The sequence below is a fragment of the Leucopleurus acutus genome, assembly GCF_964270905.1.
Source record: "Leucopleurus acutus genome assembly, contig: HAP1_SCAFFOLD_194, whole genome shotgun sequence".
In the NCBI taxonomy this organism is placed as follows: Eukaryota; Metazoa; Chordata; class Mammalia; order Artiodactyla; family Delphinidae; genus Leucopleurus; species Leucopleurus acutus.
In genome coordinates, this window is record NW_028139128.1 from 257397 (window position 1) to 329485 (window position 72089).

General features: G+C 42.3%; 1 pseudogene across 1 annotated transcript; it reads right to left on the bottom strand.

The window, feature by feature from the left end:
* Nucleotides 1-36726: 36726 nt before the first annotated feature.
* On the bottom strand, nucleotides 36727-37564 carry LOC309978933 (NOP protein chaperone 1-like; annotated as a pseudogene). The gene is made up of 2 exons: nucleotides 37533-37564; nucleotides 36727-37305 (listed from the first exon to the last, which is right to left on the bottom strand). The product of its transcript is annotated as an NOP protein chaperone 1-like (transcript).
* Nucleotides 37565-72089: the final 34525 nt, after the last annotated feature.

Sequence of the window (72089 nt, forward strand, 5' to 3'; positions counted from 1 at the left end):
AGTTTCTCTGGAAGGGAATGTTAACATGGATTTTGGCAAGCAAAGTGCAAATTAGGTGTCAACCCCTGTGACAGGGCAGAGAGGGAGCAGGATTGGCCAGATGGCATAGTTGAGCAGGTGTCCGGCCCCGAGGAAGCCTTGGCTCAGCCCATGGGGGCTCTGAAGCATATGTGGCCATCACAAGTGTTGTAAGTGCCCCTCTGTACTTGACCATTGGGTGTGGCAGCCCTGAGAGGGACCCATGCATGGGTGAGGCTGCCTGAGGGGATCTTGGCTGGAAGTTGCCTGTTGATGGCACTCCAGCAGCTGGGCAGTGAGTGTTTTCTGGGCCAGAGGTATGGGTGGCACATCCGTGTGCACCCTGAGTGGTGCCCCATATTTTAGAGATGAGTAAGTGGGGAACATGTTAGAGATATTTGTCTTGTCATCTTCACCCTGCTGCACCACCTAACATGCTACACTACCTGATTCTGGTGGTAAACAGTCATGATGATTAAATTTCTTTAACTTCATTTTGAATTATTACTGTAAAATAGATTGTTTCCTAATATTTATTACATATTCTGGTAGCAAAGTCTCACTACTATCAGTAAAATTAGTTTAGGTTCATTGTGAGTTGTTACCCTGGAGGCTATTGAAATAATGAGGATTCTATTTTCTCACATTGTATAATCTAAGTAGATACACGCTGTTGATGCATGCACACAGAGGGGCAGATCTGGGGTAATATATTAAACAAACGTGACATTAAACACACTTTAGATAAAGGCATCTTGGGGCCTTGGGCCAAATACCACTAAGGGATGGAGGACTTCGAGTCAGCTCTGCACAGAAGTATCCAAAAATAACCTGAAGATACTACACAAGGAAAGCCTATTCTTTAGTTTGTCATAATTCCATCACTGGGTAAGTCTTGGTGAGTTATTTGTTGTTGTTGTTTTTTTGGCTCTCCTTGCAATCTACTGGTGTCACTTGAGAAAAAATTTTCATCTGGAGGAATTTTTCCTCAATCCCCCATCCCCAGAGGACAAGTGGGTGCATCCGGAGACATTCTGGGTTGTCACGCCTGAGGAGATGCTAGTGGGTAGAGGTCAGGGGTGCTGCTCAACATCACAGAACTCACAGGACAGCTCCCACAGCGAAAAGTTATCCAGCTCAGAATGTCGTTAATCCCCAGGTTGAGAAATCTTGCCCTAGAGCAAGAGCAAAGGGCTTAAACATCACACAATGTGCATTCTGAACTTTTTTTTTTTTTGAGGTAAGCGGGCCTCTCACTGTTGTGGCCGCTACCGTCGTGGAGCACAGGCTCCGGACGCGCAGGCTCAGCGGCCATGGCTCATGGGCTCAGCCGCTCCGCGGCATACGGGATCCTCCCGGACAGGGGCACGAACCCGTGTACCCCGCATCGACAGGCAGACTCCCAACCACTGCGCCACCAGGGAAGCCCTGCATTCTGAACTTTTTGAGCAGAGTATTGGACTAAAACCTTTATACAAAAAGTGAATACACTTGTTGAGGTTAGTGCCACTGTGACAACTCTTGTTGAAAGTCACCCCCACGTGATACTGTACCTCTAATGAGCTTTCAGTGTAGTTGAGCTTTAACAGCCTGACACAAGTCTGGAACAACTTTGGGCTTTCCCACTTGGTCTATGCAAAACTCTAGGAGGAGAAGCTAAAAGGGTCATTTTATGAGGAGGAAAAGAACATGCAGATGAAACAAGCTGTGAGAGCTTTAGAGCCCACCACAGGCAGTGAGGTCTCTGGAGCTCAGCTGCAGTCACAAGCTGTGTGAAGCAGCTTAGGAGTAGATGCTTGTGCAGTTTAGCCTCCTTGTCTCCAATAAATGTTCATGCAATGCCTGCTACATGCTAGACATGGAAATGCCACAGCCCTGTCTCAAGTAGCACCACTGTAAGCCTGGACACTCAGGACGTGGTATAGGTTCTCTGATAGACACCAGAAGCAGCCTCAGTTGAGGAGAGCACAGAACACAGACTAGCCACTGCAAAGGCTCTAATTTGTAAACTTTGCAGCTACAAGGGTCCTGCTCATGTGTGAAGCCAAAGAAGTGCCTGATGAACGGCTGATATCCTTACACTGAGTTTACCAAGAAAAACTGCCCGTCTGGGGGGCTGAGAGACCAGCCCTATGGAGGACGTCGTAGACCTGCCACCACAGCTGCCTGCATAAGGTCTCAACTGCCTGGTCCCACCACCCACAATGGGCCAGCCTCCTCACCTCACCTCTCACTTCGTTCATCTTTTGGGCTGAACAAAAACATGTCTCTATTTGACTTTTCTCTGGCATTTCTCATTTGACTGGATGGTTAAACAATAACATTTTAAAAGCAGACGGACAATTTTGACCATATTAGGTATTTTGCAGGTGTTTCTACCTTTAGTCCCTGTTTACTCTGCCATCTGGAATACAATGACAGCTAATAAATTTCCCAGTGACCAATCTTTGCAAATCTGAGTAGAAACTAGAAACCTCAAAAGCTGTAGTAAATTGAGTGTATGAGAACAGGCTCAATGAAGTTCTGAATATATTTAGTCACGCCAATTTTATCAGGGGAGTTTTTTTCTTATTGTATTTTTGGGCTATATCTTAAAACAATGCACAACCTGTGCTTAGGTGGCAAGCCTTAGCAACCTCCAATCGGTGCTACCATGCACAGCCGTTGAAAGTCAGAGGCTCCTTTTGTTGTCCTGCACATCCGATCACCTGGCGAGGGGAGACTAACAGCAGGTAAAGTCTCCAGGGACAGCAGGAACCCAGTTATCACAGCTCTGAAAGGAGGAAGATGAGGCAAGGACAGCTCGCTGGCTGCAGGGAAGGTGCTTATGACTGGCTGTGGTCCCCAGCCAAGCTGATAGCAGGCCTGAGAGCCTCAACGAAGGGAAAGAAAAGAGAGACAGGAGGGAGGAGAACAGTGGGGGAGGGGTCAATTCAACTCCTGGTGGCAAAACACAAGTGTCACAGCAGAGACTGGGGAGGAGAGGGGGTCAGGTGGGAGGAGCCGGAGAAGAAATACCTGGAGGACACTTCCTCCCCTCTCCACTCCAGACGGGGCGCACGGGAAGGGCGACAGTGTTTGCATCCACTCCCCTCACTAAGAATGTGCGCTTCAAGCTGGTCTTGAGAACACACCTCATTCTTCACTGTGACTGCAGGTTGGTCCTTCTCTGCCCACCTCCCCCTCACACTTCACTTTGCCCTGAAGACTTCATTTTTTTTCAGGCAAACAGTCTGGCTCAGTGGGCAGAGCTGAGCACCTAGGAGGCAAATCCTGACTCACTGGTGTAATATATATTCATATTAATAGCTTATTTATATTTATTAATTTAATTTATTATAATACAATAATACTATATAAATATATGTACATATAATGTAAATAAAATGTTAAATATGATATACTAATATTTTAATATAATATTTATTAATATATCAATAATATATGTTCATATTAATCATACATAGGCTGATTTAGTTAGTGACATCCTTGGCAAGAAGAAAATTGAAAACTATAGAAATCAGAAGAACTGAGAACTTTGAAGATCTTTGAGAGAACTCCATGCTTACGAAGTAAATGGAGAGAAGTATGTGAAGGGCTCCTGGCCAGGCTGCTCACAGAGCTTTTCTAGTCACCCTGTTTACTTGGTCAAGAGTGATAAGGGTGCCCCAGATGTCTGGATAAATGCAGGAGCCTAGGGTCCAGGGGCCAGCCCCCCTGGACAATGCCTGTCCTTCTTTCATCACATTGCAGTGGCCCAGCCTGACCGCGCATCATCTCCTCACTTACACTCCTGTGAACAAACATTACCACTTCTCCTACACAATGAAGTGTGCGTGTTGCAGAAGAATTGGCACCTACAAAATAGTGACAAACATCTTAAAACTATAGAGAGAGGGAGAAGGAGAGATAGATGGACAAATAGGTAAGCATGTCACAGTTGTAGACTATAATTTAAAATTTAATGGGCTTTCCAGGTGGTGCAGTGGTTGAGAGTCCGCCTGCCGATGCAGGGGACACGGGTTCGTGCCCCGGCCTGGGAGGATCCCACATGCCGCGGAGCGGCTGGGCCCGTGAGCCATGACCACTGAGCCTGTGCGTCCGGAGCCTGTGCTCCACAATGGGAGAGGCCACGACAGTGAGAGGCCCGTATGGCACAAAAAAAATTAAAAAATAAATAAAATAAAATAAAATTTATGAAAGTAGAAAGTAATGTTAAAACTCTGTGGCTCTCAGGCTTCCCTGGTGGCACAGCGGTTGAGAGTCCGCCTACCGATGCAGGGGATACGGGTTCGTGCTCTGGTCCGGGAATATCCCACATGCCGCGGAGCGGCTAGGCCCGTGAGCCATGGTCACTGAACCTGCGCGTCTGGAGCCTGTGCTCCGCAACGGTAGAGGCCACAACAGTGAGAGGCCCGCAAACTGCAAAAAAAAAGAACTCTTTAGCTCTCAGCTTTTATTTTTACCAATGCCTTCATTAAACGATTTATCAGTCATCTAAGTACAGTAGATTCTAAATCATAAAATAGGATTTTAATTTTGAAGTACTTTTGTTTTCTACATTACCAGAATGTACCTTCAAATCATCCAATGTCTTCTTAACCAAAGCAGACATTTGTTGCATATTCAAAGACCCTGTCAGAATGTTCCCAGGAGGGTAGGGAGGAGTTTCCTGGAACATCGTCTGCCCTTCCCCTGTTGCCAGAAGTAAGAGTGTTTATTATTTCTGAGAGAGTTTTGTGAACTGGTTCAGTTCCTACACATGCAGAAATTGTTTGTTTACCAACATTCTCCACTAGGTTCAGCCTCCACTTGAATGTGCCCTAAATCCCGAGCCACTAAGCAGGCCAAGAGCCTTGCTGTCCCATTAACCCCTCTGCTTCCACCCACCAGAGTCATGGGCCCACAGGATGCAGAATAGACTGGACTCTAGGCCGCTCGTCTCCTACACTTCCCCACTCACAGGCCCAGAGAAACCAAGCTTCTTGCCCTGATTTAAGGAGGAAGGAGATCCAGCAACAGTGCCAGAAGAAGCACATGGGAGGGGCCCTTGCACTCCCAGAGGACCGTGGACTCATCATGTAGGTTTCGGTGGAACATGGTAGGTAGCTGGAAGAGACTCAGGACCTGACACCTATGGGACTTCACCTGCTGTACAGACTCAGAAAACATCTGTGGGCTGTGCGAGCTGAGGAACGGTGGGGGCACTTGGATGGACAGGAAGTAGAGGGGAGGGTTTTCCCTGTTGCAAAGCACAGGCTGTGGTCTTTCTGGGCTGGAAATATTGACAGCTCAGCACCTAATGGAGGGTGTTGGTTGGAGGTGTCCTGGTAGTAGAGTTTCTTAGGGAGGTGAGTGGAGATTCTGGAAGGATGCAAAACACCTCCGAGAACCTTGGACCACACACACAGCCTTCTGACCCCAGCGGTGGCAGGTAGCAATTTCTTATATTTAAAGCTGTCCCAGATCGGGACAGCCGATTTCCCAGGGCCTGAACAGTGGGGAATACAGGTGGATGTTGCTAACGATGAGCAGTGTCCCTGAGAAGAGGACAGACAAGTGTTCCCGAGCAGCCAGAAAAAAGGCTATTGAGTCAGCAAGACAGTCACGAAGCGGGTGAGGCAGACACTATGCTGGAACTCACAGCAATCTTTGCCATTGAATAAGCCCCCACAGGGGAGTGAAGTGTTGGAAGAGGGAAGGGAAGATGGGGGACTTTGCGGGGCAGGCACACAGGTGAGCGTGCATGGAACACATAGCACATCTTAGTTCCTTGGAGGGTTTTCATTGAGAAAATAAGGACAGGTACATGAGGCAGCCCTGAAATATGGATGGTGTAGAAAGTCATTTATTTTTTTCTTGTCAAGCTTTACCTCTTCCGGATGGAAAGAGAAAAAGAGAAAGAAAGGAAGGAAGGAAGGACGAAAAGAATGACAAGAGATGTCCCTAAGTGTTTACTGGTTCTCCTCAATAGGGGCCTGGCAGGGACCTCAGCGGAATGTGCCCTCAGGAGACCAGCACTGTACCTCATGTGACCCCAGGGTGACTGCAGGTCACAGGGCACTGCTTCCTTGTCCCAAGCACAACAACTTGCCTGGTGGCAGCTTCCCTCCTCACTAGAGTCTCTCCGTGTCCGGAGTTCGTTTTGCCACAATGAGGGACACTAATAGTGGGATCATGATCATGATGGATGACGTTGGTGTTTCCAAGGAAGGGCAGCATGGCTGGGCTTGTGTCCTCTGGGCCAACTGGAAGCTCCAGGTGAGTGGGGGTATGTTGGGGCCAGGCAGGGAAGCAGTACTTAATATTAGTCAACTGTAGACTTTAAATTGTTAAAATGGAAAATATATTTTTTACAATAAAAAAAGAAACAAACTCCAAAAACCCTGGTGGCATGTGAATGTACATAAAACCTTATGGCTTAAAAAGAAAAATTCTTAGGCCAAACGAAGGAGTACATTACTGATACATTCTAAAACATGAGCATTAAAAGCATGATATTCAGTATAAGAAGCCAGACATAAAGGGCACATATTGTATGATTCCAGTCACATGAAATATTGAGAATAGGCATATCCGTAGAGACAGAAAGCACATTTGTGGTGGCCACGGCCTGAGCAGAGGTGGAATAGAAGAGACTAATGGGGATGGGGTTTCTTTTTGAGGTGATTAAATGTTCTGGTATTAGTGCCGATGGTTGCACAACTTTGTGAATAGATTATAAGTCACTAAATTCTACACTTTTCAAAGACTGAATTTTATAGTATGTGAATTATGTCTCAACTTAAAAAATGGTGATTAATAAATGTGATTTTTAAAATAACATGGGAAACATTATCATGAGTTTTATTTGCTTCCTGCCATCCTAAGCTCTGTAGATATGAAAAAAGACCCCCCAACACACACACACCAAATAAGAATTTACTCAGAACTTGTCTACAGAACACGGGAGTCAGCCACCACCACTCACATCAGGCTGAGACTCAGGGCACATAAGAGTGGGGACACTTTCTGGTGACCAAAAAAAGGAAGACATGTGCTCCCCAGAGCTTGTGATGTGAGGAGGCTGGAGACAAGTTGATAGGAAGAGGGGCGTCCTAAGTGATTACTTAAGGGAACGTATTTGGCTTTCCCCGCATTTGATTCTACATGGAAAGGAATGAAAATGACGAAGCTGTGAGTCACTGTCCAAGTCCTGACCCTTGGGGCCTATTGTTGCAGTGGTTGGAGTCTGATTTTCCAGATTGGCTGCTGCAGGGTGTGGGGCAGGGCCTTGTGGCTGGAGGGAGAGGTTCCCAGGCTTCCAGGTGGTTTTAGAAAATTCTGCATCCCAAAGTCCTTCTTCATCATCTTCAATCAATCAGATACTCTGTGGATAGAGAAACTTGAATCAATGTTTTTAAAATTAACTGCAAACAGAATTGTCAATGACTAATGTACAATATTATGACACACTAAAAGGCAAATATCAATAGAAGAATCAAACAGAATTTTATAAATTCCTTCCAAACAATGAATATGGTCAATTAAAATCACACACTCATGAACTGCAGTATTTGGTAGTACATATCTGTGTGAAAATAATTTTCAAATATGAAATACATAAACCATGCAAAATCTCCTTATAAGTCAGCATTAACAATTGAAATTTTGATGATAGGAATCTGTAATAAGCTAAATGGCATCCCCCTTGCCAAAGAATTCCATTTTTCTCATTAGCAGACTTGTATCACAAAAAAATGTACTAAATATATTTTAAATTTCATAGATAAACGCTTTGTGAAAAAAGCTGCAAACGATAGTAATTATTACAGTAATGTGGGTTTACTGTAAATCTTAGGATTTCTTATTTCACTAATGTTCACATTGTAGTGAATCTCACAACAAAAAGAGTTTCAATTCATTAAAGTTTCTTCTTGCCCCAATACCGAAATCTGGCCATCTGGTCGACCTTGCCGCTGCAGACGTCAAGTGCGTGCAACTGCTGTGAACTTCAACAGGAAGTATCCAGATCGTAAACGGGCGAAGGCGCACCGCCACGACCCTGACACCCGTCCTCGACCCAGGCCACCATCGGTCTCATTTCTCGCCCTGGGGGGTCCTCCCCTGCGCCCGCTCGTCTATAGGTCGTTTACTGTCTGCAGAGCTTCTTCAGAGAAGCTAACGACAACTGCGCCCACCCAGGACCGCGGCCTGGCTCGTATTTCCTCACGACCATCACGGATGCCCCGGGCGGTCCCTGTTTCCCAAAGAGAAACGGCTACGACCAACGACCACGGAAGCCTAGGAAGAACTGCCGCCCCTCCAGGAGCGCCCTACAGGCTTGCCCTCTACAGTCCGCGGTGAGGGGACCTGAACAGGTTGGAAACGCAAGCGCCACGCTAACGAGGCGACCAAAGAGTGGGGAAGGGAGCTCCCCGCGTAGACGTTGGTTCAATCTGCCGGGTGGATCCCGTCTGTTGACACGCATCCCATGCCCCTGCCTCAGGGCGATACCCGCCCCCGTGACCGCATCGCGTGGAACCCGGAGAAACTGAAGTGGCCACTGTTGAGCAGCCCCAACGCCAAGGCTGCAACAGGATGGACCTGGGCCCCCAATTCGGCGAGGAGGCACCGACGAATCGTGACACACGGTGTACGACGCTGTTCACAGACAACCTCTCCTGGTCACACGTAACAGGACGTGAGGTTTCCGCGGGCCAAGGGGCACCAGGGAATGCTGGTCGACCGGCGCAGACCTCACCCGCAACCTGCAAGAGAGCTCAGCCTCGGCCCCACTACATACAGCTCTCCACATTCAATCTCTAGTGAGAGCAGGAGGCGCCCACCACTCCGCAGCACCGGCATGGTCGCCGCCAGCGTCGCCGGCCTCCCGGAGCTCTGGCCCGCGCCTGGAGGGCGAGTCACATCCCTCGCGAAGGTCGCCAAAGCTCAGGAGGGAAGGGACAATATAAAAGCGGCCGCCAGATGGCTCCCGACAACGGGCTTGAAAGTCAGCGCGATGGATTTTGATCGCTGGACGGCGAGGGATCAGCTCCGACCGCCCAAACGCTCGAGTTCGTCTCGGGCCGTCCACCTAGGAGCTACCGGCCCCCAGCAGCGGACGGGGCTGGGAAGATTTGGGCAGGAGGCTGCCGCGAAGGAGATGCGCTCCTCACGCTAATGTGGAGAATTCTGCAGTCAGAACCCTGACTCTGAAGACTTGCATTCCCTTAGTGCCCAGCCTCTTACCTCCTTATCAGGAGACCTTAGCAATTCACTTGGTTGCTCCAATTATCTCTGCCCACCCTACACCTGTGCAGCTCTTCTCTCCATGAGCCTAGAGCTGCTTTCCCAAAGAAGACATCCCCATGCCATTGCAGGTAGGAGCCAAGGAGAAAACTGAACATTTGCAGCTGGACCTATTACATAAATTTTATGTATCCAACACAGGAAGATACAAGACTGAGAGGGTCTTATAACTTTAGCACCACATGAGCATAGTTTTCATGAAACAGTGATGCACACTCGGCAAGTCCAGGGGTGTCAGGAAGAAGAAACAAACACACACACACACACACACACACACACACACACACACACATCCCCGGGTCTAATAGGAACACTTAACAGGGCTGGCAATGGTGGGAGCAGAAAGCCCATTGTTCCCACTTCTGGGATTCCCTGGGCTAGAATCCCAGATCATTCAGGCAGATCCTGGTTGTTTTACTGATGGATCTGTGTGGGAGTGAGGCCTTGGAGCTCCCCAGACTGTCATTTGCTGTCCAGTGCTCTACACTTCGTTTTGTGTACTATGCCCCTTCTCGTCCATACACAGTCATAATTAAGAAAATAAGAATCTGCAGGCATTGAATTCAACTTTCTAATTTGAATGAAGGTTAAGAACACAAAGGAACAGAGTTATGTGAATAATTTTGCTAAGGAACTTACCTTTATTTTTTTGAAGCTATCAAAATGCTTATGAGTAGTCTGTAAAAGGTTAATCTTTTTAAAATTAGAGAAAATAAATGATCCTTTATTGCTGTCTCTCACCAACCCCCACTCACCCCAGCACCTATAACATAGGACTCACCTGATGAAACGTCTGCTCCCCACTGGCCTAGAGATTTCTGTTCTGAGTCATTCTCTATCCCCTGTGTTCACCGCATTCCTAAGTCCACTGCAGCCAGTAACATGATGAAGGAGGCCACTGAGCCCAAGGGATGACCTTTCAAAAAAGAGAAGGAAAAAACCTCTCCTGTCTTCTGTGAGGTCACAGCCTTAATGGAGGCTGGAGCAAGTGAAAGTAAATGTTGGGAAAGAGAGTGTTTCTACATTGGTCCCTGACCTGCCATATCCCTAACAGGGTGGTGAACATAACTGGCGTTAATATTTCCTGGGTGCACTTAGAAGACCCGGACCCGAAGTAGAAACCTGACCATTTGGCAAAAGATGGATAAATAGAGGAATCAAAGTAAGTTTTCTTCTCACCTGTTGTTTCATTATCAGGAACTCTGCCACCATCTGCTCTCCTCTGCATCCTTATGCAGGGACAATCCGGAAATCAAGCAGATAAATCTGAGGAAAGAGAAAGCAGCCATGAGAAGCCAGCCTTTCAGAGTATTGTTAGATACATCAGGCATCAATCCCCAACCACTCACCTGGGAGTGACCCCTGCCACCTTACCCACAGGCATGCGCAGACAGAAGGAACGCTTTTTCCTCCCATGGTCAAGAACAGGGCTGCATTGGCTACTCGGCATGTGGAGAGGATATAATATCCCCATTTTGCAGAAAACAATGCAAATTATGGGGTGTTATACTTTGATTCCACTTACTGTTCAGTTATTATTTTATTAATATTCAGTTCCTAGGATTAACACTTATTCCCAGGTAACCCTTACATGATCTCCTGGAGAGTCCTGTCTCCACAGCAAGGACACCTCTTGCAAAGTTCTCATTTAATAATTCTTGGTGAAAGACACCCTCATTTGTTCTCCAACACCCATTCCAGGACTTTAGCGCCCCACCTTCCCTGTTGCGCCCCCCCACCAACTTGGATACCCTTGCCCTCAGTCACCTTGGTTCCTCCCCATGTGGAAATCAGCAACATTAGAGACTCAACCCTAGCTCTGCCCTCCATGTCCTTGGACATGTGGCCAGGAGATTTTCTATCAATTTAATGGAGGGTGGAACAATCTGAGGACACATGTCTTTTGACATTACATGTCAAACACTAACCTGGGCTTCAATGAAAAGTTAATTGATTAAACATAGCTCATGGATATAGCGTTTGAAACATAAAGAAGACCTAAATCTTAATCAGAAAGCTATGACAAGTGAGGGTTTACCAGATAGAAAATCTGTGTGAATTCAGCAAAGTAACATTACCTGTGAATGTAACTAACATGGGGAGATTTTCAATGAAGACCATCACTGAGGAAGCCGCCTAGAAGTCACATGTAGAGAAATGACTGAATGATTATTATGTGAGTAATTTTTAACAGCCTCTCTTTCCTTGTCAATAGCAGGGATTTCATGCTGGAGAAGAGCCCACTGAATGCAATGAATATGAGGACATGTCACATACAACAACCTTAACTCCACGTGTGTTACACTTTCAGCCCGAATGGGAGAGACTTCAGCCGTTATTCATCACTGAATTAACATAAGCTAATTATGCTAGAGGGAAACCATGCAGATCTCAGAATGTGGAAGGTTTTTAGTCACCCTCCAACCTTAGATAACATGAGAGAGTGCACTCTGGAGTGACTCTTGCAAATGTGCTGAACGTGGGAAATAATTCAGCTGAAGCCTCGCATTTATACACCAACAGCTCACACTGGAGAAGACAAACCTTATCAAGGTAATGCAGAGAGAGAGCTCACTTTTATTCACGCCAATAAACTCACATGGGAGAGAAGCCCTATGTTTGGAATGACTGTGGAAGAGCTTTCAGTGACCATCCAACGCTTCAATAACATGAGCACATTCACACAGGAAAGAAACCACAAGGAATATCATTTATGTGAGAAAACACTTAGTCAAAGCCATAACCTTAGTCATGGGGGAAAATTCACACTGCGAAAGCCTACAAATGCAATGAATGTGCAAAAGCCTTTAAACGCAGCTCTCACGCTTATACGCACTAGAAAACTCACAGGACACCCTCCCTATGTCTGGAATCCATGTGGTGCAGCCTTTACCCAGAGCTCCCACTTTAATAAACACCAGCGAATTCATACTGAGTAGAAACCCTGTGTTTGTAATCAGTGATATTGAGCCTTCAGCCAGAAATTATCCCTTTTAAACCACAGGAAAGTCATGTGGAGAGAAACACTGACCCTGTAATCATGGTGAAAGAGCCTTCAGTTGGAGCTCCAGCCTCAGAATACACAGAGAACTCAGAGTGGGCTGCATCCCTGACACAGTAGAGAAGACATCACAAGGTTTACTACGAGGAGAGCCCTCTTGGGGTAAACCATCTAATCACTGCTGTAGAAGAAATCCGATGAAATGAATGCTAGAGATCCATTAGTCATGGAGTCTTTAGACATGAGAGGGTTCACACTGAAAAAATAGTCTCAGTGTAATGAAGGAAGGACATTCTTCAGTGATTCCTTATTCCTGACTGAACAAGAAAGTGCTCACACTGAGGAGATACCAATTCTAAAGACAATGTGGAAAATCTTTCACTTGCTATTCACATCAGAAAACTCATACTGGGAAAATAGTCTATAAAGAATGTGTTAGCATGCAATTGAGCCAATAATTCAGTCCTTCAGCAATTTTCTTATTAAATATACAATATAAATATGTAGATGGTGAAGGGTTTTGAGAAGTGCTGCAAGCAATATTCAGTATCAAGTAAGAAGAAACGAAGCAAACCTGCTTCAGTAGATCAGGATTTGCAAATACATAAGCGCTACTGAGTGGGTATGTGTCATTCAAAATCATGAAATATTGTGATAAGTAAGAATGAACGCATTTTCTCTTAATACTCTGTCACTGTTGATCAGTTAGACACTTTCTGACTTTATAAAATTATAATCATAATTACAAAGACTGGGAGCAATCAGGAAACAACGATGAATGTTAACTGAAAATGTAAAACATAGTATGATGTGTATTAACTCGTACATTAGGGTCCAAATATGTGTATACACATTCCGAACGAATGTCTTCAAGAATAAATACACACATACTTTGTGATTAACCTCTGCTGCTTCAATTAATTCTATTACTTAACGTTCACTTACTATTTCTCGTATGACTTTAAAAAATGTATACATTAATTATATTTAAAGAAAGGTGAATAACTGTGGGTACATGGACAGGAAGAACTCAAGAATTCAGAGTCAGATGGTGGTTTAATCCCTACATAGCATTTTGTAGCCAAGGGTTTCTTTGTTTGTTTTGTCCAAGAAGAACAGATAGATATCTTCAGGACTGAGAAGGTGAAAGGTCTTTGCAGACATGAAAAGAGTTCTACTTTAAAAATGTATTAGAACAATGAGTGGTGCATATACTAAATCATGTAAACACAAAGAAGATCCCTCACAGAGCCATTGGTAAGTCTACCTTTAAAGCTTTACTCTTTGATGTAGAAAAATGGTATTAAAAAAAGTTCCGGGAGAAAGATCACCATAGAGACAATGTCTATTTTGTCAATTAAACCTTCAAGAAGGCTCGCTAGAGAGAGCGTAGAGGCTGCATGAGGAGTTCTGGACCTTTTTCAGTTCAATTTCTTTTTCTTTGTTGGCCAAAACATTCGTTATAACCCTGAGGTCCATTGAAGTCTAATGGGTTGAGAAATGGTATTCTAGGGCCTATAAAGCCCATCATGGGGACTTTCCTAGCATTCCAGAGGTTAAGACTTCACCTTCCAAGGCAGGAAGTGCGGGTTCGATCCCTGGTCGGGGAGTTAAGATCTCACATGCCTTGTAGCCAAAAAACCAAAACATAAAACAGTAACAATATTGTAAAAAATTGAATAAAAATCTTTTAAAATGGTCTTTAAATAAAAATTAAAATCTTTTAAAATGAAAAAAAAACTTTAAAAAATTCCTTTAAAAAACCCATGATGTTACCTGCAACATTACTGTGTGTTCGTGCATCTGAGTGCACACACACACACCCATGCAAGGAAGTGACACTGTAACAACCATCTGATCAAAAGGGAAAATGCCATTTAGGAATTATTAGCATAAAGGATTCATGCAGGAGAAAAATAAGCTAAATCACCCTGTTCGTTCATTTATAAACTTTTCAATTATTAAATATTTAAAGAGAACTTCCAACATTTCAGAACCTGGATTGTTATGATGATTAAACTGTAAATAGCAGAACGCCTTTCTCTTCATAGAACTTTATATTCTAATGCAGGTAATAAGAATCATTTGCCAAATGAAATTTCTGACGTTAAAAAAAAGACATGTTCATACATTGTATAGTCACAAAATATCACTACTGGTCTACAATAAAAGGTTGGCACTTCATAAAATAAAATTGACATTTAAAACAGTCTTAATTCTGGAACTTTGAAAAGTTATATATTTTTAGAAAGACTGGTCAGTAAAAATATTTTTAAAATTCTCAATTTTGGAAAAGCTTCTCTACATGAATTGGGGACAGCAAAGCTAGGTTTCCTGTCTTAAGAACCAGGTTTGCTCTTCTCTATATTCCAAAATAAGTATTTTTTAAATTGTTAGAATTAAAAACTATATGTTTGAAAATCAGTAACGATTTTTATAAGGATAAAAATTCTCCTGTACGTGCCTGTTAAAATTCCTTTCATTATCCATTTTATTCAAAATTCAACCGGATACCATTTTAAAAGATAACAGACAAGAGGATTGCTATCTTGCTCTTTATATAGGGCTCTTAATTTCTTTCTAATTTTTTGATAACCCTAAAGTAATCCAAAATAACACATTATGTCATAAAATCAAGAATTTCCCAGTGTGTTCTGTAGTGTATATAGTCACAATGCGATTATATACACTATTGGTAAATTTGCAGTTAAATGTATTCCAAAATACAAAATAAAAATCTAAAAATGCATTTACCTATATGTTTCATTATGCAATAATGCCCTTTTAAGAAAGAAATGACTTCCCAGATGCAAGAATACCTGGAAGTTGCATAATATGTTTTTATATTTAATAACAGAAAATAAGGTAATAAGTGATTTCTTTGTCGTTATACATTTTTATATTCTTATGTAAATTACATATTCATTGTTTCATCAATGTGATTGTTTCCTGGTTTATTTTACTGTAGTGTGAATTATAGTGCATTAACTCTTGATAGTTTTCTATTAGAAAGTGATTCTTGATGAAATTCTCCGTGATCAATTAACTTTGGTAAACACTGCCACAGGCAAGAGATGTCGCCAAACCAAAATTTAAAGTAAATACTTTTATGGCTTACAATGTTCTATTTTGAGGCTCAGAAATATCTAGCAGTTTATGCAGTTGATACTAATTTGTGTGGGTCCTAGGTTTTAGTTACACGAATTTGTAATTATTTCTGAGATGAAAATAAAAATATCTGCAGGTGGACTCCCTTCCTCAGTGCAGGAATAATTGTGAATTAGTGTTTATTCTAACTGAGATTACTGAGAGTAATTTAACATATTTACATCTACCTAAAGTTTGTTTCCAGGGAGAAAATTCGCTAAAAGTTTAACTGTTTTAAAAGTATAAATCCCAGCATGTGAGTTTCCAAAAAAAGTTTTTTCCCACCTTTCTAGAGCAGGGGTTGGCAAACTTGTGTAAAGGACCAGAGAGTAAATATTTTAGATTCGTCATAGGTTGTCTGTTATTTCTATTCAGCTCAGTCATTGTAGCTGAAATGCAGCTACAGTAAAATGTAAATAAAGGAGTATAACTGTGTTTCAATAAAACATTATTTATCGACAAGGAAAGTTGAATGCTATATAATTTTCATGGGTTGCAAATAATCTTTTTATGAATTATTTTCAGGCATTTAAATATATAAAAACCACTCTTAGCTTGCAGTTCCTACCAGCACAAGCTGGGTGTGGAATTTGGCCGATGGGATGTAGGATGCAATGGCCTGTTGTGTCGAATTACAGTGCAAACATCCCTCCTTGGAGACCAGCATTCCAAAACGAATTGATCGTACTAGCCCTCCGCCAGAAAATATGAAAACTACAATCAAAACAAAAATCAAGTTACCAAAATCTGCCCAAGATGGGAGGGGACTTATTCCTCCCCCAGGGTGCCCCCCGTGCTCATGTATGGTCCCCTCCTCTTGGCGTCCCCAGCCACGAGCAGTGAGTGAGACTGTCCTGACCCTGTGCTCCCTGTCCGGCCGTATGCATGGGACCAAAGAGTTCCGAGCAATAATTATTTGCTGGGCACAGATCCTCATCCATCAATTCACCACTAACTTCTGTGGCTCCCAGAGGGACAGAAAGCGGCCTTTCCAGCCCCACCCCTGGCTTGGAGTCCAGCCGCTACGGGTCCACCTTCTCTGAGGGCTAATGGCCAGAGTCTGACAGCTGTTGTGGGTTCTGTGCACCCAAAAGTGGTTACGGCAGTGACCTGCTTTTCAACCTCACGGCCAACACCAGCGGATGACTCTGACAGTTCGAGTCACCAAATATCTTATTTTGGTAGGGGACAGAACATCTTCTACAAAACATTTATAAAGAACATTTCTGTTGCCCAGGATGGGAAATCTGGGCCTTTCACAACAGAGACAAAGATCTAAGAAGTAGCACGCGGGGTGTACTGTGTAGTTGACCCCTGCGCTGTTGTTCCAGTGCCGACCCTGCGCGCAACGTGCAGCCAGCGAAGCGTCCCGGCGCTGCGTCCTTCGGCTCTTAAGCTACAGACCGGGAAGCACGTGGAGCCAGAAGTGGAAGCGGCCCGGTGTCCCAGGACCGGCCAGGAAAACCCGACGGCGCCTCTGGCGTCACTGTCTACACGGCTCCGCCTGCAGCTCGGCCGGCAGGTCCGGAAGGAGCGACCGCGGGTCGGGCGCAGCACACGACAGGGCTCCGGGCTGGGGCGGCGATTGCGGCTGGACCCATCCCCGTACGAGCTCCCGCCCCCCTCGCTGACGTCGCAGGTGCTGGATGCCTGGCGGGAGACCTGGAGGCGGCGAGGAGAGGAGCGTGGCGGCCTACAGGCCAGGAGATGGTCCCGCTCCTCCGCGCTCAGGGGAAGCGACAGTCATGGGAGCACCACGGGCGGTAGAGCGGGTCCTCGGCCCGGCAGAGGGCTTCCCGCCGGCCGGACTCTGCCCCGCGGGGTCGGAACCGCACCCGCTTCCCTCCCTAGGCGCACATCCCAGCCCGCTGTCTCTCCCGTCGCCGAGGGAACTTGGGGTCGGAGGACGGAGAAAAGGGGCGCGATCCCAGCATATCCTCTGGCACCCGGAGGCTGCCTCGTCCTCCGCAGACAGGGGTCTGTCCCTGAGCTTGGCGGCGGGGCCCAGGACCTCAGACGCGCCGGTGCCCTGGCCCTTCCTCAAGCAGAGGACCCGGTGCTCATTTTGAAATGTATAGAAATTCCAAATTAATCTGTTGTGTAACAAGAAGTAACATAGTGTTGTAGATCAGTTATATTTCAACAGCCAACCAACAAGCAAACAAACTCATCCAATAACAGTCCAATTTGTGGTCCACAGAGGCAGGGCGTGGGAAGGGGTGGGACTGGATGAAGGTGGCCCAAACTGCAAGCGTCCAGTCGAAAGAGAGATGAAGTACCAGGGATGCAATGTAGCACATGATAAAGAAAATAAATACTTCTGTCTCCTACACATAAAACTGGTTAAGAGAATAAATTATAAGTGTTCCCATCACAAGAAAAACACATTGTTCTATTTTGCTAATTTTGTATCTATATGAGATGATGAATGTTCACTAAATTTAGTGTGATAATCATTTCATAACATATGTATGTCAAATCATTATACACTGTAAAGTTACTCTGTGCTCTATGTCAGTTATACCGCAGTAAAACTGGAAGAAGATAAATGAATAAATAAAATGGTGCCCCATTGAATCTCGATTAAAATGGATGCTAAATGGAATTTTAGTGGGCATTTGCAGCAGTTTTTGTATGCTAATAAAAAACCTTATTGATTTTCAAAAGTGTATTTTGTAACTGAACAGTTAATTTAAAAATACTTATTTCATACTATTTTGAACAATTATCTTGGCTGTTAGAAATGGAAATCTATCTTTATTATTCCCAAATCTTGCAAAATAGCTTTTCAAAGGTTCAGAATTTTGTAAAATATTTTTTAAAAGCCCAGTCTTTTTGACAATTTTGGCCTTCCAAAGTTCTATCATGACACTGTTATAAATCTCAATTTCATTTTTTAAAGTGGCAACTTTTCTTTGTAAATAGTAGCAAACATTTTGTAGTTACACAATTTGTAAACCCTTATGTAAGTTTGATTTTCAATATCAGAAATTTTATATTGCAGTGTATTTGAATTGACTGCAGAGTTCTATGAAGATAGGAACATTGTATTATTTACAATTTAGTCCTGATAACAAGCCAAGTTCTGAAATCCTGGAAGCTTTCAGTAAATATTCATTAATAATTGAAAATTTGATAAATTAGTGACTATGGTATCTTGGATGCCCTCTCTCCTGGTGACACATTTATACCATTGATTCCAGACTCACATTTTCTCTTTAGGATCAGATGGATGCTATATGCTCTCTCCCTTGCTTGCACGTTTGTGTGTGTGCGTGTGCATGTACACAGACAGGAGCACAGACACACAAATGTTGCAGGCAACATCCCATGCTTTATAGACCCCTACAATACCATGCTTTCACCCATTAGACATCCGTGGACTTTAGGGTTATAATGAATGTTTTTAGACCAACAAAGTAAAAGCAATGTATCTGAAGAGGAGCCCGACCTTATCAGGAAACCCCTACCCTCTCCAAATCTGAAAATGGAACTCTCCATGTCTGCAATGATTTATTTTATCTTACCTTATTTTATTTATTGGGGGTATAGTTGCTTTACAATATTGTGTTTCTGGAATGATCTTCCACCTTCTTGGTTCTGACATATCTATCTGTTCTAGGTGGGGGAAAAAACATTTTGGCTAAAAAATTCTGTTGCAGGAATAAACCTCTGCCTGACTGAATTCTTGGAATTTTCATGGCCAGGTCCACAAATTCTCTAGGACTAGGACTCTTGTGAAAAATTCAATGTATTTGTAATTCAATTTTAAGTCATGAGAGGCACATTAATAGAAAATATAAATGGAATAGAATAATTGAGGCACCAGATTTTACAGTGTTGTGAGACAGAGGGCTTCTCACCTTGTGAGTTCATCAGTGTGAATAAAAGTTAAGGCTCTGCTGAAGTGTGTCCCACATTTATCACATTAAGCGTTCTCTCCAGTGTGAGTTTTTGGTGTATTTAAATATGAGGCTCCAGCTAAACTATCCTCCATGTTTATAACATATATAGGGGCTCACTACAGGGTGAGTTTCTCAAGTCATCTAAGGTTACAGCATTGTCTACAAGCCTTCCCACATTGATGAGACCTGCATGGTTTCACTCCAGTCTAAATTATCTTATGTTAATTCAATGATGAATAAAGGCTGAAGGCTCTTCCAAATTGATTGCAAACATGGGGTTTCTGTCCTGTGAGAGGTCACTCATGTGGCATGATAGTTGAGTTCTATGTGAAATCTCCTCATATGTGTTACATTCAGTGGGCTCTTCTCCAGTGTGAAGTCTCTGCTATTGATAAGGAAAGGAAAGACTGTTAAAAGTTTGCTCACATAAAATTCATTTCTTTAGTTCTCTACATATTAATTCCAGGCTGCTCCCTCAGTGATGGTCTCCACTAACTACCCACCCCACCATGTTACTTATATTCACATAGAGTCTCACTTTGCTGAATTCATATAGATTTTTCTAACTTGTAACCTCTCACTGCCATTGTTTTCTGATTAAGTTTTCAGTCTTCTTTATTTTTCAAACACTATATACATGAACTACATTTAAGCAACTGCCCTTTTGAAACTCAAGGTACAGTTTGTTTTTGGGGAAAAATGGTTCCAAATGAAAACTATTCAAAAGCCTCTGCCGGGCCAGCGTTTAAGTCCCCTTTCAGTCAGATGGTTGGGCTGAATTCCTCTTACCCTAAGATCATGTCTCTAATGAGGACAGTGGGGTTTATCCCCATAAACTTACTATTGACCTTCAGATAAATGGCTTCTTCCTGAAGCTATTGTCTGTGAACATTTTTAAAATGCTGATCTTTAACACAGAGAAAAGGTATGAAATGGAGCAATATATAAAAAATTGGAAACATATTATAGGATATTGACAATTAGAATATATCTTGAAGGGTAAAACAAACGAAAAATAAAATGGGTGGGATGTTGGCGAGATAAAGATGAGGAAAAGCACCGAAAGGGAGGGACTGAAACAATGGGTCCTGCGTTTAATGTTTAGCACCAGTAGCCACAGAGCCATCCTTTCCTCTAAGGCCAAGGAATATGCAGAAGGTTAGATTAATAAGATTGATACGTTCACAGAATTGTGACACTATCAGAGGGACTTCTCTACATTGACTTCAACAATATTGCAGAGACATCTCACTCAAAGAAACCTACAATTGACATTACCCCAGTTCTGGATGAAGTTCACAGTCACATGTCTTGAAAGTCACTGATTCCTAAAAACATGCAGGACATTCTGGTTCAGGCTGCCCACTTTCCCCAAATGTCCAGAGGTGATGGTCGAGGGTGATAGTACTGAGAAAAGTCAGCTGTGTGTATCAAAAGCTCAAACCTGTTTGACGTCAAGTCCAATGTTCCTCTGGGCTGACTTGGCGTATGCCTTTCAGGTGCATCACAGAGATAGGCACACCCTGAATACAGAGTGACTTTCATGGTAAAGGAACATCACATGAGGGGTGGTGTGAAATAACCTGTACAGTCCACAACAGAATGTTAATTGTGAGCTGATTGGCAATTAAAAAATGTGTACTTGGGAATTCATAAATATCCCTGCTCCCCACTACTTTCAGTTAAATCTACAGACTTAGCACAAGACAGGCAATATATATGTTCCACCACTTATCAGCAGTGATGACAGGCAAAGTATTCCCCAATACAAACTTCACTGTTCACATGTGGGAAATACCTTAATAACCTCTCAAGAGAGTTGAGTGATTAAATGAGCTGACATGACATGTTTGAACATAACAAAACCCAATAAATAAAAGCTACAGGTGAATTAGTCACTAAAAAGTCAGACAGCATTGATGCAATGTCCACCATTTTGTGTGAGTGAACAGACTGTATATACAACTTGGGGTCCGCAGTTGCTGCCTACCTAACCTCAACACAGAGCATGCATTCATCAACAGATATGAGGACAGACGGGCTCAACTTTACAAGCCAGCGGTCCCAGGGTTGTCAAACTCTAAGATGATCCCCAACTGACCTTTCCTGTGGGTTGAGGTCCCTCTTTCCCTCCTTGTTTCCTGGGACCTCACCGCTTTGCCTATCATTGTCTCTCCTGTAGCTTCCTCCTGTCTTCCCTGTTCAGAGACTAATCAGAGACTCTCGATGGTTCAGGCCTCTCCAGGGCTTCACATATCGCCACAGTTTTCTAAGTGTTCTTCTATCTATTATATCCTACTCAATGTACCAATTAAGGAAAAAATGCTTTCTGTAAAGTGCTTCCAGTTTCTGAACAAAGGTACCTAAACAGGGGGGAAATGGCTGGTTTGGAACAAGAATGAAAGGGCATATTTTGTTGTGACTTTTTAGAGTTTTCAAAATAGTCAATTGTATTCTCAGAAAATAGATTAAAAATTGGAAAAACAAAGAAAGAAAAAGCAAAATTTACTCCACTGTCCTCTCTGGGCCAGTCCTGCTGAAGGGCTTCTTCTCTTTCTCCTGCCCCCTCAGCCCTGCATAGCCGTCTAGCCAGCATCTCTGACGCTGGACGTATTCATCTCACCTGTCCACACACCTCCTCCCCTTCCAGACCTTGAACTTCTGCTCTTGCTCATCCCTCCACTTGTGTCCATCACATGACAGAGCTCACTGCACCGCAGACTCGCTTATGGAGTGAGTCACACCCCCGTCAAACCCATGACTGAGCGGAGAGAAATACAACCTCTCATGTGCCCACTTTACCATCACAGCCTTCATGGAGTCTGGAGCACGTCGGTATAAATGTTGGAAAGGAGACGGTTGCTGTATTAGCCCTTGCCCTACTCCACGATACTCACAGAGATGCCAGACGACAGGACTAGTGCTCAGAGTCTTGACCCGCACCAGGATACACTTAGAGCACTCAGTCCAAGTGGTGACACCTTTCTATCCACTGGAAAGAGAGTTACCACTTCAGGAGAGAGAGCAAGTCCCCACTCACCTGGAGACACATTGCCAAGAACTCAGCTGCTAGTATTCTCTCTCAGAGACACTGTTTACTCTAAGCAGGAAAATCCAAGGAAAGAGAAGAAAGCCATGAGACTTGAATCCTATCTAGAGTTTTCAGACCTAACAGTCATGAAGCCATAAACCTTTACCTGGGAGTGAACAACCACCCCACCTGCAAATGTGAACTGGTCTATGAGAAAAGAGGAGTGATCTTGTTTCCCACGGTCAAACTAAGAAGGCTTTGGCTACTGCTTCTCATAAGGGAAATATTAGTTTCCCAAATTTATTTATTAGGAAATAAAAATCAAAGAGATTTAAAGGTAATTAACCCATGATATTCCAAGTTATTAGTCAGTTTCCTCCCTCGCCGCAAATGCTAGGAGAACCTCCAGTGCACTGACCCCACTCTCCTAACATGTGTGCCAACCGTCTTCATTTTTATTCCAAATTAATCAAATCAAGTAATTTCAACATATAGTTATGAAGACCAACAATTTCCATATTCCTCTTTCCATATTCCTTCCAAATTCATCACATTTGCTGGTCAAGATTCCAATCTTGGAGGGCTCCAAGTACCTGCTTCTTCCATGACTGAATCTAACTAGGATATTAAATCTGGTGGGGTTCGCAAATCTCCCAACATCTTTCAAATATCCCTGGACATTGTACTATATCTAGATGATTCAGTCTTATTCTATGCCTCACAAATATTTCAGACCTTCTCCATATCTTTTGATTTTTAATCATTCTCAGTACTTTCGCCACTTTCCACAAAAGGGACCACCTTCTACTAGACAGATTAATCAGATAATTTGAGGAAATTCTTCAGCTCACTGTCACAAAATCTACAAATATTGCTCATGGTTTATTCCCAAGCCCATAGTAAGAATTGAAGAATCATCTCTTCCTTGGCCAAGCCCAATTTCTCCAATTGTATTCTTTTCTCTCCTGCCTCCCTGGAAACTTCATGTAATTGATTATAATTTAATTATTATTTACCTTGGTATTAAAATACAAATGCTCTAAAACCCTAAAAATATCTTCCTTGAAGGTTTGATATCATCAAACAACACCAGTCCTTATATAAAGCCACACAAAACCCACAGCCTGATGGACTGTTTTTAGGTTAAACATATTTATATAAAGACTAATCCTCCAGCTGCAATTCTCTTCCCAGAACTGACCACAATTCACAAAACAGTGAGACCTCCGGCCAAGGCATCAAGACTGGTTTTGGAGGTTTTTAGAATATTAACAAATTAAAGGAATCTCTTATACTTTCCTTACATGTATCTAAGTGGTTAACGTGTTGAGAAGGAAAAGTTTGTGTTAGGGAAGTTGTTCCTTGATTAGATTTATCCTGATTGGCATCCGGATTAAAGGAGTTCTTTCTTTATGATTATACAATATATGAGGTTATCAGATCTATTAACAGGAGCCCACAGACAATTCTCTGCCTGATTCTATAGAAAGAGACTAAAACTTTGAACTCAGGAGTGTGGTAGTTGCATACTTAAGTAAAGACACAAACACAGTTTTCCCACACATTTTGTTTCTGGTGATTACTAAATAAAATTTTCCCCAGGAGAAATCAAAGTCATTTATTATTCAAAGAATTATTAATTTAAAGATAGTTATTTAATTTGATCAAAGAACATTGGTCACAGGCCATCTGAGAGTAGATTAGGTTACTGTGTACATGGAATTTCTGTGCATTTACAATTCTTATGTAATAGTCAAGAGAAACTTGCTTTATGACTCTACGTTTACTTTTCTGCAATTTGTCCAGAGAGGAAAACAGGAAAAAAAGAAAAGAAAAAAAAATGAGTAGAGATATCGTGAAATATTACGGGTGTTGCCTGTAGGTTCTATTCAAGACAACAGAGAGAGGAGAGTTACTTAGCTAGTAATTTAAAGAAGGAATCTCTGAGGCACTGCCATTTAACCTGAAAGTGAAGCGGTATAAGTGTAGCTGGAACTATGTATGTGTATATCAGGGAGGAGATGAACAGAGACGAGAGTGCTCATTGTAGAGATAAAATCGATGCTTGGTTCTGTTTGTGTGGTTCTGGGACGTTATGTCAATGACTGAGCCCCAAATAATTAGTGGAGCTGCTATCTGAAACTGCAGATGAGAGGAGGAGTAGTTTTTATTTGGGAAGGAAGTTCCTGGCTTCTGTCTGATATACATTTCATTGTAGGTGTCTGCTTCCCATGCAGTTATGGATGACACCTCAGAAATGAAATCTAGCATTCGTTTTTACGCATTATTATCATAGTGGTAACAGGAGAAGACTGAATAATTATAACAGTTTTTGAAGATGGTGTATATAGTAAAAAGAGAGAAGAGGGCTACAATGGAGTCTTGAGATGTTGAAATAGTATTGTTTGAGGAGAACTGCGCACAGTACACTGGCAGGAACTGACTAGTTTAAAGGCAGTGGGGAGTTTGTGATGTCAGAGGACCTTGGAAATATAAATTTCCTGACGGAGGTCATAGTCCAATTCTGCTTGGGTCCAAGTAAAATACGAGAAACATTCATTGGATTTAATCACGGAGAGATAACTATAATGTTATAAAGGTTTATGTATACGCAAGTCAACAGTAACAGGGAGATCACCCCTAGTAAATCAAACTGTGGGAGGGGTGCCCAGAGATTGTCACTAATCCTGCACTACTCTTTCAGTTTACTTTGGAAGGAGGAAATTCATTGGGCAGGAACTAGAGATAAATTGGTTCAGAGATTTTGTTTCAAGAATGAAGAAACTGAAATAGATGAAAGGGAATGGACTGGGAAGAGATGGGTGTTCGCTGGTAGAAGAGCTTCAGTTTACCATTAATAATAAAATATCCTCCAGAGAGCAGGAGAGAAGGGGATACATTTGAGAAAAATGGGCTTATCCAGGAGTAGAAATGACTTTCAGTTTAAACAGGAGCGGCATCGCCAATGGGTGAAGATTCAGGAATAGGTGTTGACTTCATGACAGTGAGCTGACACATTTCTTCGAATATTCTACTTCATCTGCATGGTAGGAGGTGAGCACACTGTTGAAAGTGAGGGAAGGTGAGAATTTCAGGGATTCAAAAAAACAAGGGGAACATTCGAAATGTGTGCAAAACATGGGAGAATGGTTTATGATCACGTCCTGGTAGGATGCAGATATTTATAAAACTCATTGGGAGATACGTATGATAGATGCAGCCATAGGAAGCGGAGTCTTTTTGTCATCTCTCATTGGGGTCTTGATCATCAGCTGTGCTGAGAGGGCAGAGGGACCTGAGAATTGTTCCATAAAACTCAGGAGACATGGGAATGATCGGGAGGCTGGGTCAATGCATTGGATGATTCCTGTGTTGGGAGAACCTAAGCACGGTAGTCATTGTGTGAACAGACTGGAGGGGAAGTGTTATGATAACAGGGAGGATTCCAACCACTGATTTGATAGGCGACATATCCAGGTGAAATTTGAATCTGGGATCCACACCTCAACACCAGCATATTTAGGAATTTGAGATTCAGAAACAGCCTGAGCTACGTTTGAATTCTAGCTCTGTCATTTTCTAGCTGCATGATCTTCTCACATAAGCAAAATTTCAGAACCTAGCTTATGTTACTTGTTAAAAGGTAACTAATCTATAAGTAACAGGGTTGTATTAAAGATAAATGAGCAAACGTAGGTAAATCTCAATCACAGGGTCTCAAAAGGAATGTTTTCTCTTTTCAGGATCTCAGGATCAAAGGGTTGTGATCCACCCCTCTTCCTGACGCATTATCAGTATTTGTCTATGCAGTAGTTAATGATTAACATTGACTTAGGTAGCACTTGTCAGTTGACACATACTTTCCTATAGAAAAATTATGTAATGAAGAATGTTTCTCCCCATGACATTTAGTAGGACAGAACCCCACCTACTCTTTCGCTAATGTATCTGAAGGTGTCGACTAAATTTCACCCCAAATTAAACTTCACTCTATATTTGATGAGCATATCTGCCCTGTGTGGATTGTGGTACCCAACAGTGGGCTTATTATGTACGTACTCCTGCTGCTTTCCTGAGCAAGGGGTTTTTAGCCCTGATTTGTGTGACAAGACCTTCCAACAAGACATGAGTCCCTGGATTGTTTTCCCCACCATGAAGTAGATCCAAAGTGGCCTTGCCACATGGTCCAAGGCCATGGAGGGCAGCAATAGGGTTGAGCCCTCATGTTGCTTGATTCCCACATGGGGAGGAATCAAGGTGACTGAGGGCAAGGGTATCCGGGGTGTGGGGAGAGGGCACAGCAGGGAGGGTGGGGCCTCTGAAGCACTGGGGCGGGTGTTGGAGAAAAAATCCTGGTACGTTTGATCAAGAATTATTTCATGAAACATTTGAGAGTGGTGTTCGTTCTGTGGAGTCAACATTCCCCAACTGATCATTGTGCGGGTTTCCTGCAGTTTGGTGTAACTCCTAGGAACTGAACATTAATGAAATAACTCTGAAAAAGTAGCTCTAATAAAAATACAACACCCAAGGATTTTCATGTTTTATGTGTAAATGAAAATATTACTGTCTTGATTATGTGCAGTAGCCTACACTGCCTTATTGTTGACCCTGGAGAGAGGGGGTTCACCATATCTACACATGCCCGGGGTTTAGGTGGTAGAGCTCATTCCCAGGTGAGTGGCTGGGGATTCATGCCTGGAATGCCTAACAATGTTTTAAATGCCTGGATTCCCTTGGTTGCTTTCCCTTTCCTCATCTTTACCTGCTCAGTTTTTCATCTGACCCTGCATAAGTATGCAGAGGCGGACAAGTGTTGGCTGAGTTCCTTACAATGGAACAACAGGTGAGAAGAGACTTATTTTTATTCTTGAATTGGTCTGTCTTTTGCCAAATGGTCAGGTTTCTCCTTTTGGCCTGGATCTTCTAAGTACACCCATGAAATACTAATGCCAGTTATGTTCACCACCCTGTTAGGGAGACTGATGTGGAAATAATCTCCTTCCGTCATTCACACCCACTTGTTCCAGACTCCATTAATGCTGTGACTTCACAGAACACATGGGAGAGATTTTCACTAAAAACAATAAATACAGCCCTTAGCCTCAGTAAAGAAAAATTCCCTAATTACCATGTGAATGACTACAACAGCCTTAGGTGTGTGGTGAACACAGGTGATAGTAATGAGAGAAACAAGTTTGCAGACCCAGGGTGGGTGTGCGGGGTGGGGGGGTGGAGCAGATATTGAAGGTGCTGGGGTGGAGGTGGATGCTGGACAATAAAGAGTAATGAGGAATTGTTTACTATTTCTAATTTTTAAAATATTAAGCTTTTTATAGACTATATTTGAACATTTTTAAGTCTACAAAAGAAGATAAATAAAATTTCCTTCCTTCACAATAACTCAATTATTCTATGTGTACTTTTCTTTTTAAAGAGTTTCCTATTTATTTATTTATTATTTATTTTTGGCTGTGTTGGGTCTTTGTTGCTGAGCACGGGCTTTCTCTACTTGCTGCGAGCGGGTGCTACTCTTCGTTGAGGGGCACGGATTCCTCATTGCCGTGTCTTCTCTTATTGCTGAGCACGGGCTCCAGGCGCGCATGCTCAGTAGTCGTGGCTCACGGGCTTCGTCGTTCCGCGGCACGTGGGATCCTCCCAGACCAGAGATCAAACCCATGTTTCCTGCATTGGCAGGTGGACTCTCAACAACTGCACCACCAGGGAAGTCCCTCCCTATGTGTTCTTCACATTTGTTCAAACTTGAAAATTGAATGTAACATATGCAGATTATTTTCTTAATTGTAACTGTGTATTGAGGAGAAAGTGTATGATAGACAGAATGAAATGTAGGGCACTGGACAGGAAATGACACATTAGGGAGCTCGAAGCCCTCACTCCCCGCCAGTAACATCAATACAGCAACCAGGGTTTGTCAGCACAGGGGACCCAAGGAGTGGCAACAATGATCTCTCTTCTGCTCCCACCACTCTCTGACCTGGCAGGAGTACAGATTACCTGTCGATATGTGTGTGTGCATGTGTGTTTCTTTTTTCTTGGTGCCACAGCTGGACTTGCTGATTGAGCCTGCGTGTTTTAAGAAAGCAATGGCCATGTTGCGCTAACAATACGGTGGACCCTCCGTCGCTCTTGTGTCTTTGGGAGTTGAATGCACACAAAATTTGTATGATGGATCCAGGCGCGAACTTCCAGTTGTCCTCTTGGCTCATACCTGCTATGTCAGGGGAATGTTCTTCCCTTGAGAAATCAGCTCAAAGCTTTTGGAGAGAAAGGCTGCACAGGTGTAGGTTGGGGCCAGCAACCTTCGGCATGGACGACTGGGCAAACCAAGTGAATTGCTAAGGGTTCCTGATATGAGGAAACAGGCTGAGGACATAGGGAGGCCAGGCCTGCAGAGTGAAAGTTCTTCTTGCCTGTAGGTGGCTCTGGGTGTGGGTGGAGGAGAGACATTGAGGGGCTGATGTCAGCTGCCTGTCCCAGGACTGCAGAAGGAGGGGGCAGAAAAGCAGGAAGTGTGGCTCATGTTTGTTTCTGACACACTCATCGTTCTGGTTCTTGACTCCAGGCTGTAAGGAGGAATTTACTCTTGTTTTGCAAAGTTGCTTTACCTATTCCAATCCTCTACTTTTCCATTTACTCTTTTCAAAAGATATCTATAAACTCGCTATTTTCATTAAACAGCTTGTCATCAACATTTTTTCCAAGTCAATACCTATACATCTAGCTCATTTAAAAAAAAATATCAATAAACCAAAGCACAAAGTGATAGTACTGTATTGTCTGAATGTACTTGAAATTTACTTACCTGGTCCCTCTCATTGGCTGTTTTCTAAATGTTCTGTTCTTAAGTAATACTGATATCAATATTCTTAGTACACATGTATTTGCACAAATGTTCCCACCTACCCACTTCTTGTCATTTGACTTTGCTTGTGAAATATGTAAAGATCAATTAGGTGGTCAAGTTATCAGTCGTTTCCTTTATGGCTTCTGGGCCCTGGTTTTGATGTTTTAGTAACATCTCCACTCTGCAACTACAGAATAAAATGTCGTCCGTGTTTTCTATTGGTACGTTCATGGTTTCAGCTTACAGTTCACGCAGTCCATTCCCCTGCAGAATTTTCCTTGTTTACAGCGGCCGGCGGCCCAGGAATAGCGTGAAGAGCGCGTCTCCTTCGCGGCAGCCTCCCGGCACCATCCTCCCAGCTCCTCGTCTCCCGTCTGCTGCCGGGGTCGCGCCGTGTCGTGCCGAGCCGGGCTCTAGCTCCGAGGCGGACTCCCCGAGACGAGCTCGGGCGTTTGGGCGGCCGGCACTGCACCCTCGCCGTTCGGCGATCGGGATCCGGCCCGGGGACGTTCGAGCCGGTGGTCGGGCGCCACCTGGCGGCCGCTTTTATATCGTCCCTTGTCTCCGGAGCTTCGGCGATCTTCGCGAGGGCTGACATTCGGACGCCGGGCGCGAGGCAGCGTTCCGGGAGCCCGGCTATGCGTGTGGCGACTGTCCCGGTTGTCCCGGGGCATGGGCTCCTCCTGCATTCGCTGGAGATTGGGTGTGTAGGTTTACGAGGTTGTGATCGTTGCCTCGCTCCCTAGCGGGTTGTGAGGGCTGCCTAGCTTGGTCGACCAGCAACCGCCTCTGCTCCTCCAGCCACGAGAACTAAGCGGACTCGACCCTACCTGGGCCGCCCGCCGCGTTGTGTAGGGAGAGGTTCTTGCGAGCCCTCCGGAGCGCCTGAGGCTTGATGGTCCGTCCTTCTGAGTCACTTTAGGAGCGTTCATTTTCTACCACTTCGGTCCACGAGCGTCCCACTCCGGACGTGGGGAACGCACCGGGCACGGGCGTTGAGGCCGCTGGAGGGCCCGATGTGCATGTTGACTGGCGCGCTTGGGTCCCGGTCTCCGGGGCATGGGCGCATGCTTCTTTCGCGGGATTTGGACGGGCAGACATGCCTATTGTGAGGCCGGCGCTGCGCTCCCTTAAAGTCGTTGAGTGGTGGGTCTGGGCGGTTCGACCGGCACTCCCTTGTGTCCCTTGCGCGTGAAACGCCCACATTGACGCACGTGGTTAAGAGGGAGTATCCATCACCGGAGTCGTCCGTGTGGCCCGGTGGTCGTACTTCCGCTTTCCAAGTGTCGCCTGAGAGGTTCCAAGTCTCCTACGGACGTGGACGCCACCAAGTTTCCGCCGGCCTTCTCTCTTGATCACGTTTGCCCTTATTCCCAAATATGTTTTTCTCCGCAGTGGGTAGGGCCCGAATGGCGTAACGAGGAGGCACTGGAAGTGCGACCCCGGCCTTCACGTCCTCCTTCCCACGGGACCGCGACGCCCCGTCCAATAGGACGCCCGGTGCTGCTTCTTGGCCGCCTTGGGAAAACGGTGCGTCCCGGTCACGTCGCCGTGGTGGAGCTCCTCCCATGCGGCTACTTTCTCCGAAATCCGAAAAGCGGTCATGCCGCTCCGCAGACGGTATTCCCATGCAGGCCGAAGTGCGTCTACGGGGGAGCGCCCGGCGTCCCCACTTCTGTTGGCTTCGTCGGCAAAGCGCTTGTGTGGACCAGGTCCTCTCACCACAGGTGACAGCAAGGACAGTCGCGGGCGAGAGGGGAGGGCGCTCCAGGCGCAGCCACGGTTCCGCTTGTGGCTTGGTGGTCGGAGAAGCCTAACAAATGGGGAAATGGGGAGCTGCCTGGGGCGTCTGGTGATGGTCGTGAGAAGGCACGAGGCGATGCGCGGTCCTGGGTGGGCGCGGTTGTCAGAGGCTCCTCGTGAGAATCTTGTACAGGAATGGCCTCTGAACGCGCGTGTGGACGAGGAGACAACCCGTTGGGAGAAATGGTACCTGTGGTGGGCCAGAGGGTATGAGTTCGGACGGGTGGAGGCGCACCTTCTCTTCCGTGCCATGCAGATCTATCCCGGTGGTTTTTCCTCCGTTTGGTTGTTACCTGGCGTCCGCTGCTGCAAGGAAGACTAGATGACCATACAGCGTTGTCGTGGCAAGAAACAATTTCAGTGACTTGAGAATTTGTTCTGAGATCCACTAGTGTAGACACTGGCGAAGTGAGAAATTCTGAATCTACAGAATTGAAAATTACTATTGTCGTTACTCAACAGCATTGTAATTACCATTGTTTGTAATTAGTGATAAAACTGAGTAAAGTTGAGTCACACAGTAGCTGATTAATTGGAGATGATCAAAGAGGGGTTTTCAGTATTTCTAAATCCTGCTAAATGGGCAGAGGTCAAGGTGGAGACAGCAGGTATGTGCCAGGTAAGGCTGTGACGGGTGTGAGAATAAAGAGAGGTGCTGAGCAGATTATGGAGGGTTTCTGAATGGTACAAGAGGCTGGAAAACATTCTTAAAGATATGTGGGGGGACACAGATCTGGTAAGTTGCAGTTTACAGAAAGAGAAAGGCTCATTGCTAGTCTCCACAAAGGGCTCAGTAACTGAGTATCTTATCAAATGCTCTGTTAACACTGCAGTTTATAAATCCTTTAGAAACATACCCTACACGTTTGCTAGCAGCAGAATTATGCATTGCTGCATTGTTTGTAATATAAACAGATTATTGAATATCAGCATGCATCCCAACGTGGATTGGCAGAGTGCATTATAGTACGTCATCCATTCAGTGCAGTGTCCTGCAGGAAACGATGTCTTGATAGAGGATAATTTGCAAGATACTGTCAAATGAATAAAAGCAAGCTATAACAGCACCGTGCCTAGTGTTCTACTATTTGTGTTTTTAATTAGGGTGCCAAGGAGAAATGTATATTCATATTTGCTTGTATGCACATAAAGACACTCTGGAAGTTTGCTGTGGGAAACCAGATACATGGCTACCTGTGGAGGGCAGGGGCTCCTGGGCAAAGAGGGGGAGGCGGTGCGGGGCACAATGTAATGCAATTTTCAGGACCTTCAACCATGTACATGTATTACAACCTCTCTAGAAATCCAAGAAATTGAATGTTTTAAACCTCCAAGGATTAAAATGCATTTACTATTTCTACCGAGTACGTGTCAAGTTTGTTTCACCATGGAGCTATGCCTTCTCTAAAATGTCTACTCAAGCCTTCCATGGTGATTTTGACTATTTTCCCTTACTTTGGTAGCAAAGAAAACCAGGGGAAGCAACGGCTGTGTAGTTCATCAGCCCCTGCAGTGGCTCCCCTGCGTTTTTCTTTCAAATACTTTATACACTGTGTTTTTTGGTGCTATTTTCATAAGTTTTATTTGCAAGAAAGAGGATAGAGGAGAAATAAAGCTGTATTAGGGTTTTGCTAGAGTTGCCAGAACAAGATAGTGCAGACTGGGAGGCTTAATTTTCTCACAGCTCTGGAGGCTTTGAGTTCAAGATCAAGGTGTCTACAGGTTCAGTTTCTTCTGAGGCCTCTCTCCCTTGCTCGCAGGTGGCTGCATTCTTGCTGCATCCTCAGATGGACATAACTCTATGAGCTGAGTGTGCATGGCTGTGTCCTAATCTTCTCATAGGGGCATAGCTCTGGATTAGGGCTCACCAATATGACCCACTTTAACTTCATCATCTCTCCTAAGGCCCTATTCCCAAATACAGTCACATTCTGAGGTACAAGCGTCTGGACTTCAATATGTGAACTTATAGGGTTTCAGTTCAGACCTTAAGGGAAGCTGCTCCCCGTTGGTTGAAGCAGAAATCTCAGAGGAGAGAGGAGTCTTCCCACATGGCCTAGAACTTCTTGACACAGCCAAGTCATGACCCATAAGCCTGATACTGTGGTTTTGCATGTCTCTGTGACAGAGAGTGGAGGTCAGGGAATGAATAAGGAATTATGTCCTCAGTACATTGTCACTAAGTATTTCTGCCTTTTGGAGGCCAGGTGTTCACAAAAGTAAAGAAGTTATGTTTTGCTCAGCAAGTTCTTGGCCTTGGAAGTACACAACGCACTGAGGAATCAGCCTAAGTGTCTCCCATATCCTGAGCAGGCCACGGACACAGGAGCAGGAGACAGCCATTAGAGGCCACAGCCTTGCTGGGAAGCAGGTGCATCACCAGTTAAGCTCAATCAGATCTGTGTTCTAGGTGCTGAGCTTGAGGAAGGCGTCAGTCCTGGGACACTGTGGACACGATGCAGAAAAATTACCTTAAACTCTGAGTCATACTTAAATAGAAAAACTGTGAGATATTAATTCTTATTGCCTCCACTGAGCTATAAACTTGGTGAAGGTGGTTATGTTATACGTTTCACCTCTTAGTCTCCAGAAAATTCCACATGCTGGAATCCTGGAGACTCTCAATAAATATTTGTTACTTTAATGAGTGGTGTGTGAGAGAGCTACCTGATTTTTCTTGAGGACTCTTGTCCTATGATAATTTACAAAATCCAGAACACTTGCGAGATATGTTCTCCCTTAAGTATCTGATGGATACTGTGGACCCTCCACCTAGTAATGCACATGCACAGACACAAACACATTGCTGCAGTCGGCCTCAAGTGTTCTATTTCCCTCTTTTCAAGCTCATAGACCAACCCTTTAGCCTTCTATATATATGGGCTTTATACTCGTTTTGTGTGTGTGGGTGTGTGCGTACATCAAGAAAGAAAAAGTTAATGGATTTGAAGGGAGAGAACACATCATGTAACTCCTGCCCTCTCTCAAGCCAACCCGACAGCAGATAAACTTAGGACATAGGCATTCTCCACGAGGACCATCTCTTTTCCCCAGGCCTTTATTTTTCTTTATTTTTAACATCTTTATTGGAGTATAATTGCTTTACACTGGTGTGTTAATTTCTGCTTTATAACAAAGTGAATCAGCTCTATAGCCTGGTCCTTATTGATTAGCACCATTCTCATTGGAGGAAGAATGGAACTCGGGAGGGGGACCAAGTCCCTCTGACTTCCCTGGCTCAGGGTGCAGAGGGTGGGAGGGGTGCCCCAGCCCCTGCCCCTGCCCCTGCCTCTGTTTACTCCCTGAAAAGTAGGGGCCACAGCCTCAGCTGCAGAAGCAGAAGAGCCACTCCTCTTCTCTTTGCTTAGTGTTCTCATGCAATATCTCTTCCAATATTTTCACTTTCAGCATATGAATGTCCTTACTTCTGAGTGAGTCTCTTGTAGACAACATATAGTTGGACCCTTTATGTCTATCTTGTCCATCTTTGTTTTTTTAATGTTATTAAATATTCACCTATATTTTAGTATGAAACTTATAATTTTATTTCTTTATATTTAAATATTTAAGACATACATAATTTATCTTAGTATCCAAATTGGTTTAAAAACAGCCAGCCCTGACTCTGTATATTAAATAATTCAACCATTTTACACTTACTTAAAACGACATCCCTATCACATATTAAATTTTTGTTTTTCCTTTTCCTCCTATGTCATAAGAATGTCCAGAGGAACTGAATTTAGTTGACTTCTTTAACTGTATAGAATACCTAGTCATATTATATGAGAAGGCCATAGCAGGGGAGAAATATAATTATAATTCTACACACTAGTATGTATTCTAGACTAGTCTCTTTCACTGACCATCAGACTATTTCTACTTGGCTTTGTATTTCCAGTGAAGTTACACTTTCATATCCGCATAGATACCATGGTTTAAAATGCCCTGTACATCCTCAATATACCTGTAAATTCATTTATTGACATCATTCGGTGCCTACTGTGTACCATGCACCAAGCTAAGGAGTGAACCAGACAAATACAACTCTTCCCACAATGTGGCATGAATATTATCTGGTAGAAGACAATCCTTAAATATTCACACCAATCATCCATCACAGCTGTGTTTGGTGCTACAAAGTCTACCCTTTGCAGCTGAGAAGTCTCGTTTCCAGATCTGTTCACTTCTGCATACTTTGAGTGCACAGCCAATCTCCAATTCCCAATGAAAAATACCAGAAGGAACTTGGAGAATTATCTTCAGCGTATTTACAAGATGTTATAAGCTAATGAGAGGAGTAGGAAAAAATAATTAAAACAAACCCCTAAAATATTAGGTAACCAAGTCTCATCAGCTCAATGCACTTGGAGACAGTCCTTTAAATTCTCAGGTCTATATCCTGAGCAAAGCCAGGCCCATGGCAGATGAGGTCCCAAACAAGTTAAATAAGATCAAGAATGTGGCAGAAAGGCAACTCCAATGCAGGATCATTTTGCCTTTTGAAAGGGAAAACCTGTTACTACCTCTTTATGTACTGTGCCCTATTTTCCTGGGGTGTCCCTATTCTCTACAATTAATAGGTTTCAAAACTGTGGGCAACTGGAAGGAATAATTTTAATAGCTGAAACAAACAAAAAATTCCTTTATGAGAAAAAGAAAAAAGAAAACCAAAAAAACCACAGAATTTTCCAACCAGCAAATTTTACATGCATTGAGAGGCTACAGAGTCACTGACAGTGATTAAACCACAGAGCACCAGTTTTCCAGCTCAAACTGGAAAGGATTTGTTTTTAAAAAGTAGATATATCTGAGGGCATCTAAATATAAGTAATTCTTTTCTTTGTAAAAAATTTCTCCCTCGGGGTGGGATAGGGAGGGTGGAAGGGAGACGCAAGAGGGAGGGGACATGGGCACACATGTATACATATAGCTGATTCACTCTGTTACAGACCAGAAACCAACACAACATTGTGAAGAAACTATACTCCAATAAAAGTGTTTTAAAAAAAAAAGTTCTCCCTCAATGAACCCATTTTGATGGTAACAAATAAATATGACTTTATAATAACCTAAAAAAAAAGCCAACCTAAGTTTTTGTTTGTTTTGTCAGTATGCGGGCCTCTCACTGCTGTGGCCTCTCCCGTTGCGGAGCACAGGCTCCGGATGCGCAGGCTCAGCGGCCATGGCTCACGGGCCCAGCCGCTCCATGCATATGGGATCCTCCTGGACCGGGGCATGAACCCGTGTTCCCTGCATTGGCAGGCGGACTCTCAACCACTGCACCACCAGGGAAGCCCCAAGAGGCCAATTTAAAACAAAAACAAACGGGTAACTTGTATTTTTACTTTAAAATAAGTTTGAGATTTCTGAAGTCTATGTTGATGAAAGAGGATGCCAACAAATTCACTCATCACCATACATAAAGTTAAGCTTTCTAAACTAAATCTCTTTAGCATGAGATCAAAAACAGTCTGCTCTTAGAAGATTCCCCAAATGCTATCTCTTCCAACTCTTTAAAAGCTAGCTTCTGTTTCTCCAAGAAGCAAAATACATTCATTTTTGCAAACAAACACTATAGGTATCTGAAATGCAAAATAATCAGCAAGCCACATTCTTTTCCACAGAATTAGCGGGAACTATCACCTGTTTCTCAGATTGTTTATGTCCCTGTTTTCTTTTTTTCACTGGCAGGACGGTCCAGAACCTCTATTTTGCCTTTTCCATCTTCTGAATGAGGAAGCTTAATTGTATCGATGGTGACTTCACCTTCAAAAGAGGTGCTATCATCTTCATCCTCAAATTCTGAACTGTCCTCTGAACTGTCTTGTGAATTCTCTTGTGAACTGTCATCTTCTTTTGAATCAGACTGATTCATCTCAAACAAGGTCATATCCATTTGCATAACTTTTCCGAGAGTGTCAATATTTTCAATATTGAAATGACCAGGTGGTGCAGCTGCCATTTCTTTCCTTAGCTTTTCTTTTGCCTGAGCCATCTGTGGGAGAAAGCTCTGTACTTGGTCCAATAGGGGACTCCTCTCTATCCTGTTTGAAGAGTGGAATTCTTTCTGGAATTACGCTTGGAGTTGATGAGCATCCTGTCCCATATACCTCCGCGGCCGCCCCTGCCCTCCATCAGCAGCTCTCTGGACACCAAGACCCTGGAGCTGTCCCGGGAAAACGACGAACAGCTCGCATCGGGCTGGGATTCGCCGCGGGCCTCCCTGCTGCTCGCCCGTCTTCAGAGCAGCCCCTCCAGGCCCAGATGCCGGAAAAAGGCTGGGGACATCTTTGTTTTTTAACTGATGAGTTTAAACCATATATATATATATATATATATATATATATATATATATATATATATATATATATATATATATATATTACTGATATGAAATGACATTTACTTGCCAATTTGTTTTCTGTAATGTCATATAGCTTTTCTGTCCCACATTTTCTCACATACTGACGTCCTTTGTTCTTACTTTTTGTACTCATTTTCAAAATTAATTTCTTTGGCTGTGCCAGGTCTTAGTTGTGGCATGGGGGACCTTTGATCCTCTTTGCAGCATGCGAACTCTTAGTTGTGGCATGTGGGATCTAGTTCCCTGACCAGGGATTGAGCCCAGGCCCTCTGCACTGAGAGCGTGGAGTCTTCACCACTGGACCACCAGGGAAGTCCACTGACTTGACTTACTTTTAATTTCCTTCTGTGTATATTCTATAGATAATCAATTTGTGGATACCATGGAGGTTACATATAAAATCCTATCAAGCTAGTTTAACTGATATCAACATAATTTTAATCATACGCAAAACCTCTATTACATCTATTACATTACACATTAATTACATGTTATTAATGTCACAAGTCACATATGTATACATTGTTTTCTGTTAATGTAGATGTACGAATTAGTTATTTGGGGATGCTATAACAAAATGCCACAGCTTGGGTAGCTTATAAACAGAAGTTTATTTCTCATGGTTCTGGAGGCTGAAGTGTGAGATCAAGGTGGTTAAGTAAAGGTATTTTTCTGAGTCATAGACTTTTCATTATATCATCACCTGGAGGAAGGGGCTAGAGAGTTCTCTGAGGTCTCTTTTAAAAGCACACAAGAGACTTCCTTGGTAGGCCAGTGGTTAAGAATCCATCTTCCAATGCAGGGGACATGAGTTCGATCTTTGGTCAAAGAACTAAGATCACACATGCCAAAGGGCAACTAAGCCCATGCACCACAACTATTGAGCCTGTATGCTGGCTCTACAGCCTGTCTGCCACAACTAGAGAGCCTGTGTGCTGCACCTACCAAACCCCCATATCACAGCTAGATATGAAGCCTGTGCATCACAACAAAAATCCCACGTGCTGCAACTAAGAGTGAATGTAGCCTAATAAGTAAATACATACATATTTTAAAATAAATAAAAGCACACACATTATATTCATGGTGGCTCTGTCCTCATAACCTAAGCACCCCCCAAAGACCCTACATCCTAATACCAACACATTTGGAGGTTGTATTTTTAACATATGAATTTTGGGGGAAACAATCACGCAATGGCAATAAATTTATAATTATTTTAATATTTTGGTTTAAAAAAATATCCTAGAATAATAAAAAGTATAGCCAAAAGTCAAAATTATAGTGTTTTCTCTATTTGTCCATTTATTTTCCTTTATCAGAGACATATATATTTTCATATGGCCTCAAGTTACTGGTGTCCTTTCATTTGAACTTGAAGTACTCCCTTTAGCATTTCTTGAAGGATAGGTATTATGGTACTGAACTCCTTCAGCTTTTGTCTGAGACCGTCTCGCATTTTCCTCATTTTTGAAGAATAATATTGTAAGATATAGAATTGTTGGTAGGTAGTTCCCGCCATGCTTTAAGCATATCATTTCACTCTCTTCTGGCCTGCAAAATTTCTGATGAGAAAGCAACTGATAATCTTACTGACAATCACAATTAAGTGGATCATAATAATTGTCACATATAACTTTGTTTATATATATTTCTTAATGCTAATCTATTTACAAAAGTACTTACTGTTTCAAAGTTTTGTATTTATCATTCTAAGATTACTTAACAAATCTATATTTTTATTCTACTTATTTATAAAATAAGAGGTTTTTAGCCAAAATTATGAATTCATAGCTGAAATGTGTGGTAAAACATTCTTGATAAGAGTTTTTCCATGTCTGAGAATTTTGATATGAACTCCGGCTTTTCAGGTTGATTTTAGCATTGATAGATCCAGTGTGAGGATTCAATGGTGACTAAGGAATTAAAAATCCCTCAGGGCTCTCCTTCATTCATTACAGTAAAAGCGTTTTCTATGCTGTGAAAACTCATGTGTATGTAAGTCTATTGAATGATATTCTCCAGTTAAAATGATCTCCATGTCAGTTACATACACATAGTATGTAAATCTTCTGCATGGACATCCCCCCTTTGTAGCATTTCTACTAGCTATCATCAAAATTCAGTCTAATTTAGTCCATAAAATGAACACTTTATGCTGGTCTGGTGTTTACACTGCACTGTAACTGAGTTCTATGAGCCTGCTGAATTCCTAACTTACCTCATTCCCAGGTTTCACATGTGGATGACCAGGGTTCACACCTGAAGAAATTTACTATTTTCTTACAGCTACATTGTTCCACCAGGAAAATAACTTGCCTGGATATCATTTCTTGCTTTTAATGGTCACAGTTTTTGCTTGAAATAAGACAAAAATAATAATTAAATTAAATAAATAAATAAGAAACGACACATGTGACATTTGGGGATTAAATTGTTGAAAAGTACATTACAGGGGAAAGAACATGAATTTGAGGAATACACCAGTGAATAGAAACATGGTTTAGAAAAATGTTAATAAGATGTTCAGTGTTTAGGTAAAAGAAAAATAAAATAAATTCAGACGCTACAGGGAATATGAGAGGAAAAATTATTAAAGAGACCGTGGCAAAGACAAAAGCATGAAATTTTAACTCCCACGTGGACAGGAATTTTGCTTCTCTGAGGTGAAAAGTACAGGGGCAAATGTGAAGAGAAATTGATGTGTGATGCATAATGACAGAATCTGGATAATCTGACTCAATGGCTTCACATACATTTCTAAAAATATCCTTTAGTCGAGCCAACCTCCAGTTGACATTCCAAGTGTCCTGCTCCCTCCCCACACAGAGCACATGTGTCTGGAGCTGACTTGGACCCCAGCCTGGGGAAACCCTCCTCTTCCCTCCACACCTACTCTTCTTGCTCCCACTGGGAAATTACATCTGCTTTGCAGAGCTGATGCCCTGATACATGTGGGAAATGCTAGATGGATTTAAAGTTCTGTGCTGAGAACAGTGCATGCAATGCAAGCGCAGGACAACATGCCAAGGCTCAAGTGTGCGGGCATCAATGGCAGCCCAAGTTCGAGCACACTGAATGGGGGAAACACTGAAGGTGTTCACCCGACACTTCACTCAGAGACAGTAAAATCTCTGGTTGCTGCTCTTCTTGTCCAAGAGGAAAGACAGTCTGCAAGCTGCCTAGACGTCTCAGCCAGGAAGGAAGCAACGTTTTCATAATGTGGTTAACACTGTTTTCTAACACAATCCAATAAACGAAGGACCCATGAGATTATTACTTGGAGTTCAGGTAGAAAGGGGGATACAAGCTGTTATGTGTTTTTTGCTGTGTTCAAACCTCATAGTAGTCCCCCGAGCAGAAGAATTACTTAGCAACATAAAGTCACTTGTCTGTTAGATAAAATAGCCCTCATCTGTGTCCAGTATTATTCTGCGTGCTGGTGGCAGACTAGTAATGTATACGTGAGATTGTGGTAATGGAGATTTTATCTCCATGCAGGGACAAATGTGCTGTGATAAGTAAAGGAACACATTCGTTCCAGGTTGCTCTAAGTGCTACAGAAGCATGAGTCAGGGACAAGAGTGCAGCAGCATATGTGGAAGCTGCAGAGCCTATTTCAATAAGACATGCATAAGGAAGTAAATAAATATTGAGAGACGCACTCAGAAGATGAGACAACGGGCGTCCTCCAGCATCACATCTGTGTACATCTTTCTCTGCAATATGTCCAGCAGTTCCTACTCTTTATGAGTGAGTTCTACAAACACGTTCTCAAAGGTCACTGATCTCTAAAGCCCCGTCAATGGCTTCTCTGGGCTGATATGGCATGTGCCTTTCATACATATTCAGAAATATATATACTGTGAAGAAATGTTACTAAAGGAAGCATATGAGGTGTTGTGTAAAATAACCTATCAATTTCCCAAGAAAGTGGTAATTCAACTTCCAGATAGGTTATTATAAAAATTTTACATGTAAATTCATAAGTAATATTCTCCTCCCAATTCCAAGTAAGTCTGTAGGTGCATCAAAAGGCAATCAATAGCCCTGATCTGCCACTTTGTCAATTGTCAGGCAGTGGGGGTAGAGATAGAGCTGAAGCTCCATGTACATTTTACGTGTTTTTTTCACGTATTGAAGGTGTATCTGGAGTCCTGCTTTTCTTTCCCGGGTTAGAGCCGCAGACACCAGTCATCAGAACTCATGAGCTTTGCTGGCTCCATGTGTCAGGAAAGCCCAGGATCTTCTTTGCTCTTCTACATAGTTCTCTCCTCTGGGCTTGGAATATGAGACTTAAGTCAGCCCACGCCCTCCCACGGATTTCTGTTACCTGCTGCTATTTAGTTTTGCTCTATTTATACCTTCACTATGCAAACCTACAACTTTGGCTGCTAACCTAGGACTCTGACTCCAAAATACCCCAGGAAACTTGTCATTCAATTAGGAAAGTCTATAATCCCTCAGTCCTTAAGTTTATTAGTATTATGATTGGTAGTAGTACAATTAATATCTTTATGATTGTAATCACTATTGATATTATTATTTATCACTGTTGCTGTTATTGCATTTCTTATTAAGTTTCTCTGCTCATGAATGTATCCAATTTACTGAAGAGTATTGTGGAGGGTTTTCAACAGATTTACATACACATGGTGCTTCCTGGTTCCTGCTGTACTTATGGGTACTTGTGGGTCAGAGAGCCTCCTGAGATACTCAGACTTACCCAGTGGAGGAAGAGACAGCTGTTACTGGTAAGTGAACCCCAGGGAGGACACTCTTGACTTTCTTGAGCCTCTAGAACAATGTTTAAGTCCTCTTAAGTGACCAGAAGGTGGTGCCAGTGCAAGAGCCCTGGAAGACACCCTTGTCCTGCCAGACTCAGCACAGGATTTTCCACCTCAACTCTGTGCCAGGAACTAATATCATGTCTCCTGGGAAGGCTGGAGAAGGTGTCGCTCCTGGAGTCCAGTCCTCCGAATTAGAAAAGTCAGCCCAGGAGCTGACATTGTGACAAGTGAGAAGTAAGGAGAGTATCCTTGGCATGCCTGAACCTGGGGACATGTTTTAAATTCACTCAGGGGTCCAGGAAAAGCTGGTGCGGCATTGGCAGACATAGAGATGGTGATGTGCCTGCTCAAGTAACCATTTCTTTTTCTAAGTCCCCCAGGGAGCCCCTGCACTGTTTGTGCCAACATATCATCCTCCCTGCTGACCCAGGATCACCTGCTTGTTTTCTCCTCTCAGAACAAATTTCTTTGTGCAAACCTAGCATTCTGACTCTAAAATATCCCAGAGGACATCTGATATAGGTACACTGAAATTTACTTAGAGTAGTCTGTACGTAAATCTGCAATCTTTCTATTTTTATTTTTCTCTTTAACAGTAGTAATGGTAATATCATCATAATTCTCACTATTATTGTTGTAGCCCATTTTATTACCTTTATTAATATGCATTATCTTTGTGGTTGTTTCTACGTAACATTGAGTAGACCTGCTCTATGCTAAAGATTGTCTGATTTACTGCAGATCATTATGGAGGGTTTCCCAACATACAAAATACATACACCTAGTTACTCCTGAGCTCCCACAGCACTTAGCTGGGTGCCCTCGACTCAAGGTCTCTATGAAGCTGAGGCTGAGGTCTCAGCTGTCGCTCCACAGGGGAGGATTTGTTCCCAGACTCACTGAGATGGGTACCGGCAGGATGCAGTCTGAGCTGAGAGCCTAGTGCCTCTGCCTGGAGGCCTGGGACTTCCCTGTGTTCTCTCCTATGTGGGCCTCTCCATATGGAACCTAGTAACACCCATGCAGGCTTCCCCAGGTACAGGGATAAAAGAGAGAGTCAGACAGAAACAGAGAGAGAACACAGGATGCAGCAAGTGAGATGTAAGTGACAGAGGTTCTGTCAATGAATCTTAACACTGACCTCCCCTGATTTGCTATATTCTGTTGGTCAGAAGCCAGTCACTAGCTACTTAGTACTTGCACAAAGAGTGGAGTTTCCTCGCTGCATGTGCATCACAGTCTGTGGCTGGGAACACCCAGGAAGGCATGCTCAGTGATTTCCCCCAGAACTGGGAAAAGTGGCTGCATTCTGGAAATAACTGAAAGTGATGAAAGTCCAGCCTCAATCATCAGAAGAGAAGTGAAAAGGAGACAATGGGTTATGTGTCATTTCTCATCCACTAAAGCAGCAAAACAAAAGCTCCCCAAACTCCTGAAACTGCAGCCCTTGGTGTGAATGAGGCACAGGACCACTCATTCCTCAGTGGTAGGAGGGGCACTGACTCTTCCTGGAGGGTGATGGCTGCCGCATCCCCAGATGCCACCCACTTGATTAAGGAGGTTACTTCTAGAAAGCAAAGACACAGTGACCATAGGTGTGTATGAAGAGTCCACGTGGGTGGTGTTGTCTGTCTTATTTCTAAGAGCCCTGCATGGACACCTGCTTCCAGAGGGAAGCTGGTTCCACTGAAAGTGAGAACAGGCTGCAGCTGTTTAAAATGACAGTGTCCATACTACCCAAAGCAGTCTACAGGTTTAATGTGATCACTATCAAATTACACATGACATTTTTTTCACAGAAGTAGAAGAAATAACCCTAAAGTGTATATGGAACCATAAAAGACCCAGAATTGCCAAAGCAATCCTGAGGAAAAAGAACAAAGCAGGAGGCATAACCCTCCCAGACTTCAGACAATGCTACAATGCTAATCAGAACAGCCTGATATTGGAACAAAAACACTTATGGATCAATGGAACAGAATAGAGAGCTCAGAAATAAATCCACAGACCCATGGTCAATTCATCTCTCATGAAGAATAGACAATTGGGGGAAAAGATAGTGTCTTCAGCAAGAGGTGTTGGAAAAGTTGGTTCATGCAAATCAATAGTTAGAACACTCTCCCACCATACACAAAAATAAACTCAAAATGGCTTAAAGGCTTAAATATAACACATAACACCATAAAACTCCTAAAAGGGAACATAGCCAAACATTCTCTGACATAAGTTGTACCAGTGTTTTCTTAGGTTAGTCTCCCAAGGCAATAGAAATAAAAGCAAAAATAAACAAACGAGATCCACTCAAACTTATAAGTTTTCTCACAGCAATAGAAACCATAAAGAAAATGAAAAGACAACATACCGACTAGGAGAAAATATTTCCAAATGATGCAACCAACAAGGGCTTAATTTCCAAAATATACAAACAGCTCATACAACTCAACAACAAAAAACCGAACAAACCAATCAAAAAATGGGCAGAAGACTGAAACAAACATTTCTCACAAGAAGACATACGGATGGCCAATAGGCATATGAAAGGTTGCCCATCATCACTAATTATTAGAGAAATGCAAATTAAAACTACAATGAGGTACAACCTCACACCAGGCAGAATGGCCATCATCAAAAGTCTGCAAATAACAAACGCAGGAGGGGGTGTGGAGAAAAGGGAACCCTCCTACACTGTTGGTGGGAATATAAATTGACACAGCCACTATGGAGAACAGTATGGAGGTTACTAAAAAAGAGTTGCCATATGATCCTGCAATCCCACTCTTGGGCATATATCCAGAGAGAATGATAATTTGAAAAGATACATGCACCCCAATGTTCGTAGTAGCACTATTTATAATAGCTAAGACATAGAAGCAACTTAAATGTCCATCAACAGATGAATAGCTACAGAAGATGTGGTACATATATACAATGGAATATTACTCAGCCATAAAAAGAATGAAATAATGCCTTTTGCAGCAACATGGATGCAAATAGAGATTAGCGTACTAAGCGAAGTAAGCCATAAAGAGAAAGACAAATGTTATATGGTATTACTTATAAGGGAAATCTAAAATATGACACAAATGAACCTATCTACAAAACAAAACAGACTCACAGAGATAGAGAACAGACTTGTGGTTACCATGTGGGAGGGGGTTGGGGAAGGATGGACTGAGAGTTTGGGGATAGTAGCTGCAAACTATTGCATATAGAATGGATAAAAAACAATGTCCTACTGTATAGCACAGGGAACAGGATATTCAATATCCTGAGATAAACCATAATGGAAAAGAATATAAAACAGATGTATATATGTGTATAACTGAGACACTTTGCTATACAGCAAAAATTAATACAACATTGTAACTCAACTCTATTTCAATTTAAAAAAATCAATTGATATGAACAACACTAAAGGCCAAATGATCCTAAGAGTCATATACAGAGCATTCTATCCAACATATGCTGAATACACAGTCTTCTCAAGTGCAGAAAACATATTTTCTAGAAAAGACCATATGATAGACCACATATCAAGTCTTAGTGATCTCAGGAAGACTTAAATTATACCAAGTATATTTTCTGAGCATATTATTAAACTAGAAATCAATAACAGGATGAAAACTGGAACACTAATGAATACAAAAAATTTGATCAACACTCTCCTGACCAACTAATTTATCAAAGAATAAATTTAAGAAGAAATAAGACAGTATTTTGAGACAAACTGAAATGGAAACACAGTATACTAAAGGCTATGGGATGCAGCAAAAGGAGCGTTAAGAGAGAGGTTTATTGCAACAAATGTCTACCTTACGAGTTAAGAAATATCTCGAATCAAAAACCTAACTCTTCTGTTCAAGGACCTGGAAAAAGAACAAACTGAGCCCAAAATTAGCGAAGCAAGAAAATTATAAAGATTACAGCAGAAATCAATGTCATAGAGAAGAGGAAAACAACAGAAAAGATTAGTGATACTAAGAGTTGGTTCATTAAAAGGTAAAATTTCGAACCTTTTGCTAGACTAACCAAGGAAAAGGAGAGAAGACCCAAATCAACAAAATTATAAATAAAAGAGAAAACATTACAACTCTACTGCAACGATAAGAAGGATAACATGTTACTTTGAACAACTACATGCTAACAAGCTGGGCAACCTACATAAATGGAAAAAATTCTTAGAAACATACAACCTACCAAAAGTGAATTAGGAAGAAAGAGAAAATCTAAATGAAGCAATTAGTAGTATGGAAATTAAATCAGTAATCAAAACTCTTCAAATGAAGAAAAACTCAAGATCAAATGGCTTCACTGGTAAATTTAACCAAATATTTAATGCATTAATGCCAATACTAAAAGTCTTCAAAAAAGAAAGAGAAAAAATGAATGAGGAGGAATATCTCCCAAACTCATTTTACAAGGCCAGCATTACTTTGATATAATAATCTGAAATGGACACTGCCAATTACAGGCCAATAACACTGATGAATATAGGTTTAAAAATTCTGAATAAATACTAACAAATCAAATAAATGGGATGCATCATATTAATAGAACAAAAGGAAAATATAATATCAATAGGCACAGAAAAAACATTTAATAAGTTAGGTATAAAATGAATGTAACTCAACATAATAAAGGCTAAATATCGGGACTTCCCTGGTGGCGCAGTCGTTAAGAATCTGCCAGGAAATGCAGGGGACATGGGTTCAAGCCCTGGTCCGGGGAGATCCCACATGCCAAGGAGCAACTAAGCCCGTGCACCACAACTACTAAGCCTGTGTTCTAGAGCCCGTGAGCCACAAATACTGAGCCTGTGTGCCACAACTACTGAAGCCCATATGCATAGAGTGCATGCTCTGCAACAAGAGAAGCCACTGCAATGAGAAGCCCACGCACCACAACGAAGAGTAGCCCCCACCTACTGCAACTAGAGAAAGCCCGCATGCAGCAACAAAGACCCAATGCAGCCAAAAGTAAATAATATTTTTAAAAGGCCAAATATGATAAGGTCACAGTTCAAAGCACACTCAAGAGTGAAAGTGTGAACTTTTTCTCTAATATCAGAAACAAGACAAGGGAGTCCACTCTCACCACTCATTCCGCATAGAAATGGAAGTCCTAGCCAGGGCAATCAGTCAAGGAAGAGAAATAAAAGGCATCAGAACAGGAAATTAAGAGGTAAAAATGTGTCTATTTTAAGATAACATGATTTTATATATAGAAACTCTGAAAAACGTCACCAAAAACCTGTTAAAACTAATCAACATAATGAGTAAATTTGCAGAATAAAAACTTAAAATGCAAAAATCAGTCATATTTCTATATACTAACAATGATCTGAAAAAAGAAAACCATTCTATTTATAAGAGCATCCAAACTAATAAAATAAAAAGGAGTAAATTTATCTAAGGAGATGAAAGATATCTACAATACAAGCTACAATACACTGATGAAAAAAATTGGAAAAGACAGAAATAAACGTAAAGTTATCCCTTGTTCATGATCGGAAGAATTAATATTTTTAAAATGTCCATACCACCCAAAGCCATCTATGGATATAATGCAATTCCTATCAAAATCCAATGGCATTTTTTAAAGTAGAAAAAAACAACAGAGAAATGTATGAGGAATCACAAAAGAACTTGTATATGCAATGCGACCATGAGAAAGAACGGCAAACCTGGAGGTATCACATGATATCAAACTGTATTATAAAACTATAGTAATGTAAGTAGTATGGTACTGTCATGTAGAAAGGCATACACAACAATGGAATAGAACTGAGAATCCAGATATAAACCCATGCATATAAGGTCAACTAATATTTGATAAGACAGTCAGGAACACTCGGTGGAGAGACAATCTCTTCATTAAACAGTGCTTGGAAAACTGCATAGTTATATGCAAAAGAATAAAACTAGACTCCTGTCTAACACCACTCATGACAATTAAATAGAAATAAGATAAGGTAAAGACAACTGTAAGATGGGAAGCTTTTCTTCCTGGAGGAAAACAGTAAAAATCTTTTTAACACAGAAATTTTAATATTATTTTTGATGATACCTTAAGCACAAACAACAATTTAAAAAATTAACAAGTGGAACTATATCAAACTCAAAATCTGCTACAAAACAAAATAAAATAAATAAATAACGAAAAGAGCCTATGTAATCAAAAATAATATTTGCAAACCTTACAACAAATAAGGGGTTGATATCTAAAATACATCATAGAACTCAGTAGCACAAAATAAGTTAAGCCAATTAAAACCTGTTGCAAAGAGCCCAATGGACATTTTTTCAAAGAAGATATGTGAATGTACAACAAATACATGAAAATGTGTTCAACGTCATTACACATCAGGGAAATTAAATCTAAACCACAATGAGATATCACCTCAGGACTGTTAGAATGGAATTCATCAAAGAGACAAGAGATCTGCTAGCAAAGATGTGGAGAAAAGGGATGATTTGTGTGCTTTTGCTTGTCTTATAAATTGGTTCAGCCTCTATGGAAAACACTAGAGAAGGCCCTCAAAATTTAATACGACTACCATATGGTCCAGCATTTTCATCTATGGGAATATATTGAAAGAATTAAAAACACTATGTTGAAGAGATATCTGCACTTCCATGTTCATAGCAGCAGTGTTTACAATAGCCAAGACATGGAAAAAACGTGTGTCTGTCAACAGATGAGTGGATATAAACCTTGTGGTATATTTAGAAAATGGAGTAACATTCAGCCATAAGAAAGAAGGAAATCTTGCCATTGGTGACAATATGGATGGACCTTGAGGGCGTTATACTAAGTGAGAGAAGTCAGACCAAGCTTATATGTGGAAAACACACACACACACACACACACACACACACAACTCATAGAAAAAGGTCAGATTTTTGGTTACCAGAGGAGGGAGGTGAGAAGAGGCAGAATTTGATGAAGTCCAAAAGTACCAACTTGCAGTTATAAGATAAATAAGTATTGAGAATATTATATACAACATGATGAATAGAGTTAACACTGCCATATGGTATATTTGAAAGCTGTTAAGCAAGTAGATCTTAAGAGTTCTCATCACAGGAAAATATATTTTCCTTATTTTTCTTTTCTTGCATCTATATAAGACGATGTATGTTAACTAAACTTACTGCAATAACAATTTCACAATATATGGAAGTCAAATCATTATAATGTGCATTTTCAACTTAAATAGTACTGTGTTCAATTATATCTCAATAAAACTGGAGGGAAAATTACAACAGCTTTACAATAATGTCTTTGAAATTTAAAAACAATCTTAAAAGGAAATTAAAACACAACTTGCTAAAACTTATGGGCTGAAAGAAAAACAGTAATAAGAGAGTTTATTGAAACAAATGCCTACAATAAGAAAAAAAAAGATCACAAGTAAACAACATTACTTCTCACGGGACTAGCAAACAAAAGAAAAACCACTAAGCTCACAAGTAGCAGAGCAATGAAATAAGAAATATGAGAACAGAAATAAAACAGAGACCATGCAAACAATAGAAAACATCAATGCAAGAGGTGGTTTTTGAAATGAAAACAAAATTAACCTTTTAGCTATACTAATGAAGAATAAAAGAGAATATGCAAATAAAATCAGAAATGAAAAAGGAGACATTACAACTGATGCAACAAAAATACCACAGCTCATGAGAGGTGACCATCAACACATATATACCATCAAGTTTGATACCCTAGAAGAAATGAATTCCTAGCAACATAAAAACTACCAAAACTGAATCATGAGGAAATAGACAAACCAAACAGACCAATGATGAGTGAAAAGATTGTATCAGTAATAAAAGATTTACAAAAAAAAAAAAAAAAACAGGCTAGGACCAGATGGAAATTTTCCAATTTCCATTGGGAAATTCAACCAAACATTTAAATCGAATTAAAACAACTCCATGTCAAAGTTTTCTAAAAAAAACTTTGAGGTACATTCCCAAACTCATTTGATGAGTCCAGCATTATCCTGATACCAAAGCTAGATAAGAACATTACAAGAAAAAAAAAAACAACTGTCAAGTATTACTAATATAGATGCAAAAATTCTCAGTGAAATAGTAGCAAACAAAATTCAACAGTATATTGAAAGGATCATACACCATGATCAAGTGGAATTTATCCCTAGAATGCAAGGGTAATTCAACCTATGTAATTCAAACATGTGAGGCACCACATTAAGAGAATGAAATATGAAAATCATATGGTTATCTCAATAGATACAGAAAGAGAATGTGAAATAATTAAAGAACCTTCCATGATAAAAAATACTCAACAAATTGCTATACATAGAATGTACCTCAACACAATAAAAGTCATATTGAACAAATTCACAGCAGACATTAAAATCAATGGTGAAAGTTTGAAAGGTTTTCTGCTAAAAATATAAACAAAATAAGTTTTGTGCACTCTCACCACTCCTTTTTGGCATAATACTGGAAGTCATAGCCAGAGCGATTAGGCAAGAAAAATAAATAAAAGAAATACAAATTGAAAAGGATGAAGTAAAGCTATTTCTGTTTGCATTTAATATAATCTTATATAGAGAAAATCCCAAAGATTCCAAAAAAATGTATTACTAATTATAGACAAATTCAGTCAAGTTGCAAGATACAAAATCAACATGTGAAGAGCAATTGTACTTCTATATACTAACAACAATTTGAAAAAGAAATGTAAAAAACAATCATATTTAAAATGGCATCAGAAATAAATAAAATATTTAGGAATAAATTAAACCAAGTAGGTAAAATATCCATACACTGAAAATGACAAAACACTGGTGAAAAAACTGAAGATACAAATAAATGAAGAACGTTTCCATGGTTATGAAACAGAAGAATATTGTAAAAATATCTATACTACCCAAAGCTGTCTATAAATTCAGTGCAATCTCCATCAATATTCCAATGATTTTTTCACAGAAAGAGAAAACAACCCTAAAATTTGTATGGAACCACAAAACACCACTAATAGCCAAATCAACCTGGTCAAAGAAGAACAAATCTAATGGCATCACAATTCCTAACTTCAAACTTTATTACAAAGCTATAGTAATCAAAACAATAGATTCTGGCAAAAAATAGAGACTTAATCCAATGAAACAGAATCAAGAGCACTGAAATAAAACCAGTCATTTACTGTTAACAAATATTTGACAAGGGAGCCAAGGAGATGCAGTAGGGGAAACACAGTCTCTTCGATAAATGGTGCTGGAAAAAAACTGGATAACAACCTACAGAAGAATACAATTGGACCCCTTTCTTCTACCACTCACAAAAATTAACTCAAAGTGGACTGAAGGCTTAAATATAAGACCTAAAGCTGTAAAACTACTTGAAGAAAGCATAAAGAACAAGTTCCTCAATATAGCTTTGGCAAATATTTTTCGGATACAATACCAAATGTGGGAGCCACAAAAGCAAAAAAAAAAAAAAAAAAAAAAAAAAAAAAAAAAAAAGTGCAACAGCAAACAAACAAACGAAAAACTTTGCATAGCAAAATGAACAATCAGCAAACTAAAAAGCAGCTATAGAACTGGAGAACATATGTGCAAACCATTTTTTTGATAAGGGGCTAATATTCAAAATATATAAGAAGTAACATAAAATAATAGCAGTCCAAAATTAAATAAAAAATGGGCTAAAGGACTTGAAAAGACATTTTCCCCAAAAAAAGACATACAGATGTCCAACAGGTACATGAACAGATGCTCAACATCAATAATCATCAAAGCCACAATGATACATCAGCTCACACCTGTTAGAATGGCTATGCTAAAAAAGAGAAGAAAAAACAAATGTTTGTGAGAATGTGAAGAAAAGGCAACTTGTGTGCATATTTGGTGGAAATGTAAACTGGTACAGTCTAATGAATGTAGAAGAATTCAATTGGACCCCTATCTCACACTACTCACAAAAATTAACTCAAAAGAGAGTAAAGACAAACATGTATGACTTGAAACCATAAAACACCTAAAAAATTCCTGGGGGAAAATCTCCTTGACCTTGGTCTTGGGAATAGTGATTTTTTGGTTATGACCCCAAAGGACAGGCAACAAAGCAAAAGCAAAAATAAACTGGGACTAAGAAAACCTAAAAAACCTTCTGCACAGAAAAAAATAAAACCACACACAAAAGCAAAACAAAACAAAAACAACTGGTTAAAAATGGAGAAAGGATCTGAATAGATATATTTTCCAAAGAAGACATACAAATGTCCAACAGATATATGAAAAAGTGTTCAATGTCTTTAATCATCAGGGAAATGAAAATCAAAATCACGAGATCATCTCACTCTTGTTAGAATGGCTACAGCCAAAACACAAGAGATTACAAATGTTTGAAAGAACATGGAGAAAAGAAAATCCTTGTGCATTGTTGGTAGAGATGTAAATTAATACAGCCACTATGAAAAACAGTATGGAGGTTCCCCCCAAAATTATAAGTAGTATCCAGTTGTTCCAGTACCATTTGTTGAAGAGACTATCCTGCCCAGTGAGTGTGATTTATTCTCATCTCAAATATTAGTTACTTATACACTGGGGTTTACTCCTGGGCTCTCTATTCTGTTCCTTTAGTCTATGTGTGTATTTTAGTGCCAATATCATAGTGTCGTGTAACTACAGGATTTTAATATTGTTTCTTTTTGTTTAAAATAAATTTATTTATTTATTCACTTATTTTTGGTTGTGCTAGGTCTTTGCTGTTGCGCGCGGGCTTTCTCTAGTTTCATCGAGTGGGGACTACTCTTCAGTGTGGTGTACGGGCTTCTCATTGTGGTGGCTTCTCTTGTTGCAGAGCATGGGGTCTAGGCACGCAGGCTTCAGTAGTTGTGGCACGTGAGTTAAGTAGTTGTGGTTCATGGTGTCTAGAGCACAGTCTCAGTAATTGTGGTGCACTGGCTTAGTTGTTCCGTGGTATGTGGGATCCTCCCAGACCAGGGCTTGAAATTGTGTCCCCTGTATTGGCAGGCGGATTCCTAACCACTGCACCACCAGGGAAGCCCCTGTAATATAATTTTAAATCAGGAAGTGTGATGACTCCCAATTTTTTCTTTCTCAGGATTGCTCTGGTTATTTGCAGTCTTCTGTGGTCACGTACAAAATTTTAAAATTGATGTCTCTATATCTGTAAACGATGCTGTTGGAATTCTGATAGAGATTGCATTGAACCTATAGATGCCTTTGGGTAGTATGGACGTTTTAACAACAATAATCTTGCTGACCACAGAACACAGCACTCTATATCTCTCCACTTGTTTTGTCTTCTTCAATTTTTTTTGATCAAAGTCTTGTAGTTTTCAAAGACAAATTTTTCATTTCCTTCGTTAAGTTTATTTCTAAATATTTATTCGTTTTAATGCAATTTTGAATGGGGAAAGGATAGTGTCTTCACCAAATTCTGTTGGGAAAACTGGAAAACCACATACAGAAAAATGAAACTGGACACCTATCTTATACAACTCACAAATATTAATTTGAAGACTGAAACATAAGACCAGATACTATAAAACTCCAAAAGAAAACATAAGGAAGAATCTACTTAACACTGGTTTGGGCAATAATTTTGGGATATGATCCCAAAAGCATAAGCCAGAAAAGTAAAAACCAACAGATGGGATTATATCAAACTAAAAAGCTTTATATATATATATATAGTCTACATACAGATTAGGAGAGAATATCTGCAAATCATACGTTGCATCAAAGAGTATAAACTTTCAGTTTTAAGATGAGTAAGTTCTGGGAACTTTAACATACATTATGGTGGCCATAGTTAACAACGCTGTATTATATATTTGAAAGTTGCTAAGGGAGTAGATCTCAAAAATTTTACCACACAAAAAAGTTAATGATGTGAGTTTATGGAAGAATCCTTATTGCGGTAATCATTTCACATTATATATATGTATCAAATCACCACAATGTACATCTTAAACTTACACAGTGCTGTATATCAATTATGTCTCAATAAGTCTAGAGGAGAAAAAAAAATAAGAATTTCAAGATGGACACAAGAGCATGAAACCAAGCATGGGTGTTTCTGAGTGAAGAACCTTGTGTCATATCCATGTAGCTGGCCCCAGTTCTACCTGCAAAACCACAACGAAAATCTGACCACTGGTCCCCATCACCAGGGCTAACAACGTGCCTGAGCTCCCCCCTTGGTTACTACAGCAGTCTCCTAATTGGCGCCCCAATTCTGCTTTTGTCCCTTCCGTCAGTTGGTAGGACAGCAGCCAGAGGAAGTCAGATGGTAGTCATCCTCTGCTTACAACCATTCACTGGTCCTTTATTTCACACAGAGTAAAAGCCAATGTCCTTTAAATGGCCGACAATGTGTTGACAACACCAAGGGCTCTATCCCTTGCTCACTTAACTTCAACCACCCAGCATTCCCAACTTTCCTCAAACAAGCCAGCCATGTTCCTTCTTTACAGCATTTTACCTTGCTCTCCCCTCTGCCTGGAATCTGCTTTTGCCACTATGCACACTATGTATGCCCTCCCGCATATCTTTTAAGTCTTATTCACAGGTATTTACTGAGCAAGACTATGTGCTGGACAGTATTCAAGGCACAGATGTTTGGACCCAGCATCTCTCTGATCCTTCTGAGATGGAGCATCATTTCATAAACTTACTGGCTATTTTTTCTGGGAAAAACAGATACATAAATATGGGTGTGTAGGAATCGCTCAGGCAAAATCCCAAATAATAGATACAGATGTTTAACTATCAGAAAGGTGGAGCATAACTTCCCAACTCCCTAAATGTGTCCTGCACACAGTGACATCCTTCCAAACGGTACACACCGAATGGAAGGGAGTAAAGATTGATGTCACAGTGAGGAACTTGACAAACCCCACCTCAGCCAGGTGATCAAGGGCAACATCAACAGTAGTAAGTCATCTGCAGAGCATGTGCCCTTGATACGAAGTGAAACACATAACCCCAGGCTAATCCCGAGGGAAACAACAGGTAAATCCCAATTCGAGACTGTCAAGGTCATCAAAAACAAGAAATGTCTCAGAAACTATAACAACTAACAGTGTCCTAAAGAGAAATGGCAGCTAAATGGAATGAGGCTGAGATATCCTGAATGCAATCCTAGAAGAGAAAAAGGTAAGTCTAAGAAAATTTGAAAAAAGTGTGGGTTGTTAAGAAACAGGTGTCAACACTAGTTCATTAACTGTAAAAATGTACCCTAATGACATGAAACTGTAATAAGAGAGGAAACTGAGTCTGGGCTACTTGTGAAATCCTGCACTATTCTTGCAAATTTTCTATAAATCTGAAACAATTTTAAAATGAAAATGTATTAAACAAATTTTTATTTTTTTCTAACACATTATTTTTAAATTGTCCTACCAGTAATTACTATTAATTTCCTCTGTCACCTAGTTGTACTGTTTCATCTTGTTAAATAGAATTTATAACAGAGAGAAGTAAATTAACCATGATAGTAGAAAATTTCCAATAACACCAATTTTACATATTTTATGTTAAATTAAGAATGCACATGTGTATAATCATTTATTATATATTATGTTATTTGGGAGTTTTTTTTTCTTTCTTTTGGCTGCTGTCATTTTACTGGTATGGCTGTATCCTGAGTCACTTTCTAAGAAGTCACTCACCAGAGATGTCTGTCAGGACTCAGAAGTGAGTCTACATGTCACTTCATGGCTGAACATATTCAAACAGCCCATTTATAAAATAAAAATAAAATAACTAATAATTCATTGTGACTGGTTCATTTATTCCAAGAATGCTTTTTAAAAATTTTGTTTCCATGTTTACATTTCATACTAATGGAACAAAATCAAATTATGTGCCAACTCAAATATTACATTAGAATAATGAGAACAGAGTTGTGACCACAAAAATTCAATGTTTCATCCTGATATTTTCTAATCAGAAGTGCTTTTTAAAATATTCAGGGCTTCCCTTGTGGCACAGTGGTTGGGAGTCTGCCTGCCCATTCAGGGGACACGTGTTCGTGCCCCGGTCCGGGAGGATCCCACATGCCACGGAGCGGCTGGACCCGTGAGCCATGGCCACTGAGCATGCGCATCCGGAGGCTGTGCTCCGCAACGGGAGAGGCCACAGCAGTGGGAGGCCCGCGTACCGCAAAAAAAAAAAAAAAAAAAAAATTTCAAACTCAGTTCCTAGGGGATAGCTGAAAGTGACAATATCAGAAAGCCCAAATGGCACACAAACTTGAAAGTGATTGTAGATGTTGCCATATAATGTGCCAGAAATAAATTACCTCTTAGAAGATTACATAACATTACTTGAAGCTCAAACCCTGGAATGCTTCCCAATTTTGTCAGACTTACATGTTATTATAATGTCTATATCCATTTAGCTCATGAGGTAGGTAAAGATAAAAAGTGATCTGTTCTTATGTGTTTAGTACAGTTTAAAAAAGTATATAATGCTCCTAAGAAATCAGGCTAGATCTGGAATACAGATGAAAATATGAAATGAAAGTACTTTGCTTTGTACAAGAGCAGTAGCCCATCATGTACAAATATGTCAGATGACAATGTACCTTCATGTTAAAAAAGAAAAAATGCCATCACTGCAAAAGAAAGCTTTATTGATTGTACTGAAGTAAAAGGAGAAACTAGATATGATATACCTCAGGTAATTATGAGTATATTGGGAAAAGATAATGTTGACATAAAAATGCTCATGCTCACAGATATTATACAGGTGTAACTGTGGCACATGTACGAAGACGTAGAAGCCATGTTCCTCCACTGAGCATGACGATGCCAAAAGTGTGACCTGATCATTTCTTAACCTTAATGGACAAAATTTCTGCTCCCACAATTTAAAATATGACCTTTAAAATACTGTATAATGAGACGATGTGATATTTTAATGTCTGTTCTAAGTAGTACTTTAAACACAAATAAGTCTATCCAATTGTCAGTCAGAAAGATCAGATACAACCAACTATCATTCTATGCAAATGAATGGCATGTAACAGATACTCATATATGTGTGTACCTATATAAGACATGTTAGCATGTATGAATAAAATCAACTATGTTATATTAATATTTAATGTAAAATCATATTAGCAAATGTACTGTGGTGAAATAAGAAGCATCTGGGTATAAATAGATTACAAATTTTTATGCAGTTGTCACAATGGGAAAATATTGTGAGCAAAGTGGAAATTGTAAAGAAAGTCGTCCAAGAAAAACATCTTGACTATAGGAAAAATCACATGCTTATTATAAGGCCTCTCCCCTTGTTTACAACCAATGTCAGAAAGTAACCTTGAACCAGGTTAGGAGAATAAAAACTTTAACAAGACATAGGAATACTCTTTCTGTTGTAGAAAATAAACCAAAATAAAAAGTAAATGAATAAGCTACGAAGATTCTACAGATAGAAATATCAATTCTTATGGGAAAGAGGCTTAAAGTAAGTAATAAGGAGATTATAGATATCCTAATTTCACCTTTTGAATGGAGCTATACAACATTAAGCTAAAAACCTTCATATTCTATATTGGGAGAAAATTTATTTGCTATGAATGTATTTAATTTACAAAAAGCAGCCCCTGTCTTACCTTTTAAGTATTCTGTTGAAGTTTTAAGTTTTAATATATTTCATCTTAAATGGTCTTATGAAGTATGCAATGGTTGATATTTTAAAAATCGTCACTTGGGAGGGAGGGAGACGTAAGAGGGAAGGCATATGGGAACATATGTATATGTATAACTGATTCACTTTGTTATAAAGCAGAAACTAACACACCATTGTAAAGCAATTATACCCCAATAAAGATGTTAAAAAAAAAATCGTCACTGTGCCTGGAGCTTCTAAAAGTGATTCACGATTTTTTAAATTACATTCTTATAAAACTTTGGTATTGACATGAATATTATGATTTTTAATAATACGAGTCACATTGGAATATTGCAGAAGATTTTTCAATGAGCTTATGTGTATAAATATTTAAGACTGTCACTGTATTATGAGAAAATTTCAAACACAGCAATATTTTGACTTGAAAATGAGAAAAAAGCTAAGAACTACATCTTAAATATTGCTCATCTGGGGCTTCCCTGGTGGTGCAGTGGTTAAGAACCCACCCCCCAATGCAGAGGACACGGGTTTGAGCCCGGGTCCGCGTAGATCTCACATACAGCGGAACAACTATGCCCGTGAGCCACAACTACTGAGCCTGCGCTCTACAGCCTGCAAGCCACAACTACTGAAGCCCACGCACCTAGAGTCCGTGCTCTGCAACAAGAGAAGCCACCGCAATGAGAAGCCGCACGCCACAACAAAGAGTAGCCCCCGCTCGCCACAACTAGAGAAAGCCCATGCAACAACGAAGACCCAATGCAGTCAAAAATCAAATAAATTAAATAAATTTTAAAAAGAATTATTGGTAAAAATAAATAAATAATAAATATTGGTGACGTAGAGAAAATAGCACAACATGAAAGTTATGAGTTAAGTTTTATTGGGGGCAAAATAAAGACTATATCCTGGGAGACAGAATCTCAGATGGCTCCAAGAAACTGTTCCGAAGAGGCAGGGGGAAGTTCAGTGTATATGTAATTTTGGTGAAGGGGGAGTACACGCAATCGAGCACATATAATTTTTGCAGAAGGTTTCTGCTCGTCTCATGCAGGCTCCGGCTAGTGACGTCACCATGAAGGATTTCAGTGCTTCTCTAGACACGAGGAGATACAAGAACTGGGCTCATAAAATCAGCTCCTGAAAGTATCTAACTCTCTGAAGAGCTGTCCTGCCAGCTTCCCCCGAGCACAGAGCACGTCATTTCCGCTCTCCACCCTGAACTCCTTTCAGGGGGTGTTGAAGGTCAGCGGCTGCAGCAGCTGCACCAGCACCTGATTTAATCCTTGTCGAGGTAGATGGCAAGTGCCGATCCATAGCTGACAATACGCTCCAAATAATTTTATTCCTTTAAGACGGAAAAGTAAAAGTACAAAGTACAAGTAAAATGTTTAAACTATAAAACTTACCATAGTGTGTTTTACTACACTGTTTTTTTTACTGTTTTTTTAAATTTTATTTATTTATTTTTTTTGTGGTACGCGGGCTCTCATTGTTGTGGCCTCTCCCGTTGCGGAGCACAGGCTCCGCACGCGCAGGCTTAGGGTCAGGGCTCACGGGCCCAGCCGCTCCGCGGCATGTGGGATCTTCCCGGACCGGGGCACGAACCCGTGTCCCCTGCGTTGGCAGGCGGACTCTCAACCACTGCGACACCAGGGAAGCCCTGTTTTTTTACTCTTTCAATACGTTTTCAACTAGATCCACGTTACCTGCACATCATCCGTGTATAGTCTGTTAGTTTAGGTCTTTGAACAAAGGAATAAGTGGATAATTCCGTGCGGTTGAGGACAAGGGGCGGAAACATTTCTCTTGGCCACTAAAAAAAGGGACATTTTTACAACCTTCCGGGAGCGTCTGAGGAAACGCAGCAGAGTCTGTCCGCGAAGGTGAACTCTCCCGGTCGGCCGCGCCCCAGCTCCTTCCCCGCGGCCCGAGGGTCCGGGGCTCAGCCGCGCCGCCCGCGAGGACACGCGCTTCCCGCGCTCCGACTCGGGCGGAGCTCCTCCCGCCAACCGCCCCGCGTCCGGAACAGACGCCCCGCCGGGAACAGCCTCCACGCCGCCGGCCCCTCGGAGACCTGATCCGAGGGACAACAAGCGACATCGAACGTTACCTGAGAAGGTGGGGATACACCGCGCGGGGCGGCCGGAAAGGAGGACGCGGAACCTCGAGGAGCGGGCACAGCCCCTTTGCACCGGCCGGGGCGCGGGCGGGGAACGTCTTCCTCCCGCAGACCAGCCAGCCCCACGCGCGGGCCCGCAACCGCCATGGCGCCTCCACTCCGTCCTCAGGGAAGACCGCCCATCAAGTGCGGATGCAGTTGCGCATGCGCCCCATCGCCTGTGACATAGTGGCTTCGTGCCCCCCCTGCAGGCCCTTGGGGGAAGTGTAGGATGCTCGAACTCACTGGAGAACATGTGCCCCCTCCCAGCCAGGATGCTAAGTTACTCAAAATCTCAGTGCCCCAGCCTCTGTGCTGATGGCACTGGTGATGCTCTGATACAGCCATGGCCGCTCTCTTGCCTGGGATGTGCCCCACTCTTTGGAGACATGTCATCTGGTTTTTAGGTCATCCCCCCAAAAATGATAATAACCTCTATTCTATGCCACAATGACAGTATCCATTTCAGGTCCCTAGAAAAGAGCCACCAATTTCTACCATCAGATTCTCCACTGGATCTTCAACCTGTTAGACACAGAGGACAGCTGCTCTGCTTGGAATAAAATTCTCTATAGTAATATACAGAGTTGATCACAATCACAAATAACTGAAACAGAAGATGAGAGTAGAAAATCTATGGACTTTTCCTCATTTGAGAATAGGAGTCCACAGTTAATTCCAAGAAACCGTTAGCTATCTGAAGCAGTGGAATACAGCTGACATACCTTGGAGCTTGTCAGGGAGGGAATCAAACTGTGTTTTCCCTCATTTAGCAAATCCTCTCAAAAAATAAGGAAACAAGAAAAAACATTCTGCTTATGACCACCTTTATTCAATTATATTTTTATGCACAAGAAAGTAATGTAAAATACGTTAAATATAAAATATCAGAAAACAAAATGATAATGTATTTAAGATACACATTTCTAATATCCAAAATTATTTACAAAATTCATAATCAGTTCCTTAAATAAACAAACTCATGAATTACATTTTAAAACTTATCCTTTCAGAACTTCACGTGGGATTTTCTGTTTTCAGACTTTGGAAAGTAATTTTTCTTGAAAAAGTTTCTTCAGAACATACTTTTGTTACAGACTTTAAAATTAGCTGCTTAACAGATATACATGAAAATATCAGTTGTTTGAACCTTTCATAAACTTACATCATATAACAGCTCAACAAAGGCTTTGAAATAGCAAATGATTCTGCTTGTTGATTTTCTTCCAATAAGAGATTCAGGGACCCAGCAACCTTCGATTTGTGGATTGTCCAACAACAACATGTGCTTTCAACTACGGGTATGTTCCTTGGGTTTATTCCACTCAGTTGTAAAGGGAAAATGTATGGCAAATGAGGGAGCGTGTTTCCAGGGCCTGAGCCTCTACAAAGAAAATATCACTTCCATCCCCAATTTACTTGCTGGGAACCACTCCACTGTGAATGATCTTCGTCCTTAGGGCTCCAGAGAATGTGGACCTTTTAGACACAGCAGGTGGGGGCATCAGACAGAGCTCACCTTTGAGGAGAGCCCTTCTTGCAGTGTTCATGCTGGTGCAGGGAGGTGGGATACAGGAGCCCTGTCTCTTGCTTGTGCTAGGACATAGGTATCTTGGTCACTCCTGCTACATGTCCGCCTACATCTGCCCATGTTAGGAGGCCTGTGTACCCGTGCCTGCCTGAGCTCACTCACGCCAACAACCTATCTACTGTTGCTGGAGCCTGAGAACCTGTCTGGCTGTGCACGTGCCTATGCATCTCTGCATCGAAGCCCTCTTTATATAATTTGAAAACTGAAGCCCACAAAGAGGCAGGGACTTGTCTAGGACACCATATGTGAGCAGAGGCCGGAATAAAAGTGAGGAATCCAGCTCCCTAAGCCAGTACTCAGTCCCTCCCATCATGTTTGGTTTTGAAATAAGAACCCTTAAGATCCTGGTGAATTCCTGCCAATTCGGCTCAGTTTGGGCCATTACTTTCTCCGCATCTCCATGCAGACATATGTATGTACAAATAGAAATAGGGTTAACAGCTGGGGATGATGCGAGGGTGGTTAAGGAAGAGAAAACAATATGTAAGTGTTGAGGAGAGCAAGAAAATGTTGGAGAGAGCTTTGCCATGGAGCAGGGGCGTCCATCCATCTGGCAGTGTGTCCAGAGGTCGAAAGAATGAGGGGGATTCTCCAAGTTCCCATAGTCCTGCCTGGGCGTGGGCCATCTCGCTAGTGTTCTCCAGCGGACAGGGCCTGGGGTCTTACAGTCCACCATTCTGATCTTCTAGACCCAGGCTGAGCACACACCCCATTCCCCAGTGTAGACAGTGCTGCAGGGGAGAAGGGCTTTCTTTCTCTACAAATTGTGTGAGTGCCGTGGCGGATTGCAAGTGTTCTGCATGCTTGGAAAGACTGCTGAGAAACTTGGTTCTCCACCACTGACCACTGTGTTCTGAGAGTTTGGCAAAATGTTCTCTACTTCACGGAGGTCCCTCAGAGGAGGGATTAGCTGGGGAAACGAGGCCTTGTGAGCACAAGGGGGCAGAGCCTCAGACCCAGAGACAGGGTTCTAGGAAGAAGACCAGTCTTAGTTGGGGCCTCGTGGTCCTCATTTGGATGGGGGGATATCATTGTTTTGGCTGAGGTCATCCCTGATGAGCAAAGAGACACCACAGTGATGGACAAAACGGTGGGGAAAAGGAAGCTTCTGGGGTCACTTTCACTGCGCTGCTCTGGAGCCTGTATGTTCTACCCTATGCCCCTGTGACTCTGAAGAGCTTCTGTGTTGAGGACACCCAAATAAAGGTACCAGTTTTTGTGGGGTGTGCAGGCCCAGGACCACAGTTGTAGTGCTGGTCACCTAGGAGCAGGCAGGCTTTTGCATCACTGATGCCCACTGAGGGCCACATAGAGGGCTTTGTGGTCCCCCCTGTTACACATACAACTTTAAACTCTTGTCAGTAGCATTCACATCCACAGTCCAGCTGGTTAAAAATGAGGGCGCCAAGATAGTCACACATATTCCTTCAGCAACTATGCACCATGCACTCCTTCTCTGCCAGGTGCCCTTGTGTGGGGCACAAAATGACCAAGAGTTCCCTAGTTTCCAGGAGCTCACAGCCTGGAGCAGAGATGGCCAAAAGTACAGGAGCAAGACATGAAAGGAAAGAGCAAGTGTGGGACTGGAAATGAAGACTGTGCTCTGAGGGAGGTTTGGGGAGTGCCTGGGTAGGAGGGTCTCAGAGGCCTCACTGGAGTGACAGTTACGGGGACCAGAATGACCACAGCGAACCAACCCTCACACATCTGGTAGCAGCATGTCAGGGAGAAGTCACCACTGCTGCAGGCACCTGTGTGCAGAGGTGAGTGGACCAGAGATGCTAGAAAGTGATGAGTAGAACTGGAGAAAAAACTGCGGGGGTTAGGGGGAGTCAGGAAGTCAGGGCCATATCCTGGGGTCTGCTAGACTGTTAGGTATGTTTCTTTCTAACATTTACCCCAAACCTTGCATTTAAAATTACATATATTTAATAGCTCGCAATTTTTGTGGGTAAGAAATACGGGCACAGCTTAATGGACTCCTCTGCATCAAGGTGTCTCACAGGCTGGGATTGCAGCCTTAACTGAGACTCAAGTGACAGAGGATTTGGTCCCAACTTTACTCACAGGTTTCAGGATGCAGGTTGGATTTGGAGTTTGACTTTCTTTCTGTGTGTTGACTTGGGCAATGCCTCGATTCTCTCCTTTGTGTGGCTCTTTTTATGACTGCTCAAAATATGTGCTTGATTCCTCAATTCAGGGATAAGAGAGGGAAGTGGAAAATTGGGGAATAAAAGGAAGGTGAGCGATTTTTGAAATTAAAGCATACACATGACATTCCATCACTTGACTAAAATCTACTGATTGGGGTATTTGCTAACCACTTAGTAGTTACACAGGGGTATGTATAGGAAAGGTGGTGTCACTGGGTGCCATGTGGAGGCTGCCCACCACACAGGCCAATTTGAGTCACTTGGGTCTCATTCAAATTATAACAGGAAACAACTGAACAGTTTTACTCCAAAGGGTGACAATGTGTGAATTTCCATTAATTTCAGCTCCCTCATGCTCCTGACCTAAAAATGAGGCCAAGAGAGGAAGTGACAGTTCCAATATCACCTTCCTGAAACTCAGACGTCTTTTGAGTTATTTTATGCTGTGTCCCACCCCTTCTTGTAATTTTCCAGTCTCTCCTTTGTGCCTTAGACACACGTGACACTAGCCACAGCTGTTGTAGATATTATCTCAATGCACATGGCGATGCTCCTAGAAAGGACATTCTAGCCCGATCTCCACTGTGCAGGTTGGAAGACTGAGGAACAGCTGAGAGGAGCAGGGTGTTTTCCAGGACACAGAACTGGTGAGAAAAGGGAGTGATTTCAGCTCTATCTCCTGAAAGTTAGGACCCTAGTTACATTTCCAGACAGCTGTGGCCAGGGCTGTGTCAACCTCATCATGTACAAAAAAGAGGATGACATGGGGGGGTGGAACAGTTAACAGCATAGAAGTGGATTTGGGTAGATTTGATGGAAGGGAGGATCGCAGGTAATAAAATCTTGAATAAGTGACCTCACTTCCTTGGTGAGAGGCCCCAACAGAACTTAAACACTGGTAGCGAGGCAACCACATTATAGGGAGAGCCCCCCAAGAGCTCACTCGACTGGAGACTCTCAAGAGAACAATCTATTCTCCTGTTTTCCCCACTTTTCAGAGGCTCTGGGCTGAGGGACTTTTTGGTTGCTGTGGACACTGCTCAGCCCTCATCACCGATATACCTCTGGCCGTTTGGCAGGAGGCACCAAAAGGTAACAGAGGGCAGCCCAGCATTGTTTGTGTGTGAAGGGGGTGGTGGGGCCAGGGGATGAGGGTACGTCCTTCCAGGGCAGGAGCGTGTTGTCAAGTGTCGGCAGCCTGGTGGGGGTCTCTCATGCCCAAACCCCAGTTCGTGGCTGGCCTGATGAGAGGTGAGCGCTCGAGACCAACGTCATCTGCGCACATGTTAAACCTGATCCCTAGAGCTTTCATCTGCTCTCCCCCCTGACTGGGAGACTTGACAGATGCCTCTCTGTTCCTGAACTGAGGAACAGAAATTCTCATGGGGACTCTCCCTGTGGCAATGTTCAGGTAGGCTCCTGATCACTCCTGGCCCAGCTACCAGACAGTTCTTTGCAGAGTTCCACCCAGAGATCTTTGAGGAGCTGGTCAATGGGTTCAACTCTTCCACGTTTCTAGGCAAGGGGCAGGCCACCACCAACATCAAATTCTGGTCTTCAGTGAGAACAGGTGCAGAGTCGTCTCAAACCCCAAGACTTACACATGATCAGGGTTGGCCTACAACCCAAACATGAATCTGGCAAGTGCCTGGGGTCCTCTGAGAAATGTGGTTTTCCAGGGCCTTCTGCTCCACATGAAGAGCAGACCAAGCCTCAGGCAGCTTAGAGAGAATGTCATGCAGCCCGTGCTTTGGGCAGTTCCCTGTTTGACCTGCATGATCTTGAGTACTTGTTTGTAATTCCTAACCGTCTATTTTCTCATATCTACAGTGGTGTTTACTGATGATTAAATGGGATGATGCACTTAAAACCGGGAGGTGCTGGTGTTCCTCAGATAAGAGAATGCCTTGAAGGCATCAACGGTCTATTATCCCCTTCCACTTAAATTATACATTTAAACATAGAACCTTTTTCGGGGTGGGCACTCAGGTCCTCCTCTTGCACCAGTTCCTGCTATGCTAGTAGTTTCTGGTCTGAACTCCACATCCTCATCCTGCTGGTGTTTTATGGTGTTGCCATTGTGTATATGTCCTTCCTTGTCTACACGGTGTGAAAAGAGACAGCCCTGTCCCCAGATGATGCCTGAATAATGCTGCCCCTCAAAACAGGCACAAGGAAGAATCACGGAGAGTCCCTGGTACCAGCTTTCTCAGGTAGAAACATCACCTACACCACGCTGTTCCTGTGCTCCTATCAGGCCTTCACTACTGCCCAGCAGGTCCTACATGATCAGTTTCATAGGCGAGGGCTGCCCCAGCCACAGCATGGTGGGGAGTGCCCCACCTTTATCTGTGTGTCTTTGGAATGTCACCGCACCTCTCTGAGCTTCACTTTGCTCTTCTCACAAGTAGGTGGATAAAAGTATGAACCTCCTAGTGTTACTGTAGCAAGTCACGGTAGATGCTTGCCTGGTGGCTGGCTCTGCAGAGAAGGCTGCTGGCCATGCTGTGTGTCTTCACATATATATTTCTCTCTCCCCAGTGAAGAAACTCTCTGCCTCATCCAGCACCGGTCTGTGGTCTTTGTGAGTTTGGAAAAGCACATGAAAATCACCCTGATTTCCTATTTGCAAAGAAACTTGGTGTTTGCATCCATCTTGTTCTGGACCTAGTCCTTGGTGTGGCCAGATTAGGAATTTCTGGGAGCAGGCAGAGGAACTCCAGGCCCACCCAGATACCTGGGATGGTTCTGGTTGGCATTCACTCATTCAGCAATACAGATTAAGTACCCAGTACATGCAGGCATTTTCCTAGACACTAAGTTTAAAGAATAAAACAGACACAATCCCTGGGGCTAAATTATAAACTGAGTTTCAGACCATCTCTCTAGACATCTTAAGTAGTCATGTCCAGAGTGCATGAGAAGTGATGCCCTCATGACTGCCTCTGGATATGGGTGCTCCTCCCATATTACAACACAAATATGAACCACAGGACCAACTAAAACTCTGAGTGGTCTTGGGTTTACAGGCTCCTCTGTCGACCCAAATACCACTGTGCTAGGCCTCAGCACAGAGTGGGAGTCTGGACGCTGTGCTGGGCAAGGACAGGCAGAACACTGGAGCTCACACACCTTTCAGTTCCCATGGGAACGCTTATGTCTGGGGGTTTCCCCCGAAGAAGCAAATGAGTCAGAAAGCTGTGGATAGGGTCCCAGCCTTCCTGGGAATCAGAGGGGTTGAGTTAGTCCCTGAGAGACTCATCCCCTCCATAGCCCCGTCTCACTCCACCTGCCCTCCCTACATCTACCTCCTCTGGCACCCATAACTGGGGGCCAGAAGAGGAGGTGAGGCGAGCAGCATGTTCACAAAGCTGTCTCAAGCTCAGTCCTGATGCTCATGTGCATGGAGGATGGAGTATGCTGTGCCCATGACCTTGGAGAGAAGTGTCAGTAAGAAGACCAGACTCACACAATCTCTGTCGGGCTCAGGCCTTCCAGTACAAGGATAACCACAGTGGGGTTGGAAGTGGGCTGAGGCCATCATCTGGGTCCAAGAGCCAAAGGAGGGTGCTTCGGGTGCACAGCATTGAGTGAGGCCAGGCATCCGGCTCTGCTCCACACGTGACTCTCCCCACGCTGTCTCTCATCTTAGGCACCTGGTTGTGTTAGTACCTGCAGCTTACCTGGCAGCCCCTGCTCTGCCCCTTTTTTAGGCTAAAGTTGGCATACATGCAGGTCAATTTGCCTGCCTCAGACATGAAACACCATGCTCCATTTTCCTGGTCCAGAAGGAGATTTTAGAGTCCACTGAGGCAAAGCCAGAGGGTAAGAGGGATTGCAGGCAGGGAAGATCCTCTGCGTTAGGGTTTAGGGGGTGGGTATTCCTTTTAAAGACAGTAGATGTTTCTGTTTGGGGGAAGGCACAGGGAAAGTCAGTTACGTGGGTGAACCTTTCTCTTTATCCTGCTCTAGTGCGAGCTCCAATGTTCTCGCTTGCTGAAGGGTCAGAAGGGTCAACGCAGTGCTAGAGACAGCTGCACCAGGACCGTTGTTTCCAATGGGCGTGCAGAGTATGTGGGCCCTCATGGTGGGCCTGGGGCCCCACACCTGCCTTTCCATGGCCTGGACTCCTATGATCAGGGTGCAGATCCCCAGCTCCACCACTTATCAACCACATAACCTGGGCAAGTTCACTCCACCTGAGATCAGTAGAGATGGACAATGAGAGCACTTCCCACACAGTGGCTGTGCAGATTAAAAGAGGTAGAACAGAGAGATCAGGCAGAGCCTGGTTCATTGCTTGTGGGAGGAGAGATCACTGTGTACAGCCAGGTAACCGGGTCACCCCCCAATCTGCCCAGAGACTCAGCAGCCTCAGCACCTATTACACATCTGAAGTGCACTTAACCTCAAGGGACAGAAACAGACAAAGCCCCTGGTTGTAGCTGCACAGAGGAATGTGCATTTGAACAAGGAATTAGAGCAGAAGGTTGACCGGGGTGGGTGGAAGATGCTCCCTTGGGTTGGGCAGAATTGAGCTGCCTTGTGGAGCTGGCAGTTAGTGGAGATGGGCAGGCTTGGCTACATTCTCCACTTCTGAGCTCCCACTGTCAGTGATGTCCCTGCCGGGCATGCAAAGACGGGGTGTGGCAGACCCATGTGACGTTCCCCCTGCTCCCCAGGCCGTGTTCAAGAAGGTGGCTCCCGCTCAGTGCCTGGGCTCCATCTGGTCCCAGAAAACACATTTGGAAATGAGCACATGGCACCAACCATCCATGCCACTGTCACCCAGTTCAACAGTGTGGCCAAGTGCGTCATCACCACCTGCCTCGGAGACCTGGGCATCATGGCCCAGGAGAGGGCCTGGGTGGTGTAGCACTGTATGAAAGTGACCAGGGTCTGGCATTGGAGGTCCAGCAGAGTACCTCTCCAGAGTCCTGGAGCTGCCACTTCCAATGTAACAGATTTCAGGATTGAAGTCTGTGGTCTAAACCCCTGCACCATCCCTATGAGGGAGGGGATAGATGGGTCCCAGGGTGAACAGTTGGAGTTTCTCCCCTGTGGGCAGATACTCCAAAATATCAGGAGTGAGAGAGGAGGCTGGGCCCTGCCCAGATAAGAGATAAAAGAGCACATATTCCTCATTCTCGAAGTCAAGGAAACCTTCCCAAATACACACATGCAGAAAGGCTCATTGAAGGTCAAAAAGGGAGGGTGAGGGTTAGGGTTAGGGTTAGGGTTAGGGTTGGTGATGTCTACGTACATCCGTGTTGCTCCCAACCTCCAGGCGAGTTGGAAAATATGAGAATGTACGACCAACGGGACACACGGAGGAGGACGCCAGGCACAGACACACTCTCCTGGTCACACAAAACAGCCCCGTGGTCCCCGTTACCCGAGGGGAACCACGGCGTGCTGGTCGACCCATCCAGTATACTCAAACCTTCCCACAGCTCAGCGCCAGCCTCAGAAGCTATAGACCTGCTAGGCCAATCTCCGGCGACAACATGAACCGCCCACGTCCCGGCGCCACCGGAACAGTCACCGCAGCGTCGCCGGCCTCCCGGAACTCTGCCTCCGGCACGGCGGCTGAGTCCCAACCCTCGCAATGGGCACTGAAGCTCCGGATGGAAGGGACGGTCTCAAAGCGGCCGCCACTTGGCGCCCGACAAGTGGCGGGAAAGTCTGAGGCATGTAGCCCGATTGCCGGCCGGCGAGGGTACAGCGCAGGCCGCCCAAATGCCCGAGTTCGTCCCGGGGCGTCCGTCTCGTCGCTAGCTCCTGTATCAGTACCGCGGGAAGCGACCCCGGCCACAGAAGAAGAGGGCGGGGGACTGGGAAGAGGTCGCCGGGAGGCTGCCGCGGAGAAGCGCTCCCCACGCGATTCCCGGCCGGGCGGGCGTACTAGCGGCCCACAGCGCTCGGTCGGGTCCCTGCTCCTGGGAGCACTTAGGGATTTTGCGGGGACTTGGGCTGCGTGGACTCTAAAACTGAAACCATGAAAGTACACGTAGAAAATATGTATGAATGATTTTTATTCTGTGGTTTCAAAATGGAGTCCTTGTAAAGCATTTTTTTTGCATGTTTTTTAGAAGTCCAAAAATCATCCAAGAAATGAATGATAAACTTGACCACAAATTCATCTTTACATATTCCACAAGCAAAGTCCAATGATAAGAAACCGGTGTGTGAGCAACATTTGTGCAAATACATGTGTAATAAGATTACTGATATCAGAATATCAGAATTATTTAATATAAAAATGGAACATTCAGTAAACATAGCCATTAAGAGGGATCAGGTAAGGAAATTCTAGTATGTCTACACAATGCAATATTATTAATTTGTATTTAGTTTTTGATATTTTTACATGAAGTAAATCTATAGGTGTAAAGATGTTGACTTGGAAAGATGTTGATGATGGACTGTTCAATGGAAATAGCAAGTTGTAGGACTTCCACTGGTGCTAAAAATAAAAATTAAGGCATACAAACACACAAACACACAGGAGAGACTATAGCATCCATCTGATCCTACAGGAAAATATGACTCTGGAATCAACCACATAAATGTGTCATTCAGGAGAAAGATCATCTAAATCACCTTATTCATTCCTTAATCAAATTTTCATTTATTAACAACTATTTTCTGAGACCCTCCAATATTTCAGAATTTGAACTGGTATGAGGATTGAAAGGTAAATAATACTATGGCCTTACTTTCATACACTTCTTCTTAATACAGTAAATTAAATTACCCTGCAAAATAAAACTACTGATATTAAAAATTAAATGTAAATAAGGGTTTACCCATTGTATAATTCCAAAATTTTGCTACTAGTTTACAAAGAAAAGTTGGCACTTTACAAAGTAAAGTTGACATTGAAAACATTGTCAGTTCTGGATCCTTGACTAGGCTGTATATTTTCAGAAAGGCTGGGTTATTAAAAATACTGTCTAATATTCTGAACTTCTGTAAAGTTGCACTGCAAGATTTAGAAAGAGTAAAGCTAGATTTCTTTTCCTAAGAGCCAGGTTTCCTGTTTACTGGATCATGAAATAAGTATTTTTTTAAATTAATTGTTTGGATTCGAAAATAAAGTTTTGAAAATCAATAATGGCTTTTATTAGAATAGAAACTCTGCTGCACATGTGCCTTAAAATTCATTTATCTGCCATTTTATTTGAACATCCATGGGGCATCATTTTCAAGAATACTGTACAAGAGGATCTCTATTTAAATCATTATTTTGGGCTCCTAATTTTCTCTTAGCTTAATTTTAGAGAATCCAAAACTCCCAAATAACACAGTATTGTCATATAGACATTTCCTGAAATGTGCTATAAGCTATATACATTATTGATAAATTTGAAATGAAATGTATTGATAAATACATAATGAAAAAACAAAATGTATTTTTTCTGTTATTATTATGCAAGAATGCACTTTTAAGAAAGAAATGTTATACGACATGCAAGAATCTCTGGAAGTTGCATGAAAATGCTTTTGTATTTAATAACCGAAAATTATGTAGTTCTAGACTTTGGTTATTTTTCTTAAGTTTTCAGTAGCATATTAAATTATGTATTCATTATTTCATCAATGTGACCATTTTTAGAGTTTGCTTTACTCCCAAGTGTAAATTAGAACTCATTAACTCCTGATAGTTTTCTATCAATAAAGTATTCTTTTCTAAAAAATATGAATAAAATAAATAAATTTATTTATTAAAAAAAGGGATCCTATAATGAAAGAAATTTGTCTTCTAAAAAGCAGTGATGTACACGGTTAAAAGTTCTTGTGCAATGTGCAGATAAAATAAAAATGAAGTTGGTTTCTATTGTCATCCTTAGTGCAATTTCACTACTCTGGTTTTTTTCAGTATACCTGGAAAATTAAATCTGTGATCACTCTTAAAGTCATATCTTTTTTTAAAAAATACATCTTTATTAGAGTATACTTACTTCGCAATACTGTGCTAGTTTCTGTTGCACAACAAAGCGAGTCAGCCATATGCATACACATATCCCCATTTCCCCTCCCTCTTGAGGCTCCCTCCCATCCTCCCTATCCCACCGCTCTAGGTCCTCACAAAGCATCTAGCCAATCTCCGTGTTCTATGCTGCTGCATCCCACCAGCCAACTGTTTTACATTCGGTAGTGTAAATACGTCGATGCTACTTTCACTTTGCCCCCCACCCTGTGTCATCAAGTCCATTCTCTATATCTACCTATTTATTCATGCCCTGCAACTATGTTCATCAGTACCTTTTTTGTTTTTTTAGATTCCATATATATGCGTTAGCATACGGTA